The sequence below is a fragment of the Malaclemys terrapin genome, chromosome 5 (genome assembly GCF_027887155.1).
Source record: "Malaclemys terrapin pileata isolate rMalTer1 chromosome 5, rMalTer1.hap1, whole genome shotgun sequence".
Classification (NCBI taxonomy): domain Eukaryota; kingdom Metazoa; phylum Chordata; order Testudines; family Emydidae; genus Malaclemys; species Malaclemys terrapin.
The window spans coordinates 36,276,021-36,331,133 of NC_071509.1; the positions used below are offsets into that span (position 1 = coordinate 36,276,021).

The 55,113-nt window shown below is 40.9% G+C and overlaps 1 protein-coding gene across 2 annotated transcripts; it reads right to left on the reverse strand.

The window, feature by feature from the left end:
* Positions 1–18,144: 18,144 nt before the first annotated feature.
* CCKAR (cholecystokinin A receptor) lies at positions 18,145–34,443 on the reverse strand. 2 transcript variants are annotated; one of them, XM_054031182.1, is made up of 6 exons: positions 34,073–34,443; positions 33,160–33,411; positions 30,709–30,970; positions 28,657–28,784; positions 27,521–28,007; positions 18,145–18,314 (listed from the first exon to the last, which is right to left on the reverse strand). In XM_054031182.1, exons 1-6 carry the CDS (start codon positions 34,191–34,193, stop codon positions 18,308–18,310), a joined length of 1,257 nt encoding a protein of 418 aa, XP_053887157.1. In that variant the 5' UTR covers positions 34,194–34,443; the 3' UTR covers positions 18,145–18,307. The 2 variants fall into 2 exon arrangements, with proteins under 2 accessions (XP_053887157.1, XP_053887156.1); XM_054031181.1 differs by lacking the exon at positions 18,145–18,314 and having other exon boundaries at positions 24,380–28,007.
* Positions 34,444–55,113: the final 20,670 nt, after the last annotated feature.

The following is a 55,113-nucleotide window of genomic DNA, read 5'->3' on the forward strand; positions in this document are numbered from 1 at the left end:
CAGGAAAGAGGAGGCTATTGCTAGATAAGCAAAGCACTACTAGGACAAAGACATAAACTGGAGTAAGTTGATAGAGGATTTTAACCATAGGAATTATTTTAGACCTTTGAAAGATAGGTACAATTGAGTGGTATCCATGTAAAAGTGCTAGTTCAAAGTATAAGATGAACAAAATGGAGAAAGTTGATAACTAAAACTTGAACTTTGCTGGTCCTTACAGGTAATGGGCCCACCAATAGAAACAGGGTTTTTTTTATTAAGGTAGAAGAAGACTCATGATGTGAAGGAATCATGTCTGCATAAATTGAGGTATGATTCCTGGTACATTACAGCTGCACAGAGATGAAGGAGAAGGAAGAGAGAGGGGAAGAATGTGGCCTTAAGAATAGTCAAAGTAAATGGCCCTCTTAAGGCACCGCATCTCAGGGAGTGTTGTTGGAACTACACTGGAACCACTGACTGCTCATCAAGGGTCTGATTCTCATTTATACTAAGATCCTTTAGGATGGTCTGGAAGTATAAATAGACTCCAAAGTGGATGTAAGTTACACTTAAATCCACTTTAAAGCCCCTTTCCACTTCCATTGCTGCATTGCAGTTGATTATGGGGCATTTGGGGACCGCAGAAATGGGGAAATTCTTTTGGACGCGGCATTGACAGAGATAAGACTGGTGGTACAGTAGGAAATCATCTAATCTATATTACACAGTCTATGGGACTTTGTGGCACCCCAGCTGTTAAGCTTTTGCCATGATAAATATTGATCACTTATTACTAAGGCTGTGATTTAGTCACGGAATCCGTGACTTCCAAAGACCAATGTGGGTTCAGACAGTGCCAGCTGGAAGCTGCAGGGCCCCTTGCTGCCTGCGGAGGCAGGGAGCTGCGGGGTATCTCTGCCCTCCCAGGTGGTAGGGGGGACCTCCTCTGCTCCCATCCACTATAGGTGGCAGGGGGGACCCACGGAGCTCCTGGCAACCCCGGGCCGCAGGGGGGACCCGCGCTACTCTCCGCTGCCATGGGCAGCAAAAGGGACTCCCATCCACTGCGGGTGGCGGGGGGACCCACGGTGCTCCCAGCCGCCCGCAGCTGCCCAGGATCCCCATTTTGTCATGGATATATTTGGTAAAAGTCAGCGACAGTTCACTGGCTTCCATGAATTTTTCATTATTGCCTGTGACTTGTCTGTGACTTTTACTAAAAAATATCCCTGACAAAGGGTGTCTCATGCCATGACTTAGTTTCTACAGTAGCCTCCTGTGAGAGATTTTGTCAGTTGCCTTTTGAAAGTGTAAATAAATTATATCAACTGGTTCTCCTTTAGTCACTGTTTCTTTGATATATTCAAAGAAATGTAATACATTGGCAAGGTATGCTTTTCCTTTGCAGAAATTCTGTTGTTTAGACCCTAGTGTATGATCTTCAAGGAGTTTTATAATTCTGTTTTAAATTAACATTTCAACGAATTACCAGGGTAATTCAGCCAAGAAGTAAGGCTTACTAGTCTGAAATTCCTTGGACCATATCTACTGCTTTTATTTAAATAGGGATACATCATTTACTACCCTCCAATCCTCTGAGAGAGGAGTTGATTTTAATGTGTGCCTATTTAAAAAATATTGGGTAAATACCATCTGTGCTTGGTGATGTTTTGCTTCCCCCTGCCCCATGAACCACTTTGTTCTAGCATCCCTCTCTTTTTAAACCCTCCGTCTCTGATAGTATCTCATCTAGAGCTAGTAGATGTACTGTTACTAGCCTAAGTATCTACACAACATCCTGTGTGGTAAAGACTTATTCAAAGAAAGCATTTTTCTTCCTTGGGTCATGTCTACACTACAAACTTTGGTTGAGGCAAGTTAAGTCGGCATAAAACTGCCGCAGTTAGTATATTGGTTGTACATGTGCATACTTGTCTCCGTGTGGCGGTGCTGTGCATACTTACCAGGAGCACTTGTCTTGATGCACTGTGTGGTGTGCCATGGGTAAGTATCCCATTTTGCAACCGCTGCTGTGCAGTGCAGCCCTTTTGGAAGTTTTGGCAATGCATGGTGGGGGCAGAAACAAGTTGCATGGGGTGACTGGGAGCAAGGGGTCAACTTCCCAGCATGCATCTGTCTCCATCCCATAACTTTTGTGCCATTTTTTAAAAAACCCATGAACCTGCATGACCCTTCTTGCTATACATCATCTGTGACAGAAGCATGGAGCCTTCACGGCTCTGCACTATTGTTATAAGCATTGCAAGCACAAGGCTCACCATATTCCTGTATTTGCAGAGCTGTAAGAGGAATCAAATCAGTGTGGAACATGACAATTTTTTGGAGGACAGCTTGCTGTGTGGGACACAGTGAGAACCAATTCAAGGTTGTTGGTAGCGTTCACGTAACAGCTGCAGGTGTGAGCATCATTTCTGGGCCCAAGAAACAAACACTGACTGGTGGGATCACATTGTAATGTAGGCATGGTATGATGAGCAATGGTTGCAGAATTTTCAAACGTGCGAGGCAACATTCCTGGATCTGAGTGCTGAGCTCTCCCTAGCCCTTCAGGACAGGGACACTAAAATGAGAGCTACACTGACAATGGAGAAGCAAGTGGTGATCGCACTGTAGAAACTTGCAACACTGGACTGCTTGTGGGCAATGGGAAATCATTCTGGAGTTGGAAAATCCACTGGGAGGGTGGGGGTTGTTGTCATGTAAGTGTGCAGGGCCATTAATCATCTGTTAGGCAGGATTGTGGCTCTCAGCAATGTGCATGCAGGACATAGTGGATGGATTTACAGCAATGGGATTCCCAAACAGCAGTGGAGCAATAGATGGCTCACCCATCCCTGTTTTGGCACCAGCGCAACTTGCCACAGAGTACATTGACAGAAAGGGCAACTTTTCTATAGTTATTCAAGCATTGGTGGATAACTGGGGACACTTCACCAACATCAATGTTCACTGCTTGGGGATGGTGTATCATGCTCGCATATTAAGAACACAGGACTGTTAAGAAAGCTACAAGCAGGGACTTTCCCAAATGGCAGATTACCATTGGGAATATTGAAATGCCAATAGTGATCCTGGGGGATCCAGCCTATTCCTTGCTCCGTACTCCATGAAGCCGTACACTGGGCACCTTGACAGCACCAAGAAAAGATTTAACTACTGGCTCAGCACGTGCAGAATGACAGCTGAATGTGCTTTCGATAGATTGAAGGGATGCTGGTGTTGTTTATTCACAAGACTGGATCTCAGTGAAAAAAATTCCAATGGTTATAGCTGTCTGCTCTTTCCTGCATAGTATCTGTGAAACAAAGGGAGGAAAACTTGCTGCCAGGGTGCAGTGGAGTGGCTGTCTGTTGATTTGAACAAACATAGACATAAGGGCTATTAGAAGAGCTCAATGCCAAGCTATATGATTCAGGAAGGCTTTGAAAAGAGCACTTTAACAGTCAGTCACAGTAATGCATTGTGGAGTACTGTATTCTGCCTGGCCCTGCTGCTTTGGGGCCTGTTAGAAATGCTGTGGTGCTTGGCATACATTTATGAATATAACTCCGTCAATGCACCTTTTAATTTTGTGGTATTTGCTGTATCCTTGATTATTACACTGTTTGTAACCCTGTGAGCTGTGTCACACAATACAGTACCAAGTGGGTTCTTTCAGAACTGCTACGCATGCTGCAGCATATATTGTGAACTAATAAAGAATTATTATTTTCCAGGTACAGTAATAGAATTTTATTCAGTAACAAAATCTGTGCAATTTAAAAACTTAATATATTAATGGAACAGAACTTAATAAGGAGAAAGAACATTCATTTTACCTATACATACATACAGCTGAGGCAGATCAAGCTTTTGTGAGGCCCTGGGCCAGAACAAGTAGAGGCCCCACCCCATCATTCTGCCTGCAGTCCACCCCACCCCCTCACACCCCTGCTGGAGAGCAGGGTCAGGGCACGGGGGCTTCCCCCACTTCCCGGAGTGCCGGGCAGGCGGAGTGGGTCAAGCCCCCACGTCCCAAGCCCGCTCCCCAGCAGAAACGCTGTGTGGGTGGTGCATTGGGGGTGCCCATTTTGGGGGCCCCCAATTGGTTGGGGCCCCTGGATATGGGCCCTGATGGCCCAATGGCTAATCTGCCACTGAATGGGAGTGGGGGAGTAGGGCCACATAGGGACAGAGAGGAGAGGGAGTGCAGGCCACATGGGGACAAGGGGAGTGGAGGTGGCTGAGTAGCAGTGCGGGGACGCATGGGGACAGCAGGGAGCGGGGTGCCTGAATGGAGGTGCAGGGATGCCTGGGGACAGAGGCAGCTATGCCTGGATGAATGGAGATGCAGGGACACGTGTAGATATGCCTGGCTGAATGGGGAGGGGGTGCAGGGACACACGAGGACAGGAGCAGATGTTTCTGACTGAACAGAAAAGGCTAGGGGATCAGCCAGGGCCTGCAGTAGGGAGGCTTCCCAACTCCCTAACAATCCCTCCCCACCAAAAAAATCTGTTCCATACTTCTCCCACCCACACCCAGCAGCCCTCCAGATTCACTCCCAGGTTCCTTCCCAGCATTATTTCCCTCTCTCTCAGCTCCTCCATTACCCCTGACTCCACCAAGCCTTTGCACTGCTTCTGAGGGCTGCGGGAAAATGGTTCTTTATTGTAGTTTAAATGAATTATTACTCAAAGTTCTGTATTAATAGGTCTAGTAAGGAATCTATTTGTCAAAAAAAAATCCTGAATCTTTTTTGTTGTCTGTATTGTTACGGACCAACTTCCTGACAAGTATTTTGAAAGAGATAAAAAAAATTGAAACTAGTGTCAATATATTGTGCTATTTTGACAAAATATGCAGAATTTTAAAATATTGTGTACAGAATTTTTAATTTTTTGGCACAGGATTTCCCTAGGAATAAATTATGTTCTAAAAAGCATTAACACCAATGGGCAAATTTGAGGAACCTCAAAGTTGTTTTTCCTGCTTAATTTCTTAATGTTAAAGCCACAATTTCTTTTTAAAGGGTTTGCGGGGTTGTTTTTTGTTTTTGTTTGGGTGTGTTTTCTTTTTTGCACTGAATGAAATGCGTTTAAAATATCTGAGAAATAGTCCTTGAAGTTTCACTTTTTGTATTGCTATGAATGGAAAGAAGCCTATTCTCGCATTTATAAGTTAGATATTTTATATATATTTTTAAAATAGATTTTCAACAGTTTGTCAGGTAAATGTAGTCATGTTTGAACTCATTTATTTATTTTACTGGCTATCCATATTTAAGAATTTTGCTGATTCTCCCCATGTCCCCAAGAATAGATAGCCTTCAGAAAATGGAAATCCAACCTTCATGAAGCCAATACAAAGGGGTATAAATTACAGCAGGCACTACACAAGAAAATTATGGGGACTGAAATGGAATTTGAAGAGCAAATACCTTATAGCATAAAAACAAATAAGAGTTTCTTTAACTACAGCAGAAACAGGAAACCTGCAAGAGGATTGAGGGGGAGGGGGGGCAAGGAGGAACTTAGGGCTGGTCTATACTACAAAGTTAGGTTGACGTGAGCCCCCTTGCGTCAACCTAGTTGTGCATGTGTCTGCACTTAAACGTGTCTCCCACCAGTGTAAGTGCCTGTTACATCAGCAAAGTAACACCAGCTCTTTGAGCAGCGTTGAGCCACAGGTGATGTCCTGAAGTTGACCCAACGTGAGTGTAGACACTGTGTTACTTACGTCAACCTTAACAGTCCTCCAGCAGCTGTCCCACAATGCCCAATACTAACTACTCTGGTCACAGTTGTGAACTCCACTGCCCAAAGGGCACAGAGACTAGAAGTCCCCTCTCCCTATTAAAGCCCTCTGGAATTTCTGAAATGCCTTTTCCTGATTGCCCAGTTTGGTGAGGACATCTAGCAGCTCTCCATTGTTGTGTGCAATTGCCCAGCTGACTGTACCAGCTACATGCTCCCAGACAGGCTTGCTTGCTTCTTTTGCAGTCCATGGAGAAATCCTTTACAGCACCTCCCTACACATTCCACGTGATTTTAGGAGCTGCATCTCTATCCCTACCACTCCACACTGGGGGATATTAAGGATAACCACAGCTTCACATGCACTGACTTGTGAAAGCCATGGTTGCTGTATGCAGTGGCGGATTAGCCACTTGGCCAGTGGAGCCCATGCGGAGGGGCCCCAGCCAATTGGGTGGCCCTGGAAAAATGGGTGCCCCTGTACGCTGACCCACTCCGCCCATCTGGCACGCCTGCCAGGGAGCGGGGTCCGGACATGGGGACTTGCCCCACTCTGCCCACCCAGTGCTTTTACCAGAGATCAGGGAAGACCCAGTGCCCTGACCCTGCTCCCCAGCAGGAGTGTGAGGGGGGCAGAAGGACTGCAGGCAGAGGGGGTGTGGAGGGCCCCCCACTTGCTCTGGCCCAGGGCCTCACAAAAGCGTAATCCACCTCTGCTCCCATTCAGCCCCTGGCTCAATGTTGTCACCCCACTAGCTCCTGTGTCCCAGCCCCAGACTGTCCCCCACACTAGCCCATCTGAGCCCCAGTTCTGTGACCTGCCCTCAGCAGCCCTGTGTGCCCCGCTCTCTCCATCCTCCCTCATATCCTGTGCCTCTTCACCTGGCCCCCTCCCTCAGGGTGCTGTGAGGAAGGCACCCCTCTCCCTTGCTACAGCTGGCTGCTCCAGCCCCTGAGCCCACTGCCCCTTCTCTGGCAACAGCTGGTGAGCAAAAAGTGTTATTGCAGCTTCCTGCCCATGCCCCTGCAGATTCTGATGAGAGGGTGTTGCTGTTTTGATCTGTAAGTTCCTTGCGTAGGGCACATGTTTTGTCAGTGGCCCTGGTCCTACAATTAATTCCATGTGGCCATAGAGGTTTAACCACATGGAACACATTGCAGGATTGGGGCCTATATTTTTAAAGCACTTTGTAAATGTATGGTTAGCTATTAATTTGAACAATCTGCCATACAATACATAGGTTTTGTTCCAAATGTTTTTTTTTTTTCATTTTTGTATAATTTTATGAGATGACAGTAGTAGTGCACTATTCTATTGACATATAATATGAAAATAATAGCTGAAATATTCCTTTTTTTAAGAACTGCTACTTAATACTAATTGAAAGGTTTTTATCAAAGTGTCTCCTTTTTGTCTTTTAATGAGACAGTTTGACTTTTGATCTAAAAGAGGTGTTCCAATCAATACTAAAGTAGCAGCTGCCCTTAATGATTTTTAAAATAAATCAGAATTTTAACTGTTATGTCATAATATGACACGTCAGTAATAGTGGAATACTACTCCATGTATGAACTCCTACCATTCACATGTAATGAAATACTGTAAAATATTTTAAAAATGAGAAAACCCATCAAATAAAACATTCAAAACATTTCAAAATTCCAATATGTAATTCAAAGTTTTCCAAACAATTTTCCAAAATGTAATTTTTCATTTTATTTTTTTTTCTGCAGGATTTTTTGGTGAAATCTAAATGATTTCATGAAAAAAAAGCTGATGTTGTCAAAACAGCTTTTTCGATGAAAATGTTCTGAGCAGTTCTACTTTTATAGATCTAAGAGATTTAAAAATCAACCCAAGTCAGAAGAACAGTATAGTCTCTACTATAACTTATATGTAAGGTTTATGAAGTTCTATTTGATGCTATGTATTTAATTACTTGACAAATCACTTATGCTGGCATACAGGTAAATATGAGAGAAACAGACATAACGATAGGGGTCCAGAGTTAATGCTGATCTTTCAAATATAATGTTGCACTGCCTACTAAGTGCTTCATTTTTCAGTATAACATCTTTTGCTGTGTATTATTAATCTCAGGAATACTTCTACCATGGAAAACAGGAAAAAATTATCAATGCAGCTTGTAAATTCTTTTTAGGGTATCATTTGCCTTTCCATTTGAGCAATCTTGACTAACTGACCTATCCTAAACAGACATCCATAATCTTAAGACTTCTGAACCAGGCTGCCTTAAAGCCTGGGCCATTTTAAAATTCTAAAGTTTAGATACATCAATAAAAGTTGGTAGCAAACATCTAGATTTGTGCAAAACTTTCTGTGCTCTCAGCTTACATGTGATTTAAAACATAAAAGCTTGAACTAATTGAAGTGGGTTTTTCTGACATAAGTACATGTTAAAAAAATACTCCTTCAAATAAGAAATTTTGTGCATACACAATTTGAACATCTAAAAGCTTCAAACTTGCCTGGTTTGTAGATCATACTGAGACACAAAGAACAATTTAAGTTTGAAGGAGAGCTTTTGAGAAGTTTTAAGTTCCTGAGGGTTTTAATTTGGAGATGCAATTGTAACCTTTGGGTGGGCTAGAATTCCCTTCATTGCCCTTCTCCAGTGCCTTACAAAAATGCAGTTCCTATAGAAAAGCAGATGGACACCCAGAATTCAGTCTCTAAGGGTTTTCAGAAAGGATTGTACAGGGTCAACCTCCCCACATTCAAATCCCCCAAAGAACAAAAGGAATGAACTTAATTACGTATCATCTTTATATGTCTTATAAAGAAATATAATAAATAACAGTAACTTAATTTTTACAACATAACATGGCTATTTTATAATCCACAGACATTATCTGCACAGTTATACATAAACATACATAAAGAAAACAAATTAAATCTAACCAAGTCAGTTCCCACAGAAACACAGTGAAAAGAAACTCAGAGGTCCAAAAGCTTAGGTTGAGTTCATCTAGGAGCTGTCCGTTAAATGAAAGCTTAGACTCTGGAGTAGAATTATACAGCAAAGGGTGGATTCTGCAGCTGCAGAATCATAGAACACAAGTTTTTGCTGATCACTGATGGAAACCCTGTTTTTTTCCTTATCCATATCTAATTCTCTCCTGCCGGCGTGTGGTCTTTTGGGCCATTCTAATCCAGTTTATTCTACCAACCTTACTCATGCAACATCGTCATTGGTGATGATGTGGGTTTTGCCTGAGTGTGGATTGCAGAATTAAGCCATAAATTTGCTGCAGTTGCTTTTACTGGGGTTGGAGGGAGCAAAAGTTACTGGGTCTTTGGCTATTGCAGAGGAGTGTTTGAACAGGGTTCTTGATTTACTTTCTCATTTAATTGGGAATAGTACCAAGTCTGTTCTTTGGCTTGTATTTTAATAAAAAGTGTTTAAAAGATTAGCTTTGGGATTGGGTCTAGCAGATAGGATGTTCATATACAGTATGTGGTTCAGTCTTATCTAGTACAATTTATGATGAATGATCTTTCTTCAGTTTTTTTCTAGATTGTCTCCAGCCAAGAGAGACCATCTTATCATCCACACCAGCTGATTGTCTCACAGTGGGTATGAGCATACATTTGGTCAAGTTGGTATTATAGAAACCTGATGCGATGATTTCCATGATTGGAATGTTAAAATAAATGGTTATAACCTATTTTAAAAGGATCGAGTGGGCAAAAGGGGAGGAGAATGGCACTCCATCAAAAATGGCATCACCTATTTCTGAATCCCTGATAACTCAGAAGAAAGTGATCCTGAATGCACATGGATCAATGTCTTAACAGATAAAGCAACAAGATGGGGTATTAGTTAGTGTCTGCTACAGATGATAAAGTGGCATTAGGGAACTGGATGACCAGCTCCTTACACACCTGTCTATAAAGTGTTGGGGGGGGGGGGAGTTGTGTGATCATGGGGGGCTTCAATTTGCGTGACATATGCTGGAGGAGGGCTCATGTTGCCAGTACTAAAACATTCTTGAAATATCATAGATGACAATTCAAAGTGTTGAAGTCAACGAGAGGGAATTCTGTATTAGGCCATGTCTTGATAGATAAAAAGAAATTGATCACAGAACTAAAAATTAATAGTCGCTTGGGTACAAGTGATCATGACTTGATCACATCTATAATGTGCAAATAGAATAAAGCCAGAACCAATAATACATATTACTTGGTGCTTTAGAAGGACCAATGTCACAAATCTGAAAACAATTATGAGCAAAATCAACCAGGAGGAAGAATTTAATCAGAAAAATGTATATGATAACTGGGAATTGGGATAATTGGGAACTCTATTAGATGCCCAAAAAGCTACAATCAAGAAACAAGGAAGGCCATATTGGTTAAAAAACTGACTTGGGGAAGTAAAGGCAGCTATAAAAAATTTAAAAATGGAAAGGTAATAGAAATGTAAATAAATCAGAAGCTAGGAATTGTAGAAAATTGATAAGGAAAGCAAAGGGACACAAGGAAAAATCAATGGCCAGCAGAATTAAGGACAATAAGGAGGAGTTAAATATTAGGAACAAAAAGAATCCTAACAATGGTATTGGTCCATCACTAGATGAAAATGGTAGAATTATCAATAAAGATGCAGAAAAGGCAGATGTGTTCAATAAATATTTCTGTTCTGTATTTGGAGAAGAAACAGGTGATGCAGTCATAGCATATGGTAACACTTTTTCCAGCTTATTAGTATCTCAGGAGGATGTTAAACAGCAGTTACTAAAATTAGACACTTTTAAATCAGGATAACTTGCATCCAAGAGTTTTAAAAGAGCTGGCTGAGGAGCTTGCTGGACAGCTAATTCTGATTTTCAGTAGGTTTTGGAACACCAGGAAAGTTCCAGAAGACTGGAAAAAAGCTGATGTGTGCCAATATTTTTAAAAGATTAATGTGGTACCCTGGATAATTATATGCCTCTCAGTCTGACATAAATCTTGGTGAAGACAGTGGAGCAGCTTATCAGGGATTCAATTAATAGAGAATTAAAGAATGACAATATAATTAATGCCAATCAAAATGGGTTCATGGAAAATAAATCCTATCAAACTAACTTGATATATATTTTTTATGAGATTAAAAGTTTGGTTAATAAAGGCAGTAGTGTTGTCATAATATACTTAAACTCCTGTAAGGCATTTGACTTGGTGCCATATAACATTTGATGAAAAAAACTAAAATGATATAAAATGAACATGGCACATATTAAATGGATTAAAAGTTGACTAACAGATAAGTTTCAGGTGCAATTGTAAATGGGGAATCATCAATTAACAGGTATGTTTCTTCTGGCGACCCTCATGGAAAGTTCTTGGCCCTACACTATTTGATGTTTTTATTAATGACTTGGAAAAAAAACATAAAATCATGACTGATGGAGTTTACAGATGACACACAAATTGGGGGATGGTAAATAATGAAGAGGACAGGTCACTGATTCAGAGCGATTGTTTGACAAGCTGGGTATGAGCAAACAATATGTGTTTTAATATGGTTAAATGTAAATACATACATCTAGGAACATGTAGGTCATATTTACATGTTGGGGGATTCTATTCTGGGAATTAGTGACTCTGAAAAAGCTTTGGGGGTCATGATGGATAATCCACTGAACATGAACCGCCCATGCGATGCTGTGGCCAAAAGTGCTAATGTGATCCTTGGATGCATAAAGAGGGGATTTCTAAGTAGGAATAGAGGGGTTATATTATCTCTGTATTTAGCACTGGTTCGACTACACTGTTAGAATACTAGTTGTCAAGGCTGTATCCCCACTTCGAACTTTAGGGTACAAATGTAGGGGCCTGCATGAAAACTTTTAAGCTTAACTACCAGCTTAGCTCTGGTCCGCTGCCACCATCCCAAGGCTAGTTCCCTTCCCTGGGAAGCCTTGAGAAACCTTTCACCAATTCCCTGGTGAATACAGATCCAAACCCCTTGGATCTTAAAACAAGGAGAAATTAACCATTCCCCCTCCTTCCTTTCACCAACTCCTGGTGAATACAGATCCAACCCCCTTGGATCTAAAACAAGGAGAAATTAACCATCCCCCCTCCTTCCTTTGACCAACTCCTGGTGAATACAGATCCAACCCCCTTGGATCTAAAAACAAGGAAAAATCAATCAGGTTCTTAAAAAGAAGGCTTTTAATTAAAGAAAAAGGTAAAAATCATCTCTGTAAAATCAGTATGGAAAATAACTTTATAGGGTAATCAAACTTAAAGAGCTCAGAGGACTCCCCTCTAGTATTAGGTTCAAAGTACAGCAAACAAAGATAAACACTCTAGTAAAAGGTACATTTACAAGTTGAGAAAACAAAGTAAAACTAAGACGCTTTGCCTGGCTATTTACTTACAAGTTTGAAATAGGATAGACTTGTTTAGAAAGATGTGGAGAACCTGGATTGATGTCTGGTCCCTCTCAGTCCCAAGAGCGAACAAACTCCCAAACAAAGAACACAAACAAAAGCCTTCCCCCCCCCCCCCCCCCCCCCCCGATTTGAAAGTATCTTGTCCCCTTATTGGTCCTTTGGGTCAGATGTCAGCCAGGTTACCTGAGCTTCTTAACCCTTTACAGGGAAAAGGATTTTGGAGTCTCTGGCCAGGAGGTATTTTATAGTACTGTACACAGGACAGCTGTTACCCTTCCCTTTATAGATATGACACTAGTCCAGTTGTGGTGTCCACTATTCAAGAAGGACTCAGAGAAGAGCAATGAGAATAAGGATTTGAAAATCTGCCTTATAATGATAGACACAGGCTCAGTGTATTTCTCTTAACAAAGAGAAGTTTAAGGGAACAATTACCTACATGGAGTCTGTAAGTAGCTACTGTAATAGACCCAGACCAGTGGGGTACAGGAGTCTGGTAGAGAGCAAATATACTGGTCACTGGATGAATAGTTTTCTGTTCCCTGAGTAACCAGAGCAGGGGCTGCACTAGAGTAATCAGGAACCTGCTAGAACCAGTTCAGGCAGGCAGGCAGGCTAATTAAGACACCTGGAGCCAATTAAGAAGAAGCTGCTAGAATCAATTAAGGCAGGCTAATCAGGGCACCTGGGTTTTAAAAGGAGCTCACTTCAGTTTGTGGTGTGAGTGTGAGGAGCTGGGAGTGAAAGGGTGTGCTGCTGGAGGACTGAGGCGCACAAGCGTTATCAGACACCAGGAGGAAGGTGTTTGGAGGAGGCCATGAGGAAGTAGCCCAGGGAGTTGTAGCTGTCACGCAGCTGTTACAGGAGGCACTATAAACAGCTGCAGTCCACAGGGTCCTGGGCTGGAATGTGGAGTAGAGGGCGGGCCTGGGTTCCCCCCAAACCTCCCACTTGACCTGGACAGTGGGTTCTTCCAGAGGGGAAGGTCTCTGGGCTGTTCCCCAACCCACATGGTGAATCTCTGAGGCAAGAAAATCTGCCAATAAGTGCAGGACCCACCAAGATAGAGGAGGAACTTTGTCACACTACATGGAGAACAAATATTTAATAAAGGCTCTTCAGAGTGGGCTGTAGTCCACGAAAGCTTATGCTCTAATAAATTTGTTAGTCTCTAAGGTGCCACAAATACTCCTGTTCTTCTTTCAACCTAGCAGAGAAAATTATAACATGATCCAATGGCTGGAAATTGAGGCTAGACATATTAGGGCTGGAAATGAGGCATACATTTTTAACAGTGAGAGTAATTAAGCATTCAAACAACTTCCCGGGTGTCTTGTTGGGTTATCCATCACTGACAATTTTTTAAATGAAGATTGGATGTTTTTCTAAATGATCTGCTCTAGGAATTATTTTGGGGAAGTTCTATGGCCTGTATTATACAGGAGGCCAGACTAGATGATCACAATGGTTCCTTATGGCCTTGGACGCTAAGAATCTATGAGCAGGGGTAGCCGTGTTAGTCTGTATCCACAAAAACAACAAGGAGTCCGGTAGCACCTTAAAGACTAACAGATTTATTTGGACATAAGCTTTCGTGGGTTAAAAAACCCACTTCTTCAAATGCATGGAGTGAAAATTACAAATGCAGGCAAATTTGTTAGTCTTTAAGGTGCCACCTGACTCCTTGTTGTTTTTATGAATCTATGAGTTTGTGAAATGGTAAATATAAAACAAATGAGCTTCATGGTAAGAGAGAAGTGTTACTACCATTATGCAAAGCACTGGTGAGATCTCTTCTGGAATACAGTGCGCAATTCAGGTATCCCATGTTTAAGAAGGATGAATTCAAACTGGAACAGCTGCAGAGAAAGGCTACTAGGATGATCAGAGGAATGGAAAACCTACCTTATGAAAGGAGACTTAAGGAGCTTGCCTTGTAACCAAATGAAGGCTGAGGGGACATATGACTGCTCTCTATAAATACGTCAGAGAAATAAATACCAGGGAGGGAGAGGCATTATTTAAGTTAAGTGTCAATGTGGACACAAACACAAATGGATATAAACTGGCCATCAACAAGTTTAGGCTTGAAATTAGCTGAAGGTTTCCAACCATCAGAGGAGTGAAGTTCTGGAACAGCTTTCCAAGGGGAGCAATGAGGGCAAAAAACCTAATTTGGACTTGAATAGTGACTGGGAGTGGTTGGCTCACTACAAAAACAACTTTCCCTCTCCTGGTATTGACACCTCCTCATCAATTTTTGGGAGTGAACCACATTCACCCTGCCTGAATTGGCCCTGTCAACACTGGTTCTCTATTTGTAAGGTAAGTCCATTCTCTTCATGTGTCAGTACAATAATGCCTGCATCTGTAATTTTCACTCCATGCATCTGAAGAAGTGTTTTTTTTGCCCACAAAAACTTATGCCCAAATAAATCTGTTAGTTTTAGAGGTAGATTTACTGACTCCATTCACTGCAGAGAAATACAAAGTTGGTGGAGCTCAGGGTTCCTGTTGCAAGTAACTGATTTTACAGTAGTTTTGTTTTGAAAACATTTTTGAAAGCCTTAGAAAAGAGTATCCATCTTGATAACAAACCTCAGCTGCAATGGAAATCCAGACATGGCAGTAAGGCAGGGTTGAGACTTCCACAAATCTGACCAAAAAAGGCAGAGGAAGTAAGTAAAATAGCAATTATTTTAGTCAGGTAAACTTGCTGAAACTAGAGTTCTGTTTCTATACAGCAAGGCCCTTGAGTCATGTGTAGTAATATTAAACATTTCCCCCTATTTAATGTACTCTGTGTGGAAAAGGAAAGAAATCCAAGTAAGAGATGCCTTGTGTTATTATAAGCTAATTACAGTGAGTAACTTTAGATGCAAGAAACAGAGAAAAGAGAATTTAAGCCTGCTATGGAATATCTAATGTATAAAATAGATAGGCAAGAAGCTACTTAGTTGTATTAAAAAGCAGGTGTTTCCAAATGAGCAGGTGAAGAAATGTATAATTTACTAGCCTGATACTTTCTTCAAAAACCCACCCGACTTTTATCTGAGATAATGGATCTCACAGATGGAGAGAATCTCACACATGCTGAAAGGTCTTGAAAAAGCACACACACAAATATGCCTCTCCACTGAGGACAAGGACAAATGTAAGCAAATAAGAACAATTTTTGGCTCAGACTGAAGTAAAACAGTCTTTTTTGAGCCAATAAGCAGATGGAAGCAAATACTGTAGTTCTTCATTTGCTTTTTTGTGGTGAGAGATGAGACAAAATTGTTCAAGGATAATTCAGAGTAATTGCAGGTATATTACATAGCCACTCAGTGACTATGTGTAGTCACATAGTGTAGTTAAAGGCAGAGGCTGCAACTTTATTAAAACCTTTAACCAACTGGGACTGTTCCTCCATAAAGTACCCAGTGGGGCTGTTCCTGTGTGGATTTCAACTGGGCATCAATGGCCTCAGGTTGTACAATATCCACTCTACACTCCGAGGCCTGCCCAGAGTCCCATCCTGCTCCCCTCCTCGATGCAGGAGGTAGGAGAGATGAAGTTCCATGCTTTGCGAGAAGTGAAGACATACTCACTCACCAGGCAATCTGGTGCTCAGAAAGTAGCCCACTGGGTTACAAAGACCTCGCCTCAGACCCCTTTTAACCCACAAATTGCACTGGAACCTGTCAAGGTTGCAAGAGCGTAATTTAAGTGTCCCAAACCAGACCTCAGAGATGCTGGAAGGAAGGTGAAAAAACCCTCTCAGCCTTCCAGACTCCAAATAAAGTTTGGCTTCAGACCAGCATGGCAAAAGATCTAGCTCCCTAGATAAGGGTGGGTGGGGCAAGGGGGAACAGCACCAATCTGGGAACTCACTAATAGAAACAAAAGTGCTCAAAATGGCTACTTCCAGCCATAAAACCAAGTAGAAGCCACACACACCCTTCCACTTGCCCCAGCAGGTGAGAGCCAGTCAGCCAGCCCCTCATGACTCCATATGTAATGGCAGTGGGGGTAGGTCAAGCTCCCTTATCTGGCAGCCATTTGGGATAGTCCCTATTGCGAGGGGAGAGAGTAAGGGAGGGAAGAACAACATCCTCCCCATACATTCATGCTACAGGGATGGAGAACCAGGAAGAACATAGGCAAACCTGCCCCAGCACTCCTGCTTGGATCTTACCCTCGTTTTGGGAAGAAGGTGATGTGTGTAAGGGGGTGTTCCCATTGCCTCCCAACCTATCAAAGTTGCACCCCTGCAAGCTAAGTGAATACTGTCTCCAGAGGCAACTCTCCGCAGGTGAGCATCTGTTGAGACAGAAAGAGAAACTGCTCTGTTTGACCAGGAGCTTAGGCGTTGTCTACTCTATCCCATATAGCTATACCAGCAAACCCTAATTCGTTCAGGGAGCTGGTGTAAATTATATTGGCAACATAACTCTTTTTGCCAGATTAAGCTGAGTCTACTTTCTGAAAGCATCCACATAGCTCTGTGCTTTTTCAAAATAACTGCACAGCATCCTGGGCAGACATCCCAGGATGCAATGTTCTGCTACTAGGCTCTATGCACTGTAGGTATTTTCTCATGGCACATGGTGGGTTGCCTACCTGAACCTGCTAGAATTCTGGTATTGAAGGTAAAACTAAACTCCTCCCATAATTCCTCTCTGGGCATCCCATAATTCATCTGTGTTTTGCAAGTCAGTGCCATTTTCTAACTGCTAAGTGCTGAGAAAACACTGCTGAGTGCTGCAATCCAGACCATCATTAATATGGACAGGTTGCACCATATGCCTGGGCTGTCACTGAGCCAGATGACTTTGGAAGGGTTGTGAGACAGCCCTGGCAATGCCACAGCAATGCCAAGATGAGTAGAGGAGAAGGGTGAAACCAAGTAGTTATTTCTCCAGGGTGCGTTCCTAGACTAGCTTCACTCGGTGGAGTGCCACTGCTGGAAACACACACTAAAAATGACTGGTAGGACAGGCTAATGCTGCAGCCATGGGATGATCAGCAGTGACAGCAGAAGTTCAGGCTGACACAGACCACTTTCCTAGTGATCTGTACAGAGCTCACCTCACAGCTGCAGCAACAGAACACCGACATGAGAGTTCCCTTAAGTAGGAAGAAATCATGTGGCCATTGCTATCTGGAATCTCCCCATTCCTGATTGCTACCAGTCAGTAGCTAACCCGTATGGTGTGGGTAGGGGTAGATCCGCTGTTGGGGCTGTTCTCACAGAGATGTGCACTACTACTGACAGCATGCTATGGGCCAGGTCATAAAGCCAGGCAATGCACAGGTGGGTATTGATGGGCTTGCATGGTTGGGTTTTGCTAATTGTACTGTGGCTATTGATGGGACCAGTGTGCCTATTCTTTGCTCTTCATCCCAGGCCTCAGAGTACATTAACAGAAAGGGGTATTTCTCCATGGTGCTGCAAGGGCTGGTTGATCACCACGCAAGGTTCATCAGCATGAATGTGGGGTGGTCTGGAAAGGTCCGTGATGTCTGGATCTTTAAAAACCCTGATCTCTTAACTGCAATGAGAAAGGGAACTTCTGCTCCCAAGACCACTACACATGTTAATGGTGTTGCAACTCTTCCTGACATCCTGTGAGACACAATTCATCCTCTCCTTTCCTGGCTTATGAAGCCTTTTACTGCATACTTGGACAGGAGAAAGGAGCTCTTTATGCCCTGGGCAGCTGCGGAATGTCAGTGGAATGTGTGTTAACAATGTCTGCCTTGCATGATAGGTGCTGTGAGAACAAGGGGGAGTTAGAGGCGGAAAGACTTTGTGGGTGTTATGACCAGCAAAAGAGGGTGCCTCTATGAAGTGCCCCAAGAGGTTAGGGAAGCAGGGTCAGGGATGTGTTATGCAGCTACTTTGAGGCCAGAGTGTAGAGGATAGAAAATGAATATGCTGTAACCAAGGAAATGTGCTTGTGCAAACACTGTATGATTTATTGGTGTTCCTGGGGGCAGGGAGCTGAACCTCAACGAAATTTCTCAGCCAAGTTTTTCGTGATAAAAACATCTGCTGAAATGCAGTGAAGAGATCAGCAAGCAGCTCCTCCCATGTCCTCTTTTGCTTCACTTGGAGATTTTTCAGATGCTCAGCAACTGATAAGGCCCCTGTCCGTCAGGGTCATGGCATTTCAGATGCTAGGGAAAGAAAAAAAACAGCACAAGTAGCTATTTTCCCAAGAGTGTTCTCCATGCCAACAATGATGAAAAGATGCTTTCTTTTTCTCAATTTTGGAATGCCATTGCCATCAGCTCTTCCCAGAGTGCAGTGTGCTCAGAGATAGTAAGGTTTTTCCCCACCTTACTTTCCCTTTCTATAGGCCGCTTGTAGCAATGTTGGCTGGAGGTGGGAGACATAACATGGGCAGGGTAGTGGCTGCATGTGCACCTCTGTCCTATACTGGAGGATGTTACCCTTGGGTGTGTCCCCATGTATCAGAGAAGGGCCTTGGTCAAAAAGGCAAGGGGCAAATTAGGGAGATATGCAGCACTGCTGTTTACCAGGGTGGTGTCCCCTAAAGCTGGTGCAGGTGTGGAAGGGGAAACACTACCTATCTTGGCAGCCTAGCAATGTACATGCTAAAATAGAGCAGTATTTTTTTTGCCTTAAATTATTTCATAATTCCTGTAGATCAGCACAAAGTGCATTACAAAATATAGACTTTTGCAATAATTGGTTTGAACCCAAGAAGGTCTGATTAAACATAACCAAACATAACCACTAATGTTGTATCATTGCTGTAGACAGCACTGTCATCAGTCAGGCTCTCAATGTGGAGCCTTGTCTTTCTCAATCTTCCAGTGTATCCAGGCTGGGATCAATTCTTCCTCAACACTGTATTAAATACCTGAACTTCATTTCTTCCTGCTAGTTAATAAAATGCCCCTGCTCATCTCCTGCCATTATTAGTGTGACCATCTCTCCTCTCTGGCCTCCCTGATTCCTACATTGATCCCAGCCAGGCTGCCCACAACGCAGCTGAAAGGATCTTCTCTAGCCAAAGATCAGACCATGTTGTAGTTTTCCTCTTTCTGTCAGTCTCCTGATTCTTTCTTGATTGCTATAGAAAGTTTAAACTTCTCATGCTCACCTTCAAGGCCCTGCACAATTGTACCCTCATCTATATCTCACTGCCTTCCATGCTGCCCCTAAGGAACTGCCTTTAATCCCAGTGCACCATGCCCCATGCTTTCCTCCTTCATAGCCCTCCTAAAGACTCCCATTCTCCACCAGGCTCACAAATGGTAATCCCTCTGCCATCCCCTTTCCAATTTTCATAATAAGGAAGGGAGAAAAACCTCAAAGTCAATATTTTCCTCTGGGTTTCCCAGTGCATCTCATCTTATCTGTGTCCATTTTTCTCTTGCTCCTTGTCTTTATTGGTGACTCGTACAGCATTGAGGGCACTGTCAATCCTTACAAAATAATAATGCATTAGTGGGCCAGAGGAATCAAGATGTATTTGGCTGCTAGTGAAGCAGATGACAGCATCTTAACCAAGTCTCTGAATCTTTTGAGTGTCATTTTTTTTTTTTTAAAATCACACTGAAGGAAGGAAGGCGAATAATGCCAGGCAATTCATAGTTAAGGTTGACATTCCCTCCTGGATTGAGTTGTTTTGTTTCAAGCCCCTTGACACTATTTAAACAGTTTTATGTATTCAATAAACACCAGGGCACTGAGAAATGTTTCCTGGAGCCCATCTCTCACTTGTATCATCTCAATAAAACCATAACTAGAAAATTGGCCAGAACTTTCTTTCTGCAAAAGGAAAAGCTGTCTCATGGTTGAAAATATTCCCCCTACTTGCTACTCTGCTTATGAAGGGCTTATTTTTGTGAATTTCAGCAGTTTGATCGCATCTTGATCTTGAAATAAAGTGTGCTTTTTCTGCAAGAGGCAGCACAGCTTCAGAAAGGAGCCTTGTATTGTGATTTTGTCTGATCTCATTAGATAAACAGGGTTGGGCTGGGTTAGTCCTTTGAAGGGAAACTTTCAAAAACTGTAGGTGATGCCAGATGTAGTGCTGGTTATCCAGTGTGTTGGCTCTGAGCCTGTTCTGATCTAATCCCCCAGTATAATACCAGAGGGCACCGTGCTGCCAAAGCGACCCTCTTCCGGTGAGATATGAACCTGAGCACTTGGGATCATTAAAGATCCAATTACAGTTACAAAAACGTAATATGCCTGGTCTGGTGACCAAAATCCACCCCGGGTATTGCCTTCTGCTTACCCTATTTACCTGCAGTGCCAAATACATAAAATATCCTTCACTTCCTGTCACTGACCAGGCCTCTTATCAATTGTAAAACATGTCTTATACTAAGGACCTCCGGGCTGTCATCTTTGGGGTGTTTTGCTATGAGAGAAAGCTAAGTAGCATGAACAGCACCCCATCCTCTCCTGTGGTTTTAAATTCTGCTCACTTATTGATTTGCATGCTTGTATTTGAATACCAATATGACTACCATGTTTGCTGGAGCCAGACTGGAACTTCTGCATTGTTTTAAATCAAACCCCACATAAATAACATTTCTCCATTTCTGTTCAGGGTTTGTTTTTTATTTTATAAACTGCTGAATGAGCAGGAAATCAATTAAAGTCAGTATTTACTCAGCAGGAGATGATTTCCCCCCTGATGTTTGCTACCTGCTGGCTATAATGAGTATGTCTTGCTGTTGTCTCACAGTGCAGAATGGACAGCTGATACCTCACTAGATCAAAATTAGAGCTTTTGGGCACGTTCGGAAGTTGAAACCGAAGGAAATTGTTCATGCAATAATTGATCTCCAGAGACCACAATAAGTCGTCCTAGCAGGGATCCTTTGCCATTAGCCAGACAAGGTAGCAGCTTTACAACTCAGGAATATTTCCCTTAAATTGTTTTCTTCCAGTTGGAGCCCTGCGCACCCTAACAACATGGAACAAAACAAGCATCATTTTAGTGATGCATCCTGTTTACCAGCAATTTACACAGCAAAATTCTAACACATTCAAAACACACAGCAACTTGCGGGGACTGTTAAGGGAAAAGGCACACAGGGATTGTGCAGACAATATAAAGAACCAAGTCTGTCCAACCAATGTAAATATTGCATGGAGGGAAGTGAGTGGGAAGGGTATGTAAGGCTGCTGAACTTAGATGCATGTTTGCAGTAAAGTGAAGTGTGAGTAGGGTGGCTAGAGTCATGTTGTAAATGGTATCCCAAGATGCATTGCACAGTTAATGTATTTCAGAGCTTTCCATGGTGTCTATCATACTATACCATACTGTATTCAAGAGTAGAGTGCAGCCTTTGCTTTGTAAGTAATCCTGCACACAGGCAATTGCCTTCACCTTTCTCCGCCTCCCTCAAGGACAGAGTTCTGTTTTCTTCAAGAGCATCAGAAATTTATATCTCCAGGATTAGTCAAAACCCAGTTGGGTTTAGATTAAATCAAAGTAAATATTTATTGAAATTCTATGGAGTAGAGAGAAAATAAATAGAGCTCTTAAATATTAAACAGATGATGAACTCTGGTAAATCTTAGTTTGGATGGGAAAGACTGACTTATGGGAAATGAATACCTCATGAAACAGTTGGCATAGAATCATCTTTTTATCTCTCTCAGCCCTTTTGAAAACAGTATGTCTCCACCCTGGCAATGGAAACAGACTGGGCCACCCAACTTCATCGTGTGGGGGAACTTCTGGTGTCCACCCTTTAAAATATGAAACAAATTGGGGAGGATTCAGAGAAGAACTACAAGACTGTTTAATTGTCTGGAAAATACACCTTACAAGGAGAGATCTAAAAGATAGTTATTCTCTAGTTCAAATGCAAGTTATTAGCCTCGATGCAAAAAATCACTGAGTAAAATGCTGTGTGCTGCATTATGCAGGAGGTCATGCATGATTCTTTCTTGTCCCTTTAAAAACTATGAATGAGGTTTTCAGTTTTCTCCCTAATCCCAAAAATTCTAGCAAAAAATGAAGAGCAAAGACTCTCGCTTGTTTGTAGCAAACATTATGAGAGGTGTGTGTGTGTAAGGGGGAAGAGTGGGAAGTTAGACTGTGTTTGTAAATGTTATATTTATTTACTTTTCTGCAGTGCCCATTGCTGCAGGATCTTGGCTTTTTAACAGTGTGAACCACCACAGCATAGTCTCATTGAAGTAATCATCTGTCATATGATGGCACTGTGTGCTAACCACCAAACCTGGCTTTGAGAAGCTATTGGAGGTATTAAGTTCAACCTTGTGAGGGCCGTTGGCTGAAAATATCCTGCTGGCTTTCTTGGACAACAATGTTACGGGCACCATCAGTGAGTGCAGTCCAGCAGCTCTTGACCCCTGTGACAGGATCACTCACATAACAGGGGGCTAAACCATTCAGGTCTTTACAGATTTTAGGATAGTCAATACATTGAACTGCACTCAAAAATATATGGTATTGTTTGCTCTTCCCTGACTAAATGGTGAAATAAATGTAGCCACCTACCCCACTTAGGAAGAGATTCTGCATTAGCTAAAGCTTAGGAATCTCTTTAAAGATAGCTCCAAATAAAGCCCATTGTAATAGTCTAGACATAAAGCTGTGGGGTATGTGTGTGAAGGGGGATTATGAGAAGATTTTGTGCGGGGTTTTGTGTATATGGGGGAATTATTATGAGAGAGGATTTGGGGGTGTGCGCTCAGGGAATTGATTATAAGAGGAAATAATGTGAGAGCTCATGAGGGCTTATGAGAAGTGATTGTGGAAGGTGCAATTATAAGAAGGTTCTGCATAGGTAGTGGAATTAGGTGAGGATAATGTAGATCAGGGTAGTGTTGGAGCAGAAGAGAAGACAGACTTAAGAGGGGGAGAGGAAGGACGAGAGAGCGATAGGTGAAGGGAAAACAGAGCTGGCAGAAGGGAGGGAGGGAAAGGAGGGCAGTGAGAGTGGAAGGGAGATGATAGACCCTGGCAGTCAGTGGGAAAGAGGAATAGGAGCCGTCTCAAATCCAGGGAAGGGGAACATTGGGGTCTAGAACAGTGATACGCAGATCTCAGTGGTTCAGGAGCCAAGTTAGTGATCAACATTACCCAAAAGAGCCACAATAGTGTGAATTCATTGTTTCATTTACTATAGTACTATAGTACATATTCATATTTAAACAGTATGATGGGAAATATTTAGTGTGTGTGTGTGTATGTGTATATATATATATATATATTAGTATATTATTCTAACAGCAAAACGATGGACCAAGTATTATTTTATCAACTACAATTGGTTAATAACATACTAAAAGCATCCTGATTGGTTACTAACATAGATGGGTTAATAATTAAATTCCACAGTTTAATCCCAAAGAGCCGCAGGAGACACATTAAAGACTCACTTGTGGATCTCGAGCCTCTGTCTGAGTATCACTGGTCTAGAGAAAAAAATGAGGTTCCTCAGATGAGAAGAAGTTATGAGAGGTGTGGAAAAGGGACAGAAAGTAACAGGGAATAAGAAAAATAAATGAGAGAGAAAACACAAGGAAGCAAGTGGGAGACAGAGGAGAGAAACAAAGGGAAAAAGAAAAATTAAAAGAGCACAAGGAAACTTACACTAAATCTAAAATGTAAAGTTTGTGTCTTCATTATTCTGTACATTTTTGGCTGCATCTGGAAAGAGCTTTATCTACAGGTGTCTTTGCTACTAACTGTAGGAGTCGATTTTTAGGAGGTGGTTCCCCTGCAACTAGCCAAAAAGATGTCAAAATAATAAGACTCAATTTGTTCCTTTTTTAAAATATCATTTTATTCAGCCCATATTTACTCTCTAACAAATCACATTTCCACTGATATCAACAGCGACTGAATGGAAGGTGTTGGAGAAGGATTTCATTGGCTGTGGTGAGGGATCCTGCCATATCATGATGCCAAGGATATTTTTTATTCTGCAGTGATTTTTGGTTTGCCTTTGGGATACACAAGATCATGCCAGATGGCATGTGTGGTGTAATAGCAAAATATTCCAAGGAGTGGGGGAAATCCCTGAGGCTTTATCAGCCAGGAGATTGGGAAGGAGAGGGCAACACAATGGGCAGGTGATAGATATCTAAGTGTATCCCTAGATATAGCTTGATTTAAGGCTTGTCAGATTCAGGCACAGGCACTCATGTAACTGTGTCACTTCATGGCAAGATAAGCTCCTCTTTTTAAAAAGCAAATACATGCACATACTAGTGCTGAGAGAATATATGATTTTTTTTTATTATTATTCCATGGCAGAACCACAAAAATCAGAAAAAAAAAATTGGTTAGGGTTGATCTGAAAGTGAAATTTTTCACTTTTTCTCTCTGAAACAAAAAATTGTTTTGGGTTGAAAAAAAACATTTCAACCCAATATGATTTTTCCTTCATTTTTTCCCCTTTTGTTATGTTTGTCATACGTGTTTACCCTTTTTAAATGTTTTACAATAAATCTATCTAAATTTTCAAACAGAATGTCACAAAAACAAAAAGTCAAAACTCTTTGTTTCAAAAATGTTGAAATGATTTTTTTAAAACTGTTGTCATTTTTTTATTCAGCCTGAATTATTTGCTGAATTCAGCCTGAGTTTGTGAATAGTTTTGTGACCAAAAATACATTTTTCAGTGAATAAACAGTTTGCTGAAATTTTTTCCCCTAGCTCTAGCATTTACCCTCCCGACGGAAATAGGTAAGTTTCACTCCCATTCTCTGATTCTCCTTATTCCTCCACTGCAGCCACCCCACCACTGCTATGCCTTATGCCTTGGTATATTTCTCCTGATTCTTTCTTTTTGTCCCCTCCTCCCACTACCTCTTTCCTACCTCATCTCCTCCCTCAACTGATGTACAATCACAACAATCAGAGGCTCCCTAGTTCATGTTCTGGCCACTAGTACTGCAAGCCACATGGGCCCAATGATCAAAATAAGCCTTTGTTACATCACACTTTTCATCTGTAGACCTAAAACTATCACACACCCCTGCAAAAAAACAAGCATTATGCCAAGTAAATCAGTGTGGTGGGATGGTGTGCATGCAAGTCAACATATTCTGATTGTACCAGAAAATTTACATTATAATAGGAATATTTTCCTACATTGGACATAGAATTCCAAACTACATCTTGTCTCTAAACTGAATATAGTCAGCAATATTCACATCTGTTATAAAAATGTGATTTCTTTACATAAATAACCATCTATAAACTACACTTTATAATGGATTTAAACATCTGAAAGGTACAGAATTATATTTACTTTATGAGATGCTAAAAAGACACTGTCAAGTATATTTTTAAATAGAAAATGATTTGATTTTTTGCTATGTCTATGGAATGAAATATATTTCCAACTTGAAATTATTAATTTTTTCCCTACTCACTGTGCTTTTCAATTTAAAAAGAAATTGTTTCTCTACCCAGTGGATTCTGGACTGAAGCTAAAATTAACATAGCTGGTTTTGTTTAACAATTTCAACTTGCTGTATAGCTATAAATTATACAGTGCCCTGCACACCAGGCTGGGGTCTATCCTCCACCCTTACTTAGATAAAACTTTCATAATTAATTCAATAGGAGTCATGCCTGATAAGGACAGAGGGTCAGATCAATGTCAAGAATGTTAGCACAAGTGCGGGAAGAGTGCTACTTCAATTTAAAATCTATCTGGAAGAGGTCAAATTTTAAGATTAAAAACCTTGACAGTGCTTGCCTTTAACATCCACATCTACTTTCCATTTACTACCAAAGTCTAATTTCTATCTAATACCAATTTTTAAAAATTACATTTTCTAAACTAGAAGGTAGAAGAATCTTCAACAAGAAGCATTCACAAAATAAAATGCAGTATAAATTATGTAAGATTGACTGTCCTGTTCTGGAGAACTATGTGTATTGTCTGAACACCCAAGCTCACCCAAACACTGAACAATTAAGAGGAGATTGGATTCCTTACATAACAAAACACAGATGAAGTACACAATTCGTGACTCTTTCTAGTCTATGCCGTATGTATACACATATATGTATATCAGGAGAGAGAAATCCTTCCATAGTCTCCACATAAATCCATAGACATTTCTGACATCATGCCCAATTCTTCAGTCCTTGCTTTTTATTGTTGTTTACTTCTTTTCTCCATTTAACCATTTCTACTTTCATGTGTGGGCAATACCACAATGTGATTGTGGATATGCTGTAAAAGTTGTTATTGCAATAATTTACGTTTAATATCTCAGGCCTGATTTTTCAAAAGGACTTCACCCCAGTATCCTTTTCGTATATGCAAAGTTGTGTGTGCTAACACCGCTGTGTGCACTTTTCCATCACTAGCACCTGTGTGTGCTGGTAATAGCATTTCTACACACTCAACTGGGCTGGTGTTAGACTCTGTCACTTGCATGCACGGGTGCTGAAAAGTGTGCGTGCCAGTATATGCATGTGCACGGAAGAAAGTCACTTTAGGAAGTCATGCCTTTAGACATTCCACTTGCTGTTTAAAGCTAAAATATGTTAAATTGTCAGAATACTTATAACACTTCAAATCTGTCACAGGCTGCTGTCTGGACAAGTGTATTTCATCTGCCTGTAAAATTACTAGTTTTTATTTCTCTTGTTAACTTTCACAAAAAAAAATTGAAATAAATCTACTTTAAAAGTGTCCTGGACCCATTGCTTTGGATCAATAGCCCTTTCTTTTCTCCAGCAATATCCTTTTTTAATTGACCATTAAACCAAGAATTTCAAAGGGTGATAGCTCAGCTAAAATAAGGACGACCAAGAGTTCTATGCAAATAGCCAATATATTTTGATTTCATGGAATTGGTATTTAACCATAAAATATAAAAATAGAAATTTGTAATCAGGACTGATAAGGAACCCCAATCTATTAGTGTCTTGGAATTGTCAAGAGATACTCTGAGCTATCTCTGAAAACTGCAATTTTGCATGAAAAGGGTGAGCCAAACTGCCGGTGGAAAGGACACCCTCAAGTTATAGAATATGTTTACAGGAGGCTTTAGTACAAATGCACCATGCTGGAGGGCTGGTTTCAAAGTCCCTCATCTCCACAGAGCCTAATAACTCCAGTCTCTTTTTAGAAATGGAGGTGACACAAAGCACAGACCCTAGCAGTGTCCATGACCCATATAATTCCCTTGGCATTTCCTACCAGCTAATTGCTTAACTGTGGTGTTTTCATCTCTTCAGAACGAAGTCATGTTACAAATCAAACCTTAGTCATCTTTCCAAGACCAGACAAGAAGATAAGGGTTTGAATTTATCTTGGCCATGTGTAGCCTCTCCTTTTCTGTAGCAGTTCATGGGGGAGCAGACGCATTCATGTGCATGTAAGAGTACCTGGAGAGAGATGCCCCTGTGGTCTTCCCCTCCTCCTCATCTCCAATATCTCCTCTTATTACTGGAGGCTTTTGTTTGGGACAGCAGGTGAAAGTGGCCAGAAAGCCCATCCTGAAACGCTTGTTCATGAAGCAGTAGATGATGGGGTTCACACAGGCTGAAGTGTAGGAGAGCAAATGAATAAAGGAGATAGGAGCTCCTGAGAGAAGTTGGTCTGCTGATGTGGTGTCAAATGCACGCCAGGCATTTACACTGAAGATGGGAGTCCAGCAAAGGAAAAACAAAATCACAATCACCATCAGCATGCGGATGACAAGCTTCTTGGCCATCAAGTTGGCAGTTGAGCTGTTGCTTCTGACCCTGTCTATTTTGGTGCTGCTGGTGGCAGAAAGCTGTTGCAGTGGCATTTTTCTCTTCTTTTTGGTTTTCTGCAGGTAGCAACCATCTCCATTCTCATATTTGTTGCTACTGGTGCTGGCTTTCCTGTCTGTATGTACAAATCAGCAGCACTCACATAAATATGTAACACAAAACATTTCTGAATAGTGATTCAAAATATAAACAGATTAGTGGAGTCTAAATTTTGAAGTAAACAAAATCCTTCATGGATGATGAGCAACGAGTGGTAAAAACTGTCATTCCAATTCTAAAGTGAATTTTGATTCAGTCATTTTTGTGACCATCTGGTGTTCCCTTTCTATGAACATCTAAATGTCTGAAGTACTGTGAAATTTGGCAAAAAAAGGAACATTAAGATTGAATGCTCAAATTTCTGCTTGAAGTAATTTTTGAATTGTATTTTTAGATTAAATTTACAATTCCCGTCATATTGCTTAATAGCAAAAATAATCTAATCTGTGATGAGAAACAATATCCATTTGGTTTATTTAACTAAAACATTGGGAATTACAAATATCCTGTCTGAACTCTTTGCAAATAATCTGCAGATGATGGATTATTCACTTAAGAAATTTTCCAATAATTAACAAATACATGCAGTAGTTTTGCAATCTGTTCATAGATGTTTTGTAAACAAAAAAGAGGTGGCATTTATAGAATAAATTATTGACTCCGCTCTACTATTCACATCTTCAAAGGTGAACTTAAAACAAAAACAAATACAAACATGCTGTTACCTCGTGAAGATTTTCTCTGGCTGACATCAAACTTTATTCCTCTGTATAGTTCCAAAGAGATTAAGCCATATGCAATCATCATTACAATACCAGGTATAAGAAAGAGTATGAGCAACAGGAAAACGTACCTGAGGAAGCCACAAAAGAGACTGAGATTAGGGAACAGCAGAAATACAGAGAAGCAACTGTATATTTTTGTTTGTTTTCTAAAGATCTGGGTGAAATGTTTTTAGGGCTGATGAGAGGTACTCTATTGACAGTGCTGGAAGCTAGAATCCCTTTTTTTCCCTCCACAGAAATAGTACAGTGCAAACAATAGCAGAGCTGGCTTTTCCACGCTGTCCATCCAATGTGTCTCACCCCCAGAGGCACTTAGGGCTAAAAAGATGCTTCAGTCTCTGTGCCCATTCAATACCTGTCCTCTACCGAGACCAGAATCATGTCTATGGTGGTGGTGATGGTTTTTATGATATAAAAGCTTGTCCAGTGGGAATTCAAATGAGCAGCTACCTGTGCTTAAGTGAGATGCTGATATTAGCCATTAACTTTCAAAAGAAATTTTGGGCCCCGGTTCATCATGTTTGCTGGGTCTCCAGCCTTTCCCATTTCACTTCATTACAGATGTTACAGACTTGGGGGAGGAGGGAGTGCTGATCTTGGGATCCTGGTACAACTGTTTCCCCTTTCCTCTCCTTCATCAACCTGGATTATTACATCCATGGAGTGGGACTGTGCTCCTTCCCCTTCTCCTCCCCCCCCCCCGAGGAGTGTGCCCCCCCAGAGGCACGCACTGGGAGGGAGATGCATTTCATTCCCCTCTAGCCCCATACAGATTCTGAAGGAAAGATGGTACAGTTTGGTCTCTTATTTTTCTGCTGAATCCCTTCCATAGGAGAAATTCCACTTTAAAGCAAATCCTTTAGTATTTGATTACACATTGCATATGGGTAAATATACTACATAACAAAACATAAGCAGTTTCTCTAATGGTACCCACACCCAGGTAAATTATTTTGCTTTAAGGTATTTTATTAACAAATCAATCATATATTTTGAGCCTAACTGTTTGATCCTTGCAGGAACATTGCTGCAAATTCACTGCCATTGCTCTGGATTTACATTGGTATAACTGAGAGCAGAATTTGGCCTTTTAACTTTTCTCTTCATACATCCTCATTATGGCATTATACCTTAAACTACTGAAAATGTTAATATCAAATAGATATTTATATGCATGAACCATATTTAGGTGGTGCAAACTATAGACCTATTCTGCCTCCCATTAAAGACAGTAGGAAAAATCCTGTATCTTCCCTGCACCAACTAAAGTGCTTGATTACAGGAAAAATAAATATTAGGAAAGTATTAAAGAGTAAAAATGAGCTTGTTTAATGCTACAGTGCAGCTCCTTGATTATGTCCCTATGTTATTTCTGTGCTGTTTATTCCTAGGGTGTGGACATTTAACACTGACTGTACCCTAATAGCCTGCTGTCCCCTTTGCACTAATCTCTTTAGTCACTAGGTTGGTTCTGTTCTCAGGTACATTTGCTACTTCTCCAATTTTCATGTCATCATATTTGTTCACAATTGAAACTGCATCAAAGAAATGCAGACAAAGAAGTGAATCAGTCCTGGAAGGGTCACAGAGATACGTGTGGCTTTTAAAAAGATTAATTGTTAAAAATAAACAAATCCTCAGGAAATACAAAAAATAAAACAGACGGAGCTATACTAACATGAAGCATCACTGCTGGAAGTCTGAGAGAAGCCTTCATTTCAGTGACAGTGGCAGCTTCATAGACTACAGTTTGAAAATCATTGGCCCTTTACATATATCCCCCAGATGTGAAGCAAAAGTAATAAATGTATTTAAAAACAAAAAATAGCAGCAATTAAAAATAGAAATTCTTGTGACTTTTTAAACAAGCATAAAAGAATTATAAACAGTCACTAATGGTTAATAATTGATTTTCAACAGGCTTAATGCTACCATGTAATCCTATTTTCTGCCAGATAATTATATGTTATTTAACAGTCAATTATATCTTACCAGGACTGCTGAATGACATCGCTTGGCCAAAGGAGGCGACACATGTTAGCTGTGCTGTTGTTATATTTTGTAAAAGGCACCAGTTTGCTGTAAATTGGGTATGGTGACATGATGGTAAAGGAGAGACACCAAGTAGCAGCAATCACCTTCAAGGCATGAGATTTTGTCTGCCATACCCTGGACTGCAAGGGTTTGCAAATAGCACTGTATCTCTCCAAAGATATGGCAACCAGGTTGAACGTAGATACACTTACTGAGACACCTAAATATATAAAACAAAGCAACGGGTTCTTGTTTTAAAAGGCTGGCTCTTTGTAGATAAACTTGCTAAGTTTCCATGGACATATGCGAAACAATGAAAATATAGCATTACTCATATTTTCACAACTCATTAAGTTAACAGAGGTGGACCTGATTCACCTTTGTGATGCTCCAGATTTATGCTTGTGTAACTACTGATGTGTATGAAAAAATAATTGACATCTTTTGACTTAGTTCCATCAAAGCAGGAAGCTGTTACCAATCAAAGTACTGATTCATCTCTGTATTACTCCAGTTTTTACACTAGTATAACTTCACGGAAACATAACCAGGCACTTTGGAATCAGTGAGGTTACACTGGTGTGCATCTGGAGTAACAAAGCAGTGAATCGGGTATGATTTTAGTTTTAATTAAAAAAAGCAAGTATCTTGTTTAATTGACAACCTAACTTCCTGTTTTGATAAAATGAAGTAAAAAAACCTAAATAGTTACATTTCATAGATTTTAGTGGAGTCACACTGGCATAAAACTGGAGTAATGCAGTAGGAATCAGACCCATTTTCTATAAAATGTTCATTAATTTCTCCTCCTCACTATATATAATATTTCAAACTTTTAGTGCAATGTGCTATTTTTTTTCACTGTGCACCTCTGATGTGTTTACTGTATGACTTATGGGACAATTCACCTTGAGTCTTAAAATAAAATTAACTTTGTAATTGTAAAACTTGATATTAGAATATATTCCCTTTGAATATATATATATATATATATGTATGTGTATGTAATTGGTAACACTTAAATTGAAATATAAAAAATACGATTCAGTAATTTTCATGACGTTTATGTCAGTAATTCAGTACATGTTTAACTATGACCTTTAGTTTTATTGATTATATCTAAGGAAAGATGTTGACTTCCCATTCCCACACTTTCAAAATGTATTTTCACATTACATCATAGTTTTCAAGGGCACACGTTAAACAGAGGTTCTTGTAATTAATTGCCAAGTCTCATTTTGAGATAACATAAACTTTTCAGAATTCCCTCTTTTCTTTTTACATTTTTAAACATTAAATCTAAAAAGTTGGGACAGTATCACTTATCCAGATAATTTATAAATCAGGCCCTTTCATGGATCCCACTTCTATAATGGGAGGCAGCTGAAGCCAAAGCATATTGAATGTGGTGGTGGTCTTTAAAATATGACTCCCTAAAAATAGTATCATTAGGCTTCATATTTATTGCCTCTCAGTGACTCCGGGTTATATTTGATCAGTTAACAAATAAAAGGATATTTGTTCTAACTGACAGCCCTGCAAATTCCACCTGGATTTGCAAAATCAGAATGTTGGGGTTTTTTTTCCTTCTCATTTGTCACCAGTAGTAGAAATTCTGTGGGCCAAATTCGGCCCTTGGTAATGGTTACCCTTGTATAATCTTATTGTATTTGCCCTGTAATTAGAACAATAATGATTCTGTTGATGATATGCAAGAAGGAATAGAATCCAACTTCTCTCCAGGGCTTCACCCTGCAAAGTGCTGAGCCTAATCTAGCAGAACACTTAAGGATGTGCTTAATTTAAGTGTATGCTTCAGTGCTATGTTAGATGAAACTACAGAGCTCAGCATCTTGCAGGATTATGCCCCCAGAGCTGTGCAGAGCTCTCTAGTCAGCTCTAACAAGAGAATTAACTTTTGTTATCAAGGTGATCAGCTATGGCTCTGCATACAGCACACAGGGAGAATGTTTGCTGATTACAGGGGATGACACTTTTACTAATCGCTTTTTACACAGGTGCTGGAAGTAGGGGTACTGGTGTTTGCTGCCTCACCCCCTGGCTTGAAGTGGATTCCATTATATACAGGGTTTACAGTTTGGTTCAATTGCTCTCAGCACCACCACTATAAAAATTGTTCCAGCACCCTGTCTTCTTATAGCAATTTAAGTCAAATTTTAATGAAAGAAAAAGGGTTTTATAAAATATGCTTTTTCCCATCTTCATGTGACTGCCTGGGCTACTTTTGTTCCTTAGTGCTGATCTTTCCAATAAGGTGTTAATGCCCAGTCAGTCCTGCTTAGCAGGTTTTGAGAGTGCTTGGCACTTTAAAGGATCTGGCCCTTGTTTAGTATCTCACAAATTTAATGGGTTATTTACTTTAGAGTAGGTACAAATTCAGAGACTTACCCATGAAGTAGGTGGCAGTTTTACAAACAGCACTACCAAATATAAAATCCTTCAGCAGGTTGGGAATGAGGGTGAAAGGCATGCAGAAAAGGCAAAGCATTAGGTCACTGACAGCCAGCGACAGCAAAAATATATTAGTGACGGTCCTCATCCTTTTGTTTCTTATCAACACTGTAATTACCAGCGTGTTCCCCACGACACTGAGCAAAAATATCAACGAATATAGCAGAATTCGAACTGTTTGATGTAAATCTGAAAATTGCCACAATGAAGAATCAGTTATGAAATATGAAAATTATAAAACTAATTAATTTTTATCACAGGGGTTTCATCCATTAACCAAAAGGTGAAGACTTCTCATCATTCAAGGCAGTAGATTTGATTTTTATCTCACTTATGCAAATCTACTGAAGTCATGTCATTACACCAATGTAAAACTGGTGGAAGTTAGAAATCCTGGGCCTGATTCTGACCTACCTGAACTGTTCCTTGAGACAGTAAGAAACATTATGACAATCTATATTATTTTAATACATGAGCAAATTTTCTTTAGCGTCTACATACAGTGTTATAATTTCATGTTAGTTGCTTCCACATACTGCATTAGATCAAATAACTTCATTGTTATAGAATTATTCAAGAGCAATATAAAATTATGTTTCATTAAACAATTATCAGTACTGTTTACATTCTATTCTAACTGAGTATTACTTTCTACATGTATTTATAATCTGGAAAAACAGGACATATAAAGTTCTTGCTGGTCTGTTTCTTATCCTAATTTAGCAACAAATGGTTATTTTCACACTGCCTCACCTACAAACCTTTGTGTACCTGTTTTTCTTGAAATATCCATGAGTTTGCCTTCAGCTGGAACTGGTGATGTCTGAAAAATCTATTTTCCTCCACATACCTTTAGCAAGATGAGGTGAGTCATCCACACAGAAAAATGTATCATTTTCCATGACAATATCACACAGGAAAGCAGAAATATTGGTTCCATTCTCAAGTAGGATGTCATCAACTATTTCCATTCTTCAGTCTCCACAGGTTAGCTTATGTGTGGTGAAAGGCGGATTTGCAACTATCTGCCCATTCTTTCTATGAGCAAAAATATTCCTGAATGAAGTCTGCAGTGAAAAGATTTGACAAAGGTTTTCCAAGTAAGTCTTTTTTCAGCTAGCCATAAGGAATATCCAGTACAAGGAATTCTGTTCAGAATGAAAAAGATTTATTCCAGTAGAATATAAAGCAGTTTAGATGCATGAGAGAAAAGCATGAACACACACGTCTTCTCCTGTACCTTCTAGATCCGCCCCCCTTCTATTATTGGGTTAGTGTTGGGATTATAAACATACTAGATAGCGATTATAAAATTAACCCCTTGCAAGACTGTTTCAGCTCACACATCTATAATACCTCTCTATGTGAATCTGTTATTGCCACAGATAATAAATCATGAGCAATAAATGATTTAACAAATCACTCTTCCAGCTAACAATATTTAACGAGGTAATAGAAAATACTTGAACAAAAGGATGCAGAAAAGAAGAAACATAGAGCTTTGTATGTCTACATTTGTATTTCTTTATATAAAAACAATTTAGTTTCTTTTAAGTTTGGAAAAAATGCAGTAACATCTCTAGGTACAACTGGAAAACCGGCTAAGTAACAAATGGAATAATTTATCACTCAGGTTCCTGTAAAATGGGGATAATGATACTTATATTCCTTTGGAAAGCACTTTGGGATTCTCATATGGAAAACACTATAGGGCCTGAGCCAAATCCCACTGAAAGCATTGGGAGTCTTACCATCACTTCAATAGGCTATAGATCAGGCCGTATAAAACTGAAATATGAATATTGTTTGTTAATATAAGAAGGATCCTGTGAATTTTCTCTGAGTATGGGCTTATACGAAAGCTTTATAAATTTCCATTGCACTTGCATTATCTGTAATTAGACTACAACAGGGGTCGGCAACCTTTCAGAATTGGTGTGCCAAGTCTTCATTTACTCACTCTAATTTAAGGTTTTGCATGCCAGTAATACATTTTAACATTTTTAGAAGGTCTCTTTCTATAAGTCTATAATATATAACTAAACTATTGTTGTATGTAAAGTAAATGAGGTTTTTAAAAGGGAATGGTGTAATGGGATAGCCTAATTTTGGCAATTAATTGATCTTTGACTATTAGCAGTAAATATGCCCAGTGGTCTGTGATGGGGTATTAGATGGGGTGGGATCTGAGTTACTACAGAGAATTCTTTCCTGGGTGTCTGGCTGGTGAGTCTTGCCCACATGCTCAGGGTTTAGCTGATCGCCATATTTGGGGTCGGGAAGGAATTTTTCTCCAGGGCAGATTGGCAGAGGCCCTGGGGGTTTTTCGCCTTCCTCTGCAGTGTGGGGCACAGGTCACTTGCTGGAAGATTCTCTGCACCTTGAAGTCTTTAAACCATGATTTGAGGACTTCAATGGCTCAGACATAGGTTTGATACAGGAGTGGATGGGTGAGATTCTGTTGCCTGTGTTGTGCAGGAGGTAAGACTAGATGATCATAATGGTCCCTTCTGACCTTAAAGTCTATGATTTTATGCAGAGCGCCCCGGACCGGTGGCCAGGACCCGGGCAGTGTGAGTGCCACTGAAAATCAGTTTGCATGCCGCCTTCGGCACGCGTGCCATAGGTTGCCTACTCCTGGACTACAAGATAGCAACAATGAATAAACAACATCTATTTCTGATAATGTTTTTCTCCAAACACGGTCTTCTCTCTCCTATTTCCACAAAGTGTGTAAACCCAAAGCTGGGTGTAAGCCAAGGAAAAATTAATAGGCATAATTCATTACAAGAAATTACTGAATAATAATGAAATAAATTCATCCGTGCTGTTACTCCATTGAAGTCAAATTTATTTTTAAAAGGGAGAGCAATAACAGGATTATGTCCTTCCAACCCCTTCTTTAAACTTAATATAACAAGATTGGAGGGCCTGGATTTATTTTCCAGCTCCTCCAACCTCTGATGCACAGCCACATTTTCTGGAATATTTATGTGGGGGAATATACAGCAACACTGCAGATAAAGTCTAAATTGCTCTCATGCCTTAAAAAGGTTTATTATGATCCTTATCAATTTGTTGTACAGACTCTTGTACATTTTCTAATCTGAGGTAAAACAGAGTCAAATTTTTGATCAATGTATACAATGTACTTAATGTAATTCCATCAGAATGAAATAAACTAAGTTCAGCAGGCAACACTCCTTTCCTCTTTCCAGGAGTATGTCATATATGATACAAACGTAGGAGCCTTTGTCTACCTGTGACATTCTAGAATTATACGTTCTGGGATATTTTTTTAATCTAGAATTTTATCTGAGAGAAATAGCTTTAAATACAACTTGTTTCAATTTTTACAGCCAGGTTAATTTGAACATTAGGTACATCAATCTTTGAATAACTGAGTTTGATCTCTAGCTTTCCAGTTCACCTTTAAATTCTTATTTTACATAATAAATCACAGAGATGGTACTAACCAACTCTTACATGAAATGGCAGACAGATTGTTTGTATTTAAATGCAGGAGTGAATTTGGGGTTATTTCAGTATTTACTGAACACTTTCACTGTCAATTTCAGATGGTCCAAGTGGGAACTACCATTAGAGCTGATTCCAAGCGCCTGCATTTTTAAAAGGGCAGCTTGCAGATGTATTGATTCAATGCACAAGATGCACAAGAAAAACAAAAAAACTTTTTTGAAAAGACACTTCACTTGTTTCTTTTTTTTCTTTTCCTGATGGGTGATAATATTGGAAAGACAGTGAGGTGAAGCAGGAGATATGTTGAGCTGCCAAACATTACTATTAAGCATTTACTTTGCTCTAAGTGATCCGATAGTCATCAGACCAAAATAAAACAGCATTTTACAACTTTCCTCTGAGTCTTACTACAGTGTTTGCACTCCTCCAGTCAAGATTCTGATCCTGCACTCTTTATTTGCATTCCACTCACTTCAATGAGAGCTTCTTTGGTTTTAGGCTCCTTTCTGCTGTGAAAAAGTAATATACAAAATGGGTGCTTAGGATCTGCAGATTCATAAATTTAATAGATTTAGGTGTCATAAGGGACCATTATGATCATCTAGTCTGACCTCCTTTGTAATACAGACCATAAAATTGTATCAAGTAATTCCTGCAGCCAATAACTTTTGGTGGAATTAGAGCTTTTCTTTTAAAAAGATTTCAGACTGTTGCTCTAGCTAGTCAAGATGAGTTATCCTTGATGAAGGCGGGGCTCTCCTCCGTGCTACATACTCCACCAGAAAATATTTTCCTGCTTGGCAAAGACTTGTAGTAGTGGAATGATTTGCTGTGTTTTCAGTTCCAGTTGCATTGGTTACCTGGTGTTAGCAATAAATCATTTGTTGTTTTTTACTCTGTATATATTGCTACTTGAGGTTGGATTTTCTCTGACTCTTTTCTCCTGCAGCTTTGATATTGCTTACATCTTAATATTTGTTTCTGGGTTAGTAGCTAGTATCCTGATGTGTGTATTGTGTCCTTGTCATTAATGTAACATGAAAAGGTAAGCCGACCATGGTATAATAAATACAAAGGCAACTTTTATTGAGACACAGCCTGAGTGCCTGTATCGTCTCTGGCTGACTAGCTCCCAGATTTACCAATACAGCATGTGCTGAGCAGTCCCCCTGCATGAGGTCCCCGTAAGTTCTGACCTGAAATAAAAGCAATGGAATGCAGTAAGTAGCCATGGGGGTAGATGTCTCTTCCTCTTCTCTCTCAATGAGCAGCCTGAGTGGGGATGTGAGTGGAGCTTCCGAGATACTCTTCTCCTTAGTCAATGAGAGAGTGAGCCTGGATATAACTTTAGGGCAGAAGGGAAGAGAATCGATTGGGGACCATTTGGGACCGGTCCAAAAAATGAAGTGTTGTCAGGCAGATGGTATTGGGGTCACTCAGACAGGACTCTGTAATCCTGAAGTGGCCAGGGAATCACAAGAGACAGGGCAAAGATGTAGGCTTCTCAAGGAAGAATTGGCAAATAAATGGTGCTAGCAAAGGGTTTGGGGTTTTTTTGTGGTGGGGGTGGAAGATGAATTGTGTGGTTTTACTACTTAAAGTTAATTTTTAGTTTTGACATCTGTGGAACAAGCTGACAGAATAGCTGAGTTAAAACTTACAAAGAACCCTTACCTTCTCATTTTGAAAAAAAACGACCTAGGTTTTTATATGGAATGCTGCAAGGTCTAAGCATTTTATATACCACTGAAAATGTTTGTTGCTAAGATTTAATATCTGATGGTCTGTAATACAGAGCCAATAACCATGCTCTGTTTGGTAAGGTTTGAATGTCTGCCCTTTTAAGTTGTTTCGCTCTTTAGTGTATACATAACTGACTAATTTCATGGTAGACCACTACTTATCAAGCCGAGCAGTCTCCTTGTTTCCTTGTGCTCCCCTGTCTGTCAATTTGTCTTTTACTTAGATTGTAAGCTCTTTGAAGTAGGGACTGTCTTTTTGTTCTGTGTACAGCACCTAGCACAATGGGGTTCTGGTCTCTGACTCTCCTAAATGCTACCACCATACAAATAAATAATAATAAAAATTATATAGTCTGAGTATCAAAATTCATAAGCACCTTTTTAAATGCTCCATACACTTACTATAAAATAGCAGGCCTAAGACACAATCCAGCACCCAGTGAGGTCAATAGGAGTAATTCCATTGACTTTACTAGTTGTTGGATCAGGCCCCAATACTTGAAATTGTATAGAAAATCACATAGCATATGGCAAACATTGTACAGTATCAAATTAAATACATAGACACAGATAACACGTGCCTCCTGATACTTGGAAGACCTAATGTAAAGGAGAGGACATGTGACCGCCCCACTTGTCTCCTCTGGGAGGAACTTCCAGCCCCACCTCCCTGGGCCAGGGCAGACAATCCCACCAGGTCCTGTGGGGCTGGGGCAGATCAAGCAGAAATCTGGGCTGGGGGCACTCCTTCCCTACATGTCGCATATGCATAGGCAATGTAGAGTGAGTGGATAATATAATTTGACACTGATTTAAGGAGAAATACACACACAAGAGCCATTTACCTTATGATTTAATGAAAAAAAGAAAAGACTTTTCTATAAAGCTTTTGAATGTCATAGTTCCCATAGTATGTTCTCATTGTTTAGGAGAAATAATAACACTGGTCTACAATTTTTGAGAAGTCGTCTGCTTCAGAGATAAAATGTGCTATTTATTATGTATTTTGATGTGTTGAATTCAAATATGACAATTAAAACAACTGATTGGCTACTGTTTCTAAGATATTTAAGTTTTTACATTTTATGTCTATGTATATTGTGTAGATAGTAGAGTTTTAATCATAAATTGTAAACCTAGGTCTTTTCATATGTTTATGTTGCTTTACATGATAATATTTCACCTGTCCTGTTTATGTAACACTTTAAAAATCAGCAAAAGGGTTATATAAATAAAATTGATTATGAAACAAAAGGCGAAAAACTATTATGTACATAGTTTAGTCCTATTCAGTGTCTACTCGGCGCTTCTTGGCTTGTCTCTTGTATTCATTAAATGGAGCATCTCTTGTCTCTGTCCAGCAATAGTCTGCAAGCATTGATGGGCTCCATTTGCCCCGATAGCGTTTCTCCATTGTTGCAATGTCCTGGTGAAATCGCTCGCCGTGCTCGTCACTCACTGCTCCGCAGTTCGGTGGAAAAAAATCTAGATGAGAGTGCAAAAAATGTATCTTTAGTGACATGTTGCAACCAAAGCTTTTGTATGCCTTGAGGAGGTTTTCCACCAACAACCTGTAGTTGTCTGCCTTGATGTTTTCGAGAAAATTTATTGCCACTAACTGGAAGGATTTCCATGCCGTCTTTTCCTTGCCACGCAGTGCATGGTCAAATGCATCATCTCGAAGAAGTTCATGAATCTGAGGACCAACAAAGACCCCTTCCTTTATCTTAGCTTCACTTAACCTTGGAAATTTTCCACGGAGGTACTTGAAAGCTGCTTGTGTTTTGTCAATGGCCTTGACAAAGTTCTTCATCAGACCCAGCTTGATGTGTAAGGGTGGTAACAAAATCTTCCTTGATTCAACAAGTGGTGGATGCTGAACACTTTTCCTCCCAGGCTCCAATGACTGTCAGAGTGGCCAATCTTTCTTGATGTAGTGGGAATCTCTTGCACGACTATCCCATTCGCAGAGAAAACAGCAGTACTTTGTGTATCCAGTCTGCAGACCAAGCAAGAGAGCAACAACCTTCAAATCGCCACAAAGCTGCCACTGATGTTGGTCATAGTTTATGCACCTCAAAAGTTGTTTCATGTTGTCATAGGTTTCCTTCATATGGACTGCATGACCAACTGGAATTGATGGCAAAACATTGCCATTATGCAGTAAAACAGCTTTAAGACTCGTCTTCGATGAATCAATGAACAGTCTCCACTCATCTGGATCGTGAACGATGTTGAGGGCTGCCATCACACCATCGATATTGTTGCAGGCTACAAGATCACCTTCCATGAAGAAGAATGGGACAAGATCCTTTTGACGGTCACGGAACATGGAAACCCTAACATCACCTGCCAGGAGATTCCACTGCTGTAGTCTGGAGCCCAACAGCTCTGCCTTACTCTTGGGTAGTTCCAAATCCCTGACACGGTCATTCAGTTCACCTTGTGTTATGAGGTGTGGTTCAGAGGAGAAGGATGGGAGAAAATGTGGGTCCTGTGACATTGATGGTTCAGGACCAGAAGTTTCATCCTCTTCCTCTTCCTAGTCTGACTCAAGTGAGAATGATTCTGGTGCATCAGGAACCGGCAGTCCTTCCCCGTGGGGTACTGGGCGTATAGCTGATGGAATGTTTGGATAATGCACAGTCCACTTTTTCTTCTTTGACACACCTTTCCCAACTGGAGGCACCAGGCAGAAGTAACAATTGCTGGTATGATCTGTTAGCTCTCTCCAAATCGTTGGCACTACAAAAGGCATAGATTTCCTTTTCCTGTTCAACCACTGGCGAAGATTTGTTGCACAAGTGTTGCAGCATATGTGTGGGGCCCACCTTTTGTCCTGATCTCCAATTTTGCAGCCAAAATAAAGGTGATAGGCTTTCTTAACCATAGTGCTTATACTGCGCTTTTGTGATGCAAAAGTCACTTCACCACAAACATAGCAGAAGTTATCTTCACTGTTCACACAAGTACGAGGCATCTCTGCTCACTTAAGCTAAACAGAAATGTGTCCCTTTGCAAAATCAAACACTGACAAATAAGAGAGTACGACACTGTATGATTTCTAGAGCTGATATAGGGCAATTTGTTCAGCAGAATGATGTAAGCTTCATTATGATTGCATCATCCATGACTTCTAGGAATAACATGATGCAATTCATATAATGTATGATGCAATACCAGCTTCAGATTGCATCATTCATTGTTTTGCCTAAAAAGCAAGTACTGTCCAAACCCAGTCATAGATTTATTCATAGATCCAGTCAAAGATGTATTTTAGTCATTTCTGGTTTAAATTGAGATCCCTTCCCTTTATAACTCGCTTATCCTCCGCCATTCCCAAGTCAAGGGTCGTATATACTGACCCAATAGCATATCTTGAAAACTAGAGCCAATTAACAATTTTAAGCATCATTTTTGTTCTCAGTGACCCAGAATTAGTAAAGTTTGACTACATTTATTTCAAAAGCATTTTGGCTGTAGAGCAGATTATAATCTGAATATCTCTCTTTCACCTGGATTTAATTAATGTTACCATCAGTGTAACGGGGTGCTGACCAGGAGGTCCTGTGCCAGGCCTGTTAGCCCAGCTCCAATTAAGGAATATTAATTGGGGCTGGCTGGGTATGCCATGCCTAATTGGTGAAACAGAAGCACCTGCGGGCCTTATTAGCGAGGGGGGTATATAAAGTTGGCAGGAAGGAAGGAAGAGAGGAAGAGCCAGAGCAGGCAAAGGGAGAGGGAGGAACCAACCAACCAACCACAAGCTGTGCATCCCTGCTAGTTGGAGAAGCTGGCTGCCCCCAGGTTGCTGGTTTACAACTGTCTGTAAAGAGAAGGTGGTGGGAGCTGACGCTGTTAATAAAAGAAGCACTGGTGATTGCACTTGGAGGAGGTCTCTGACTGATTTGTGCGAGGGCAAGGGAAGACCTCGTTACACGTGGGGGTTTGTCTGGGATCGAAGAGCCAGAGAATGTGGTTGGTGGCCTGGACATGGAGGAGACCCTGCAATGGCTGGTCAAACAGCAGGAGCAGATGCAGAAGGCCCTGCAAAGCTTTCAGCAGGCCGAGAGACAGGCCTTACTGACCTGGCAAGCTGAGCAACAGCAGAGTCTGCAGGGCTTCATACAGGAGCAGAACGGTGTGCAACAATAGCTCCTCCAACGAGTGGTGAGTCCTGCGGCAGCGGAGAGCACCCAGCCGCCAGGCTGGGAACTCTGTAAAATGAGCCCAGTGGATGATCTGGATGCCTTCCTCAGGACCTTCGAGCAGGTAGCCACGGGCGCCTGGTGGGAGAGGGCAACCTGGGCCCACCGACTGGCTCCCTACCTGACGGGAGAGGCTCAAGCAGCCTATATGGCCTTGAGTGACGAGCAAGCCCAGAACTATGAGGTAGTCAGGGCAGCCATTTTAGACCGAGTGGGCCTGTCAGCAGAGCAGTACCATCAGCAGGGTCCAGGTGGCCCGATGGACAGTGGGGTTGCGGCCCTGGGCATATGCCCAGAGACTAATGGACTGGGCCACCAGCTGGACGAGGCCGGAGACGTGCACGGTGGGAGAAATGATGGACGCATTGATCCTAGAGCAGTTGCTGCAGAGCCTCCCCAAGAACATTTACGTCTGGGTGAGGCGTCACCAGCCGGGCACCGTCGAGGCAGCCATCAGGCTGACTGAGGAGTATAGGGTCCCTGGAGGAAGGACCGACCCTGGAAAGACAAGGAGTTGGGGAAGAGACTGGTGGAACCTTTTCCTGGGAAAGGTCTGGAGAGAAAGGGGGAGACCCGAGGAGCACCCAAGAGACCCGCCAAGCTGGTTTGCTGGCAGTGTGGGAGGCCTGGGCACACAAAACGTGACTGCCCTGATATGGAGTGTGGGTGGGCCGAGTTTTGTGGCTGGACTCAAGTTGGGGTCAGGGCTGCCTGGGGTAAGTGGGGCAATTTGCCCCAGGCTCCACAGGGGCCCTGCGAGCCCTGGCCTGGCGGCGGTGGCTCCTTCAGTGCTGGCGAAGACGTGGAGCAACTGAAGGACCCCCCGCCACCAAAATGCCCCATGAGCCCTGGCCTGGCAGCGGTCCGGGTCTTTGGCAGCATTTTGGCGGCGGGAGGCCTTCCAGTCACTCCGGGTCTTCGGTGGCATTTCAGTGGCGGGGGGCCCTTCAGTGCTGCCGAAGGCGCGGAACAACTGAAGGGCCCCCCGCCGCCGCCGAAATGCTGCTGAAGACCCGGACCGCCGCCAGGTGAGTAGAAGCGCCGCAGCTCCCGCGCTTTGCCCCAGGCCCCCTGAATCCTCTGGGCGGCCCTGGTTGGGGGGTGGAAAGGGGGGCGGAAACTGTTCACCATCCCAGTGAAGATTGGGAGGAACCCCCAAACCGGCCTAATAGATATGGCATCAGCCTGTTTGCTGGTGCAGCGGGAGCTGGTGAAGCCGCACTGGCTGATCGCAGGGGCAGGGATGGCTCTCGAATGTATTCATGGTGGCCCAGGTACCCTTTGAAGTGAGGGGCTGCTTCAAATGGAAGCGGGTGGGGGTGCTAGAGGTGCTGCCATACCCGGTGGTGTTAGGCCATACTGGGGCCCACTATCTTGAAAAAAGGAGAGGTGTGCCCTGAAGGAGGAGGCAGATATCCCTAAACCGAGGATCCCAAGTGGGGAAGGTGAGCCAAGTACCAGGAATAGCAAAGAGGAAACTTCGAGACAACAGAGCCAAGAGCAAGCAGACCTGCAGGAAGAGTGTATGGGGGAGCTGGCCAGCCTGAGCCCCTTGGAAGGGGAACGGGGCCAATTGGGGAACCCCACAACACCGCTCCTCAGAGAAGGGACCCAGAACCCGCTGGGTGGTGCGGGGGAAACTGAGGCACAGGGGGTCCCACAGTATGGTGGGATGGATCCTGATCCCCTACCAAAAGTAAAGGGGAACAGGGAAAGGGACGCCTGCCGGGTGTGATGACCTGCAGGCAGAGGCAGAACTATGGGGACAGCCACTCCCTAAACAGTGTACATTTTGTGGGAGGAGGATGGAGAAAACCGCAGGAGAGGATGCTGGGGGATCGCCTGGCCAAGGGCGGGGAACTTCTTGGGGCTCCTCCAGGGGGCGGAGGTTGGCCAGACCTTGCGGTTCTTAAGGCGGGAGGTGTGTGACAGGGTGCTAGCCAGGAGGTCCTGAGCCAGGCCCCTGTTAGCCCAGCTCCAATTAAGGAGTATTAATTGGGGCTGGCTGGGTATGCCACGCCTAATTGGTGAAACAGAAGCACATGTGGGCCTTATTAGCAAGGGGACTATGTAAAGCTGGCAGGAAGTAAGACAGGAGCGGGGAGAGCAAGGAAAGGGAGGAGCCACAGGCTGTGCATCCCTGCTAGGTGGAGAAGCTGGCTGTCCCCAGGTTTCTGGTTTACAACTGTCTATAAACAGAAGGGAGCTGACACTGTTAATAAAAGAAGCACGGGTGATTGCACTTGGAGGAGGTCTCTGACTGATTTGTGCGAGGGCCAGGGAAGACCTCATTAAAATCAGTGTACACTAGTTGGGAATGGACTTTGTAAGCTTTAGGCAAGAATCATTCCTGAGTATCTCTATTCTTAACATAAAAAAACAACAATAATTGAAATATGTTTCTTATTGGCCTTAAGATGTTAAGCCTAAGAATTTAGACAATGTTATGGCTTTTCAGACATTTTAAAGAAATATATATAGTAATACCTCTCTTTTGCCCAAATCTATAAATGAACAGAATGTGCTGTTAAAATAAAGATAATATATTATTAACCTCAATACCTTTTTCTCTCCAGATGATGTCATTCCAGTGCTGCTGTCAAACATGGGAAACACTAGTTTAATGGCAGAATAATTGCTACAATTTATCATTTCATAACATATCAGTATTCTAGACCACAAAATAAAGAGAATTATGCTTGTCTAACAAGAAGTCACATATGTTTGCTTGCCTAATAATTTTTCTTTAAGAGTGAGGCTCTATCTTGTTTATTTTTTCACTAATTCACTAGTCTGAAACCAATGCTCAAAGATCCCATTCCTTATATAAATTTAAATAGCAACTCCACTTTCAGATTAATAAATCTGGAAAAGCAATTCCTTCTTTCAATGCGAAAATATGTTTGGTTTTAGGTTTTTTGTTATACCAAATAAAATAAGAGAGCTTATTTATAGGAAGTTTGTATGGAAATACAGAACTGGCCCCGGATCTGATTCCACTTATATGCCAGTTTCACAAACTGCTCTGACACTTTGGTGGAGTTACTCCTAATATATATTGGTGTATGATCTAAATCAGGCTCATGGATTTGTAAAATGCATGACATTTTGGGAAACAAAATTATTTTGAAAACAGCACTGATTTCAATGGGAGTGAGGTGCCTATATATCTTTGAGGATCTGTTCTTTACTCAGAATAAGAATCTAAACATTATGAAGAAAGAAAAACTTGGTCAGAGCTTATGTCACCTGGGCCCATCCCATTCGATTAAATGCTCATTCTTCATTATGTAACCCAGTCCATGATTCCCAGGGAAATGGGCTCACATAGTATAACACCAAGCAGGCTTCTGAAGTGTGAAGCAGATCTATCAGGTATGAAATATGTCCGGTCTTTATAAGCAACAGAAATCACCACAAATGTCATTTGGTTTGTTAAAATGTTTGTTTATGGCCTCATTTAAGTAACACTGATCAGAAAGAAGAATAAATAACAATACCTCACTCTTTGGTAGTGCTTTTTATCAGTAGATCTCAAAAAGCTTTACAAAAGGGGTCACTATCATTATGAATATCCATTTACAGGTGTGAAAACTGAGGCACAGGGGTAAAGTGATGTGCCAAAGATCACCCAATATGCTCATGGAAAAGTTAGGAAAAGAAGCAGGTCTCCTGAGTCCCAGTCTGTGATCTATTCACTTGGGCAAGCCACGCTGCTCTGAAGAGAAGCAGTGTCAGATGAAGCGGGCACTAATTTTTCTGCAGAATTAGAAATTATTCTAATTTTATTATGTAAGTCTGAAGCATCAGAGAAAAATTAATTTGCATAAAAGGTAGCTAGTTCCTTCAAAATTCTACTGTTTTCATTAGCTAAGCTACCAGTTGAATTTCTAAATAGAAGTATAACCCTTGGTTGAGGAGAACCAGCTGTGAAGTAGCTAGAAAAGTATTGGCTCTGGTAGAAGAATTTACAGAAGTGTACATGTTTAAATCCATATTAGTATTTATTAAAAGGTTCAGTTCCAGTATCAGTCTTAAACTTTCATCTGACTGTCAGTGTTATGTTATTTGTTGTAAGTTGTCCATGTAAGAAATTGAACAGTCTAATTGTCTTTACTTTTGGAGATTCTCTTACTTGTTAACCTAAAAGTGAGAGTATGTCCCCTCACATAACTACCTCAGTTTCTCATGGCACAGTGGGTTTCATATCAAACTTGTGATGTCATCTAAAAAAGTTAACCATGAGACCTCCAGAAATGTAACGAGCCCTTGTCATGTAGAGGATGAGCAGAAAAATGCCCATTTACTTTTGAGGCCTTGAGTTACTCAAGGCGTGCCTAAGCTTAAGCACATGAATAGTCCTATCAGGCCTATGCTCAAATCCCTCCCTAGGGTCCCAGTTAGCTTTCAATGTCAGTTTAAAACCTTGGGCCCAGATCCTCAAAGGTATTTAGGGGCCTAACTCTGATTGATTTCAATGGCAATTAGGCCCCTAAATACCTTTGACCTGGGCTTTGGTCTTCATTTTTAAAACAATTAATGGATCAAGCCCCATGTGCATCAAAGACTGAATTTTGATCCTCTGAGACCATGTTGATCACGAAGCCCAGCATGAAGCACATGAGAGCTGGGGGCAAAGCTTTCTCAATCCAGGGGCTCAGGCTCTGGAACAACCTTCCAAAAGAGATCAGGTGAACACAGTTTGACTACTTTTAGAAAACATTGCAAAACTTTCTGAGACACTGGCTGACCAGGTCATCTTAGAGGGTATTCAGGTCAATGCACTTGTGTAAACCAAAGTAATGGTTAGATGTATGAGTGTGTATTCAGATATTTAAACTTCATGAAAACTAGTGGAATGTTACTTGTATTGTTTTCAGTTATCTGTTCCTGCCATAATGTAATAGCAAACATTTACATGATAAATACCCTTGTAACTAAATTACCCATCAAAAAATCTTGTGAAATGCTAATGAAGGATTTAACTATTTGAAGGGCAAATGATAATCTCAAAGCAAGTGGCCATTATGTATATGGTTGGAGGTCAAAAGTCAAAGTGCATTCCTCCCTCACCATTATCAAAGGAAAAGCCCAGGTGGGCAGAGACATTGTCAACTTGCTTTCTATGTGAAAATTCTAAAAAGAAAGATCCTTTATCTCTGGACTGTTTGATTCTAACAGGGCAGAATAACTGAATGAGAAGACAAAGATTCCCCAGAATTACTGCCACCATTTGGAGTTACAAACTGATTTACCTGTACATATATTTTACCTGCTTTAATCTCTCCATAATGCTCATTCCTTTTTCTTAGTTCATAAACTTATAGTTAGTTTACTACAGAATTGGCTCCCAGCATCCTCTTTGATGTAAGATCTGGAGTAACAATTGATCTGGGGTATGTGACTGGTCCCTTATGACTGGAAGAAGCCTGATGTCACTTACACCAAAAATCACACCACCATTATCACAAATTCAGTTTGTCTGGGTAGCAAGATATGCTGGAGAGTCTAAGAGGACTGTCTGTGTGTGACTCCATGGTAAGATTGATTTAGTGGTCCAGGAGTTCACATTTGTTACTGGCTTGGTGAAATCTAATTATAGAATATACCACCAGTTTGGGATGTCTGCCTTTGTTTTCTGACAGTCTGCCCTGAGACAGGCACTCACAGTTGTGAACCGCTCCAGACAGCATAACACTTTCCTCTTTCAGAAAGCCTTTCCAGCATAAGTGAATTTCACAGTCAACACTGTTTTCTATTCCCAGACCCCTGCCAGTCCCCCCATTCCCAAAAGCCAACCCTCCTCCTAAAAAAACCAAATAAAAAACCCTAACACAAGCTGAATTTTGATCCCCAAAAAAGAGAAGTGCCAGAGACTCCATTGCGTCTGCCAACAACTTTGTTATTGCTACTGATTTTAGCTGCAAAACACTCAGATGCTACAGTAATGGGTGGCAGTATAGAACCAGGTATAGAGTCACCTTTAGTGTCTGGTGCCCCAGACTTCATTGGGACTATTCAGATGCTTAAAGTTAGACACATTATTAAGAATCTTGCTGTATTGGGGCCTGAGTCTTGTTCTTTTTTAATCACAATTTTAGGGCAATATTCTGATATTTAGTTACACCACTGTGAATCTGGACTAATTATTGAACTAACTGAAATCAGAATATGGGGCATATCTTCAGCTAGTGTAAGCTGTCATACCTCTATTGACTTCAGGAGGTGTGACAATTTACACCACCTGAAGATCTGCCCCCCAGCCCTTTGTTTCTGGAAGGCTTGATGGGCTGTGCCTAAGCTGTTCATTTCCTTGTTGAATTGGACAAAATCCCTTGTATTTGGTTCTTATGGACTTCCTTGATAAACCTTATGGTCTCCAGTAATTTGGATGTCAAAATGGAGGGCAATTATAGTCAATGGGATTACTTTTGTGACTATGGCCTGGTCCACACTAACCCCCCCATTTCGAACTAAGGTACGCAAATTCAGCTATGTTAATAACGTAGCTGAATTCGAAGTACCTTAGTTCGAACTTACCGCGGGTCCAGACGCGGCAGGCAGGCTCCCCCGTCGATGCCGCGTACTCCTCTCGCCGAGCTGGAGTACCGGCGTCGACGGCGAGCACTTCCGGGATCGATCCCAGAAGATCGATTGCTTACTGCCGGACCCGGAGGTAAGTGTAGACCTACCCTAAGAGAGGCAATGTCAGGCCCATAGAAGTGTTGCCAATACTGAATATCACCATCTGAATGACCACACAGTCACAATAAATTTAAACTTCAAATAATTTCCATATAAAGTCATTCCAAAATATTGTCCAAACATTGACAAAGAGTAAGAATTTCCAGAGTTTTACTATGGATAGGCTTTTAAAAGCTATTACTATGAGGCGTAGGGGTGATGCTTTTGTCTAGATTATCATTAAGAAAATGCATTCTGAGGAAGAATTACTGTAGGTAGTTTTGGACTGTTTGCCAGTGTTTATATAATATTATATAGTGCAGGTAGTTAATGTGATTGAAAGGATGTAAGATATAAATTCATTTTCATTATTCAGTCTTTGTTTATATCACAGAATTTTTTAAAGCTGCCAAGGAAATCACTCAACATTCAGCAAAAAAAAAAAAGACAGGCAAAATACAGGAACAAAGTGCTTTGTAATTCACTTCTTATTATAGAGGTTCTCATTAGGCTGTTAAATTAAGGTTCTCTAAATATTTCTTTATAATAATATTTCAATGGGTTTATAATTAAGGCATAAAAACATTTTTGAAACATGTTATATAAAGTCCTGTGGCTTAAATCACTTACTGACAATTTTTCTTTAACAAGCATTTGACAAAAACAGATATTTTTTTAGACTTCTCTTTCCTTATTTATTTTTTGATCTGGGAAACATCTACACTAAATTTTTTAGCTCTGCAGTCTGAGCCCCTTGAGCCTGAGTCAACTGACCCAGACTCTGAGACTCAGTGCTGCAGGGTTTTCATTGAAGTGTAGATGTATCCTGAAATACGTTTTCCTTTTTAATACCCTCCTTCTTTCATCCTGTCAGAGGCTTATTTTGCAGTCCTGACAACTGGGAAAAGTGACATAAACTTAAGTTGATGTAGTACTTCCCTTACTATTGTTGCACCTTGTTACCTTCAGGGCTTAAATGATCAGAACTTCCTGGCGGGCTCCCCCCTCATTTGAGATGCTAGTCCATAGTTGGTTAAGATTTTCAGTCAGTGTCCTGTGTCTTCTTTAGGTGGTATAAAAGTATTGTCCCTACAAGGAGGGGAAAGCTCTATAAGAGAAGATAAAACTAAGAGAAACTTATGAAAGCTCTTCTGTTCTGCTCATTTAGTGTTTCTATTTTGTAGTTAATTTTTCAAATGCTTCTAGTTGTCCTTTTTTTAAGGGAGCAAATGTTAAATTCAAGATTGAAGGTAGAGGATGTCTCAGGAATCTTGATAACAGAAGCAAGGCTAGATGTTTTCCCTTTGATAATCACTGAAGTTGGTTATCCTCTGAGCTCATAACCATCAGGAAAGGACCCTGAATCCCTAAGAGATTCTGTAGCTCCCCATGGATCATTCTTTAATTTGTAATCTTTATTTAAGAAGATTTTAATAAACAAATTTTCCAACTGAAATGCCTGGTAAACTCTTGGTAAATAATTCAGCTGCATCTGTCATATATCAGAATGCCTGCCAATCCTCATAAAATGAAATAAACTTTCATGCAGGGAGAAGACTGGTCCTCTTTAACTCTGACCTATCACCAAAGCCCTGTTATAGGAATGACAGAAATTCTGGAACTAACATGACAGATCCTGCAGTCCTTACTTAATCTGGGGGGAATTCTGTGCCACTGCGCACGTGCAGAATTCATATCTGGTGCAGAATTTTGTTTCCTGCAGAAAATACATTCTGCCCAAGAAGTGCTTCAGTTCTGCCTTTAATGCATCAGAGGTCACTGAGGCTCCAGAACTGGCTGCATTTGTTACAGAAGTCTGCCAGTAGAGCTAGGTTAGGAGACAGAATGGGGCACACGAAGCTGCTGGGGGGGGGTCACAGACTGGGATTCAGAAGGGCTGGTGGGGGGACAGACTGGGGCAGGGGCTCAGGAGCCAGTCGGGTGACAGCATTGAGCCAAGGGCTGAATAGAAGGGGGTGCTCTGGAGCACATGGGGATGGGGGGTAGGAGGGCTCCAAGGTCATATGGGGACAGGGGGCTCCAAGGCTACATGGGGATGGGGGGCTCCAAGGCCAGATGGAGGGAGGATGCAGGATCTTATTAAAGGGGACAAGATAAAGATGCCACATTTATTATGATAACAATTTGATTTATGACCAATAAATATCTTAATCCTTATACACACACATTATACTTAATACCTATACACACACACACACACATTCACACACATACACATCCATCAGATGTTCTGCAGCTGCTGCATAGTTACCAGTCCTGCTTGAGTCTGTGGCTTGAGTTTGCAGCTTGGGTTCATAGCTTGTGGCGGCTAACTGTCCAGGAAAGCCGGGCACAAGGACGAGCTAGGTCTCTGTTGGGCATGCACCGATGCCCTTCCATGTTGGCAGCAGAATGTTACCCTCCTCCAAAGTTTTCCATCTCACCCATCCTTTTTGTAGGCTTTAGTTTGAATCCAGAGTCTATTGCTGTATCACGCTGCCTTCAGGTTTGGTGATTGATCACCCGTCAATTGCAGACATGACTTTCAGCCTTGGACCGGGCTTTGATCTTCCTTCTATTGTACCTTTTCTTTTTAGGGTGGATTCTTTTTACTTTGTTAGGGCTCTTGTCTGCATCTTCAGCCATTGGTGTTTGAACTCTATTTAATCAGGACAGGCTGGGGCTGGAGGTTGATTCCATTATATATACATACCTCATTCACACATTTAAAATAAACTAATAAGATTACAGCAGGCCCTTACAAAATGGAGTAAGCATTTTAAAATGGGGTTTGAATTACAATATGGCAAACAGTGAACAGAAGTTACAATATAGACAAGTATAATGGATGGCAAACAGTGAACAGAAGCTACACTGTAGGCAAGTGTAATAAATGGTGAACAGAAGTTACAATACTGAAACAGTGCAAGTCTTAGTGATTTAAGCAGGAATTGGATTGATAGTGAAACTTACAAAGGCAGCTGACTGAACAGCTATGGCTCTTAACAAGCATCTTAATTGTTAATTAGCCAGTTATTGGGGTAACCGGTTTTATGAATGAATATTGTTTCATTCATAAAACTTTACTTATGAAGTTATATTAATAAAGTGAACAATTAAAAACAATTTCATTCATCAGTTCTACAAGGGACACATGGGCACGGGGCAGATGTGCCTGACTGAATGGGAGAGGCTCGGGATGAGCCAGGGTCTGCATGGAAGAGGCTCCCCAACTCCCTAACAACCCACCCCCACAAGAAACTTCCATACTTCTCCCACCCACACCCAACAACCCTCCAGGTTCACTCCCAAGCTCCTTCCCTCTCCCTCAGCTCCTCCATTACGCTTGACTCCCCCAAGCCTTTGCACTGCTTCTGAGGGGTGCGGATATACGTTTCTGTATTGTAGTTTAAATGAATTACTTAAAGTTCTGTATTAATATGCCTAGTAAGGAATCTTTTTGTGTGTGTCTGTATTGTTACAAGAAGAAGAACAGGAGTACTTGTGGCATCTTAACAAATTTAAGAAGTGGGCTGTAGTCCACGAAAGCTTATGCTCTAATAAATTTGTTACCCTGTTTCCCCGAAAATAAGACAGTGTCTTATATTAATTTTTGCTCCCAAAGATGCGCTAGGTCTTATTTTCAGGGGATGTCTTATTTTTCAGAAATGAAAAATGCCTTATTATCGGTGGATGCCTTATTATCGGGGAGGTCTTATTATCGGGGGGATGCCTTATATTACAACGAGAGGCAAAACTGTAAGTAGGCCTTATTTTCGGAGGATGTCTTATTTTCGGGGAAACAGGGTAGTCTCTAAGGTGCCACAAGTACTCCTGTTCTTCTTTTTGCGGATACAGACTAACACAGCTGCAACTCTGAAACCTGTATTGTTACAGACATACTTGTTGACAAGTATTTTGAAATAAATTACCAAAATAATTGAAACTGGCATGTTTATATTGTGTTAGTTTGACAAATAAAATATACACAATTTTGCAGAATTTTAAAATGTGTGCAGAATTTTTAATTTTTTTGGTGCAGAATTCCCCCAGGAGTACTTACTCTATCAGATTCCCATTAAAGTCAATGACTGAACTGAAGTCAATTAGAATTTTGTTTGATTAATGAGCACAGATCCCTGCATAGCTGATCCCTTCAAGCTGAAGGCTTGACGCTCATGCTGATACTGCTTTATAATAGAATATATATATTCCAGGCACTGAACAAATACATACCAGATTATTTTAAACTTTGCTTAAATATTCCATAAAAGAAACTGCCCCTATCTTAGACAGAGAATACAATATTGATGTTAGTCCAATATGTTTATAAAACTAACATGACTGGAGAATCAGGATCTCTGTGCACATACCTGTTTTACAAGCTTGGTAACTCGAAGTTGCTACATGCTATTTAAAATGAATATGAAAAAGTAGTTGACATTAGTTCCCAAGCCACGTCTTCTCAATAGAAAAATAAGTTATTGTCAACAAAAGGCTTCAACTTATGTAAAGCCAAGATCTGTGAAGACAAATAATATATCTAAAATCAAGAACAGAAGCATTGTCAAATTCTCTAAACTAGAGTATTAAGTTATTGTAGTTGTAGTTGAATAACTTGTAGTTATTCATAGGGAAATCTAGCTTTCATGTTCAGACATCTATTAGATAAAATATATTACTTTTCATGAAAAATAGTCTTTGCAATAAGAGATCTTTTCTGCCTTAATAATTCAAAATATATTATGTAATCTTTCCTACATTCTGCAGATTGCAGCTATGGTATTAGGAAAAAAATCTCATTACACAATAGGAATTGGTTATTTAAAATAAAATATGAAAACTTGTCAAGATACGGTGCCATGTTTCTTTGCAGTGATTTTAATATTTCTTAAAGTTGATGAAGGCAAATCACTGACAGATATTGCCCTTTTTTCTATTTTGTAATTTTTGTTAGACCTGATATGTTGTCAGCTACATCAAAACATTGTGGGCCTCATCAATCCTTACTCACACAAGTCGTCCTATTGGAGAAAATAACAACAATGAAATACTTGCATGATTGGGCCATAAATGAGATTGTTAGGAATAATTTTGCTATAGTGTACTGTGAAATGTTGAACACCTCCGATGACAGGTTGCGTATAGGCCACTTCTATAAGCTCTATGGGAGTAGAAGGTGCTTAGGCATCACCTCATTGAATCAAACATCTATTTTCTAAAGGAAACCTTCTTTCAAACAGTATTTCCACCCGTATTTGAGGCTTCATCTTGACACTTCATATGCCTATATCTTCTAAAGATGTTCGCATCCATTTTTAATGGACAGGCAAGGTACACATCAGTGACAAATGTCTGGGGTGCAAAATAAGTGTCACTTTGCTTGACAAACATTTTATTTTTAAGGCAGTTAGGGAGGATTCAGCCTGGTTAGACCATTGTTCCCATTGATCACTTTATAATCGCAGATTATCTCACTTGAAAACAACATTTGGTAGCAGAGAGGGGGACATATCTAATTCCAAAACAGAGTGTGACAAAGTAATGAAAAAAACTTGTTCCTAATATTAGGGCTCATTGAAAAACAGGATAACTATCCCGTTTAGACTGCTTGTTAAGGATTCTGGGTAGTGCTGACTGCTGTCTTTTTCAAGTCAAATTTTGGTTTGTTAAAGATTATTGAATTTCATTCTTCAAGCCACGTCCCTTGGCTTTCCCAACCCTTACTTCTGATTTGTTATATAGTGTGATATTTTAGCAAGTTTTAGCAGGAAACT

Bases quoted from the DNA above. Each gene is read 5' to 3' on its own strand.
- CCKAR (XM_054031181.1), bottom strand. From the start codon at position 34,193: ATGGAAATAGTTGATGACATCCTACTTGAGAATGGAACCAATATTTCT. The intron at 30,971-33,159 runs GTAAGTCTCTGA...TTATATATTTAG, and splicing joins AACTGCCACCTACTTCATGG to GTGTCTCAGTAAGTGTATCT. The intron at 28,008-28,656 runs GTAACAGCATGT...TTGTACATACAG, and splicing joins CCAGAGAAAATCTTCACGAG to ACAGGAAAGCCAGCACCAGT.